The sequence below is a fragment of the Callorhinus ursinus genome, unplaced genomic scaffold (genome assembly GCF_003265705.2).
Source record: "Callorhinus ursinus isolate GAN/ISIS: 27379988/994484 unplaced genomic scaffold, GSC_fseal_2.0 scaffold24, whole genome shotgun sequence".
NCBI lineage: Eukaryota > Metazoa > Chordata > Mammalia > Carnivora > Otariidae > Callorhinus > Callorhinus ursinus.
In genome coordinates, this window is record NW_027397086.1 from 18,138,199 (window position 1) to 18,210,287 (window position 72,089).

General features: G+C 39.1%; 1 protein-coding gene across 1 annotated transcript; it reads right to left on the reverse strand.

Moving 5' to 3' along the window:
• Positions 1 to 2,320: 2,320 nt before the first annotated feature.
• Positions 2,321 to 41,351, reverse strand: UGCG (UDP-glucose ceramide glucosyltransferase). Its single transcript, XM_025888231.2, has 9 exons — positions 40,831 to 41,351; positions 21,173 to 21,314; positions 13,560 to 13,662; positions 12,759 to 12,860; positions 11,213 to 11,325; positions 7,463 to 7,641; positions 6,357 to 6,443; positions 5,328 to 5,517; positions 2,321 to 4,830 (listed from the first exon to the last, which is right to left on the reverse strand). Exons 1-9 carry the CDS (start codon positions 40,926 to 40,928, stop codon positions 4,660 to 4,662), a joined length of 1,185 nt encoding a protein of 394 aa, XP_025744016.1. The 5' UTR covers positions 40,929 to 41,351; the 3' UTR covers positions 2,321 to 4,659.
• Between the last annotated feature and the right edge of the window lie 30,738 nt (positions 41,352 to 72,089).

Here is a 72,089-nt window from a genome sequence, read left to right on the forward strand (position 1 = left end):
TCGGTGTCCACTGAGGCACAGAGAGTGTGTATAGGAAGCAAATGGTGACGCTGGAAAGTGGACCCAAGCAGCCTGGCTCCACAGACTGCATTCCTATCATGTGATTAGCTATAGGCCTCAGATTAGTGACACAGGCATGCTTATCTTTATTTGTTCATTCATTCAGGAGAATGGACTTTGCATCAGGTTCTAAGCCAGGAGCTTGGGACACCAAGTACATTACTGATCCTACCTGTCCTTGGTATTTCCAATTTGATGATGAACACAAACAACTATAGGACCAATGAAAATAACTAGTATTAGGTACTAGGGCGGACGTGCAGGGCGAGGCTGTGGAGGCAGACACAGGGTCCATAACCCATGCAGGTAAGTCACAGAGGAACTGGCACCTGAGTGGAGTCCCAAGGACAATGTGGAGGCTGGAGGAATGGAGTTGGAGGAAGAAACAGGCACCGAGGCACAGAGCAGGAAAGAGCAGATGTCAGGGAAACGGCAGGAAGCTTAAAGTGTTCAATGTGAGTGGATTGGGCAAAACGGCAAGAGGGGAAGTGTCAGCAAGGATGTCACCTAAAATGGCCTTTCTGCCATGAGTAAGTCTTGGGCTTTATCCTGAAGGTAACATCAAGCCATTCAAATGTTTTAAGACTAGGAGTAATGGGGGCCAGGTTTTCTTAGAGGATAGTGGTGGCCTGGGGAGGGATGGCCTTGCCTGCAACTCTGCTCTCAGGTGCAAGTTCAATCCACACAGGAGCTGCAAACCTCCTGCCAGACAGCACACGCGGCTAGCAGGAGCCCGAAGAGAATTATGGAAATGCTGTGTGCATCTCTATGGTGCAAATAACCAAAATGGACTTCAAAAGACAGAAAATGTGAACTGATTCGTACCAATGAAATAAACTACAAAAGGTTAGTGAAGTGCCAGGCCCATATAGTTTTATGGATAAATGCTTCCAAACTTTCAAGAACAGATCATTCCTGGCTAAAATAAATCATTCCTGGAGCACAGGGGGGGAAAAAACCCAGCTGACTTTGCAGTTAGCGTAACCTCACTCTAAAGCCTAGAAAATATTTCATTAAATACTAGCAAATAAAGTTCAGAAATGAACTTCTATCTCGTGATGTAAATTGTTTATTATGGTTAAGAGACAAGACAGGAATAAGGAAGCAGTAAGACCCTCACTTAAATAAGATCAGAAATTCCAGTGGTTATAAATCATACATACAAAAATACTCAATTTTGCCAGTCATTTAAAAAAATCCATATGTTGAGGGGCACCTGGGTGGCTCAGTGGGTTGAGTATCCAACTCTTGATCTCAGGGTTCTGAGTTCAAGCCCTGCATTGGGCTCTGTGCTGGGCGTGGAGCCTACATTAAAAAAAAAAAAAAAAAAAAACTCCTTGTTTAAACAATGAGGTACAATATTTTCATCTGTCAATTTTAGAAAGATTCTGAAACTGGCCATTCTGTGTTTGAGCAAGGATACCAAACAACGAGCAGTTTTGCGTGCTTTCTCGAACCATTTCGGCAGCAACAGGTGTCAGAAGACTGGAAGGAAATAATACATTAATGGTGGTTTCACGATTTCCTTTATTTATTTAAAAAAATTCAGATATAAGTAACAGACCATAAAATTTGCCTTTTAAAGTATACAATTCAGGGTTTTTTGTATATTCACAAGGTTGTGCAACCATCACTGCTGTATTACCGCAAAACATTTTCATCATTTCAAATTCTTTCCAGACTCTTCCTCCCCTGGGATCTGCTCTCCAGTTAAAAGTATTCTGCCTTCACAGGCCTGGAAATGCCTCCAGCTTGGGAGGAGCCTGGCCCTGGACAGTGGGGGGCGGGGCAGGGGTCAGGCTTAGCAATCTCCCATCTGGGTCTCCAGCCAGTGGAGCCATTTCTTTCCTTTCCCAGCCACTGGAGTGGTACCATCTAAGAGGCTGAGTCAGGCTGTGAGCCAAGGCGGGAGGCGGGGGCCAAAGGGGCCAAAAAGGGCCAAAGCTTCTCAGGTCTGCCTGCTCAGAACAAGCAGAGCTCAGGCCTCACCCCAGAGTTACTGAACCAGAATCTCTGTGGGCAAGGCCGAGGCATCTGTATTTTTTTTTTTTTTTAAAGTTCTCTGGGTGGTTCTAACATGCAACCAACGTAGAAAAGCCCAATGTGAAGCCATCTAAGCCTGACTGTAGTGCAGGTAAAAAGGAAGATTTCAAAATTAACACTTGACAGAATTCTCCCAGTAATTCTGATTATGAATGGTGGAACATGTTATTTACAAAAATATAAAATAAAAAAAGGAAAGACAGTAAACAAAAATACATTATTGTTAATGTTTTGATTGTATTCAAATTTTTATTTTGAACAAAAAACTTAATACAATGATTTTAAATAATAAAACGTGGTATATTCTAGACACTTGTTGGTATTTTGTTTTTAATTTGGACTCCTACAGTTCTGTTGTGATGCTTCCTTCAACATTAAATTATTTCTTACCATATTATCACCACTCTAAACTTGCTAAACAAAGAATCACTCTAAGTGAAGCTCCACTTGAAGCTTCACTTTACCACAGAAAACACACACACAGAACAGTCATTTTTTATATTTACAAAACACAAGAAGTCTGTCCAGCCATTTGGATTTGTTGTTACATTGCCCATACTGAGATTAGCAAAAAGCTAACTAATAAGCAAGATTTCACTTCAGCAGTGCAAAAGATGGCATCAACCAAACTTCATTAAACAAACCAACAAATTACAAATTCAGTAAAATTCAACTTGTGTAATAGAGATTTAAAAAAAAAACACAAAGTGGGTCACAACTAGACTGGTTTTCACTGTGCAACTTTCCTCAGGGAACAATACTACCCATTTCACATAGAAAGGAATATGCATCAAAGCCTTTGTTCATGAAAAAAATGCCCTCCAAACAAATTCGTCATAAGGCGCAAAAAAAAAAAAAAAATTTTTTTTTTTAATGAAGCAGTTTGGCCCAGAGAAAAGGTTATACATAATGTGTATACATAGTATATGCACATTAATAGATACATTACAATTGAAACCAGGTATGTTAGTCATCAGACAATTAAATGAATTGGCTCAGTGTAGTGAAAATGTGTCCATTTTCTGTAAGTATGTAATTATTGCTGATATGCTACACATTATGCTTTGACACAGAAACTGTAGTAACTTAGAACTTAAAGCTGCCATATTGCCGGCATCAGCCCTGCAGCAGGCGTTCATGTGGACAACATGCCATCCAATCCTGAAGAAAAAGCAAAAATTCCACTACAGGAAAAAAAAAGGCTTATGCACTGTCCCTTACATTTTTGCCTATTTTTTTTTAAACAAAAACGAGTCCAGTTCACCACAAGTTAAGCACAACCTGACAAGCAAGTTCAGCGGCAGGATGAGGAGCGAAGAGTGAAAGACAGCATGCATTTACAACTAGCTCCGGTCTAGTCTATTCTGTCATACAAACTGGAATACAAAAATCCAATTTAAATAAGACTAGACTAACTGTAAGAGTTAAAAAAAAAAAACACATACACAGTAGACTTAGTTTGATACTGATTAATTTTAAGAGGAAAACTCATCTTGTCCCCACTTAATACTCTACTGCAATTTATTTGATGGCTAGAATATTTACTTACTTAAAAAAGATATTAAATACCTGTATCATGAAATTACATTCTTTTTAACAATAAGACATACTGTGTAAGAAAATAGCTCATGTGTGAAATGTGTCTGAAATGCATTTTTCCTCACAACTATCAAAACATCCACTCACACTAAAACAAACCACCCCCCCCCGAAAAAAAGTTCAGGAAAGATGGGGTGCGGTCGGGTAAGGAGCAGAGAAGGAAAGGTTTACCAGCACAGTGATTAACAATGGTTCAAGACAGAACCAACAAGAGTTGGTCAAAAGGATGCCTTCAATACATGGCTACAATTAAAAACCCAACTCAACCACTTTTGGTTCATTGCAGTGAGACCAAAAAAAAATCTCTCACAGATTCATATAAATACTAGACTCCAGCTCTTTTATTATTATTTTTAAAGTTTTCCCATTTGTTTTTGCAAGGCCTAGCTACCTTATTACAATTTATATTTGCTCTGCAACAACTACAAGAGGTAGGCATAGAGCATGAAAAAGTTTCTTAGTTAGTACCTCACTGTGGGCTGTTCACCACATACCTTTCACTTTAGACATGTAAAGGGATTACTTTCTAGCCTTTCCTAAACCCCAAAACAAAGCTGCTGCCATCCCATGAATGTTCTAAAAGAGTGGTACTCACAAATAAGAAACTTTCTCTACTGAAGGATACTGTCATAGTGTTTGTTGCAGAGCATTTTCATATATATATATATTCATTTATTTTTAAAAAATAAACAAACAACAACAAAAACCAAACCCAGGTTCCTAGAACCAATTCTCTTGATTCACTACTTCCACAAAATAAAGTGTACCATTTGGCCAAGACTACAGATGTGTTTTTTTTTTCTTCACAGATGCAAGTGCCATGCAAAATAAATTAAAGAACAGATATCAAACATACATGTGATAAAACTACTGAAGGTAGATCTTTAAAAGCATTTATATAAACATAATTTATAATACTTCTCTTTTTTTCCTTTAGGTACAGTCACAAAGCTGCTGTCATACATCTAGAATTTCCTCCGCTGTGCCTCCACAGCGCAATCTGTAGCGACCAGTTCTCCAGCTTATGGTAGGGTCCCATAATGCCGACAAAAAAATGTATATTGTCATCGATTCACGGATGAACCAGGCTACTGCATAATCAAGTTTTGAGAAACACAGTGTGCCACCCTGAGGATTTAAAAAAAAACAAACAAAACTGACTGATCGACTGTTGAACTAGACAGTTAAAAAAATGAAATTCTTCAATTTCACTCTTTTAAATACACCACATAAAAATCAAGCCTGCTTCTTTGTATGATTTAACTGCCATACTATATCTGTTAAAAAGTGTTAATGATGAGTAGAAAAACCATTAAAATCATGGCTATCCTGACCTATTTTAGTTTGAATACTTGATTTTTGGGGGAGCCTTAATAAAAATCATTTTATTACATTATTTTTTGGGGAGCCTTAATAAAAGTCATAGTATAACTACCAACTGAAAGTTGAAAATCAAGTTGAGTTTTGCATCTGCATTCTACCAAGGAAAGTAATGTTTAAACCTGATATTAACCTTCAGTGGGAAGCTAACGAATGGCTCAGATAGATTTCTTCAACCTTTTCTAAATTAAAATAGTTTTAGTTCTACCAAATGACTGCCAACGTTTTCGTGCCTATCCACATACCTGGACACCCCTGAGTTGAATGTAGTCAAATATAAACCAGGCCAGGCAATGACACATGAAAAATACCATAATATCCCATCTGAATACATGGTGGGCTGCCCATCCGATAATTAAACTGGCAACAAAGCACTCTGAAATTGGCTCACAAATTATTGTAGCAGGAAGCATGTTAATTCGCAATTTGGTCCACCTTAAAAAAAAAAAAAAAAAAAGACTTTCTCTAAACAACAGCTTGGTTACAAGACTAATCAATTTTCCCCCCATATGATCAGCCCTTTACCCTGTAATATAAAGGCCCTCCTCTTTAAAGAGTATTTAATGAATTTCTTTTCTATTTTTATTTAGTATATAAAAAAGCCTATAAATTCATTTGTATGGATTATAAAAGTCAAAATATAGAAAGTTAGAAGAGATCAGCATATTAAAGAAATCAAATTCTCAACATCTTTTTTTAAATTTTTTTTTTTTTAAGATTTTATTTATTTGACAGAAAGAGACAAAGCGAGAGAAGGAACATAAGCAGGGGAAGAGGAGGAGAAGCAGGCTTCCCGCGGAGCAGGGAACCCAACGTGGGGCTCCATCCCAGGACCCTGGAATCAGGACTTGAGCCGAAGGCAGACGCTTAACCGACTAAGCCACCCAGGCGTCCCTCTTTTTTTTTAATTCTTTATTTAAATTCAACTTAGTTAACATATACTGTATTACTGGTTTCAGAAGTAGAATTTAGTGATTCATCAGTTACATATAACACCCAGTGCTTATTACATCATGTCCCTCCTTAATGTCACCCAGTTAGCCCGCCCCCCACCCACCTCAACATCTCTTTATTGAATGCTTTCAGGGTTATACAGCAAAGAAAATATATTTAGACAATAAGTTTATTTTAATAATGATGTTAAACTCTTTTCTGAAACTAAGCAAAATTTGACTTTTAGATATTTTAAATACCAAGTTAGATCATGTAAAAATTATTCCCCCCACCCTTTTTCTTTTAACCAAGTATAAAAAGAAAAAAAACAGCTGATTTACCTGATCATTCTGGACTGAAACTGGGAAATTGAGTAAGAGCCAGAGTTTTGCATTGCAACCTGAGTGGACATCGCAAACCTCCAGCCTCTGAAAATTAAGACAATTATAAAATGTACTAAGATGATGATGAACACATGCAGGCATGATTGACTATGCATTTACTCATCACTATAAAGAGGAAGCAACCATTGGTGTTCAGGGGGAGCCTAGTTCTCAGGATTAGCACCCTACTTGGGGTGTATCATACTTATGGATGTTTTAGCAATTACACAGGCCCCATGACAGTACCATGTACAGCCTAAGGAACTACAACCCCTCCGTTTACAGTTGAAAAAATACAGACATTCTGAAAGTACTAAGTGGAGTGGGTTCTGTATTTCATAGTTTAGTCCCTGATCACTTACTCAACAAAACCAAAACCAAAAAACCACTAGCTCAAATGGGGGAGGGGATATCCACATGTTGTAGATATTCAACAAGAAATGCAAACAAAAAGTAGCATTATGTATCTCATGGGAAACACTATGAAACTATGAGCCACATGAATAACATCATGAAAGAATTTTAAAAGCATCCCTCAATTTTTAAAATCTTTAGTAAATTATCACACAAGGCAATGAAAACCCCTTTAAAAGCAAACAAGTATTTTGTGACAGAGAAATGTTATTAAGTCATTCTGTGAATCGTTAGGTGGCTTCATAGCAAAGCACCAAATAATCTACAGAGAAATTCCAAAATGCGAAATCATATTCTTTAAATTTTCACCTGCTGGCTTATGACTGCACTAATATATTTTTAATTCTTCTAAAACACATAGAAATTTACATCTATAATAATGTAAATTTATAATCACAGAGAAGCTTCCTTTTAATGTCAAACCACATTAAAGAATGTAAAAGAATCAGGACATTTATTTTCTTCACTTATTTCTTTCATAACATATCTATGAATAATAGGAATTACTTTGTAAAATATTAACCTATTCTGTACTCACTAGCAAGAAATAAAATAAAATAGCCCCAAACCCATGGGTTTAAAAAATACAATAAACCAACAGAAGTCAGGTACTAAAAATACTATAGCCTGATGTAATTTAGTCTGCTTACCGGTCAGCTATGGCTTTGGCCATAAAGTAATCTTCAGCAATGTATTGAGCAAAAGCTATCAGCCCTCCTGCTTGATCTAACACATCCTTTCTCATTAAACAAGACATTCCCGTCACACATTTGAAACCAGTTACATTGGCAGAGATATATGACCTTGGATGAGAAGTTCCAAAATATACCTGCCAAAACAAAAGCAAGAACGTTTATGTATAATTAGAATGTTATGTTAAAAGTAAGGTATTTATAAACATTTTTTTCCCTAATGAACTTCCTTTAAGTATGACTATCTTATTATTCTTAATTACCTGAATAAAAGTTACTACAAAATAATGTTTACATGTAGCAGGCAATCAGTAATTTCTTATTTGATTGACTATTTTTTTTCAAGACTTAATTTATTTATTTTAGAGAGAGAGAGAGAGAGAGAGAGAGAGAGCACGTGAGCAGGGGGCAGGGGCAGAGGGAGAGAGACTCTCAAGCGGACTTTGCACTGAGTGAGGAGCCCAATGTGGGGCTCAATCCCACGACCATGAGGTCACGACCTGAGCCGAAACCAAGAGTCAGACGCTCAACCAACTGTGCCACCCAGGTGTCCCTAGACTGACTATTCTTTTTTTTTTTTTTCCCCAGCTTTGTTTTCTGTTTATTTTCTTGTTTTGGAAATTGTTCTTTAGTTTGCTGGAAAGCAATCCTGTTTATAAAGAGTAGAACCAGTGTTGGAATTATGATTTTCTTTAAAACTATAACATATGATCTTAGGTGAACTTTTTAAAAAAATTTTTTATTGTTATGTTAATCACCATATATCATTAGTTTTTGATGTAGTGTTCCATGATTCATTGTTTGTGCATAACACCCAGTGCTCCACGTAGAACGTGCCCTCTTTAATACCCATCACCAGGCTAACCCATCCCCACACACCCCCTAGACTGACTATTCTTGTTACCACTATTACAAAGAAAATTATACTTCTAGGAAAACAAAGTGTATTCTACTCTCAGATAAATATTTTGTTCCATAAAGCTGCAAGATTCAAAGATTTATCCAAATAAAACATAACTGGGATATAAAATAAGTCAGGTAAAAATATCACTCACTGACATGTCAAATATTAACAAATATTTTATATAGCCTACTATTAAATGTTCGTGTAATGACACATACCCACACCTACATATACAAGTGTATGTACGTGAATATGTGTACTCACACATGCATACATACATACAAACACCACCTATAGGTATATCAACCTACAGGACAATCCTATTTTATTTTATTTTTTTAAACATTTTTTTTTAAAGATTTTATTTATTAGAGAGAATGATAGCACGAGAGGGAAGAGGGTCAGAGGGAGAAGCAGGCTCCCCGCTGAGCAGGAAGCCTGATGTGGGACTCGATCCCGGACTCCAGGATCATGACCTGAGCCGAAGGCAGTCGCTTAACCAACTGAGCCACCCAGGCGCCCCAGGACAATCCTATTTTAATCCCTTTCATAGCTAGCTGCTTCCTGCCCCAGTCACTGAGCTTTTTCCCAATTTCCCCAAGGTTATTTTTCAATGTATTTTTCATAAACAGGGTAGATACTAAAATTCTGTCTCCCATTTTACTCCCCCTTTCCCTAGATACGCTTTGAAGTCATGAGCTATGCAAGTTGCTAAATTAGTGGTAGAATAAAATGGTCATCACCCTAATTATTAGACATAAAACATTATTATTTACATCTGAGATATGCTGCCTTTCTCAGTTAGCTTGAGAGGAGAACGGTGATTTTTCTCAATGGCAGGAGTTATGCACACAGCGTGGAACAAGAGAATTATCAGGGGTGATGAAGAAGATGATTCTTGCTACCTACCCTATGTCCAGACTGCAGTGAAGCTCTGGTGTTTGTGGGACTGAACTGAACCAAATATGTAAGACCAGAAGCACACATCTTAATTCCTTAAGCAGTTATTATGTGGGGCTTTAAGAATGAGGTGGAAATAGGGACTATGTCAATGGCTCCCAGGATTTCTTTACAGACTAGAACAATCCCTCCTTTTCCATTCACTCTAAGTACGGCAAAAGGGGCCTTTAAGGATTAAATTTAACCTGAGGGACTGACCGTGATCTAGGAGGTGTTTACCACTGCCATACACATCAACTTGGGTATTTCTAAAACAAAAATACAATGTGGCATATCAGAATAAAGAGTATTTTATTTTAAAGTAGCAGCTCAGAGTTTCTCTTAATAAACAAAAACTCTAGTATTTAAAGATTTTAACAATTTCTTGCAATAGGACAAATATATTCATAGGCAATATTAAGAGCTCATGGCTCAAATTGCCAAAGGTTAAATTCCACTCACAATGTACCTTTACCCCCTTAGATCTGCGGTAATCACAAGACCGAAATACAAAATAATCTAAGTGCAGATATGCTTAAAAGCAAGTTGATATTTAAAAGGCTACACCCGTATGTCCTTCCCTGATGACATTAAGGCAAGTTTTTCTTCCCAAATGTGTACAGCACAGGAATGGTTAAATCAGGTACAGAACATACATGATAGACTGTGACACAGCCAATAAAAATCACTTTTCTAAAAAGTTATTAATGATATGGAGAAAAGCTAATGAAGTGACAAAAGTCAACTTATTTTTAAAAAGCACATAGAAAAAAATAGAAACTTCCTCTAATAGGTAGGGTTATGGGTTTTTTATTTTTTGCTTCTTTCATTTTTCCAAAATTTATAGTTCACATTTCTGTTATAGGGTGAAGAGAAAAAAAAAAAAAAAAAGGAAAACCCAAAATAAGTTTCTCAGGTTAACTTTTAGAAATCTGTTTCTAAAGGAAATCAAACAGGGGTGCCTGGATGGCTCAGTCGGTTAAGCGCCTGTCTTTGGTTCAGATCATGACCTCGGGGTCCTGGGATCAAGGGTTTCCCCCCTGTCAGGCTTTCCTGCTCAGCGGGGAGTCTGCTTCTCCCTCTTTCTCTCCCTCTGCGCTCCGCCCCCCCGCCAAGCTCCAGAACGCTCTCTCCTCTCAAATTAAAAAAAAAAAAAAAAAAATCTTTAAAAAAAGTAGGACATCAAATGGATTTTATAATGATTTGTATGAATAATTTTCCCTTTTTTGTATATTTAAAATACCCGGGGGATGCCTGGGTGGCTCACTTGGTTGAGCATCTGCCTTCGGCTCAGGTCATGATCCCAGCGTCCTGGGATCAAGTCCCACATCAGGCTCCCTGCTCCACGGGCAGCCTGTTTCTTCCTCTGCCTGCCAATCCCCCTGCTTGTGCACTCTCTCTCTCTCTCTCTCTCTGACAAATAAAATCTTTAAAAACTAAAATATTCTGTGATATTTAAAAAAGGTTCTTTTCAGACTGGATCTCTGAAAGAATTATATGCCATGTGCTTTTATGTAAATCAGTAGTCTAGAACCTAACTCTAGAACTGAGAACAAGAGCCATAAGGAGAAAGAATACACTCTGCTCAGCTGGTGATGAGACCACAAGAGGTTTCCTGTGCACATTCCTTCTCTGCCAGAGGGCAGTGAAGTTCAGCTGTGAGTGATTCCAGGGGCCCAAAAATGTCTTCACTAATAAAACGACTATTCTCATCTTGAGGATGTCAGTACCTAGCAGGTTAAAATAGACTTAATCACAGTTAACTGTGGGTAGCTCACCCCAACTCTCAGACTTAAACTAGTCTCAGGTTTCTGGTAGATGAGGGATGTGACAATAGGAATATTACATATGACCACCATACTTACCTGTTCTAATGTGGCGGCAAAGCCCTGTCTGTCTGCTACATAAGGCAGACCATGAACCAGGCCTACTTTCTCTGTCATTTGGTTAACCATGTCAGTGAGTGTGTCTGGAATTACTACAATAAAAAAAGAAAAAAAAAAGGTGGCAAGGGAGAGAGAGAAAAAAATTATTTTTAGTAAAGTGCCCACTAATGTGAAACGTATTTTGTGAGCTATTATCCTTTTTTTTATATTTGGATCTAACAGAATCATTCTCAATCACTTTTCTAAGTAGAATACACATCTCAAAAAAGGCATAATACATGATAAGCTAATTTACATGATATATTTTCAGGCTAATATATACCTAACGTGTACCAGAGACAGGATATACCTTGAAAATGTTACTCTCCCTGTTTCAGAACCTCCAAACTGAACTACAGACAATGTGTTCTAACAGAAAAGGTACAGGAGCAGAGCTCTAAAGGACCTCGGTCCTTATGTTGGCTCCCGCATTCTCTAACCATAGGAAATGAGCCTCCGCTTTCTTACAGGGTATCCTCTCTCCTAAAACCGCTAATGTGAACTGAATGGGATGATGCTTGACAGAGATGTGTACATGTTATGAAAACGTAACAAATATATGAGAGAAAAACAACTGAACACAGCAAACATGAAGAATGAACATAATCTCTGACCACGAACTGAGAGATCTGTAATGATCCTAATTAGGCATGCCACACTTCTATTAGTTTCAAATCTGCATTTTAAGCTAATAAAAAATTTTAAATCATTATCCCCTCTTCAAATAGCAAACATCTCCTATCTTTTTACATGACTTTATTTTTATTTCCTTCAAGTCTTATGAACGAAATCTACTCTATGAAGTGTACTTGGACCTTAAATACAGTGGTTCTCAACTGCTGCCCTGCAGGGGACATTTTGCAATGTCTAGAGACAGTTTTTGGTTGTCACAACCAAGAGGTGTTACTGGCATTCAGTGTGTAGAGGACCGGGATACTCGCTGATCATCCCACGGGGCGGCCTTGGCAACAAAGAGCTATCCAGCCCAAAACGCCAAGGTCGAGAAACTTGTGGTAATTAGATATAAATATCTGAAAATGCAAAACTGCAAATTATAATTTCAGTATATAAATGCCTTCCTACTAAAATAAGCCATGTATGTATTTTGGTAATAGATTCACCTATTAATTTTTGTGAACTATATTTTGTGTGAGATAGTATGTTATTAGTGCCACAGACTACAGTAAAAGATAAGGGTTACATAAACAAGGGAAAATTTACAACTATGAAAAATCTTGTAGAAGAGGCTATAAAATGGACCACGACTTTTTCTTAATAGCTGGAATTTTCTCTTTAAAGCAAAAATATTTTTATACATGTAACATTCTAGGTTAGCATTACAAAATTCCAAATCTTGGTAAGTATAACTTGACATTTTACCATAAAATAAGATGAAATAAAAGGATTGATAAATATATTTTCAGACTGCTTTTGGCATTTTACCATCAAATGGACAGTTTTGTGAAATAAATAAAAAGCAGCTCACCTCTTATTCCACTATCACAAATCCATATCAGATCATACTTTGCAACTTCATATCCTGGCATTAAATTATTAATTTTAGGATTAATGCCAACTTTTTTGCCACCTAAAAATATAAAGGTGCAACAGTGAAAAAGATTCATGCAATATTGAAAATATTTTCTATCATACAGATATAGGGTAGGGAGAAGTGAAAAGTACTTTTATACATAATAATTTAAACAAACATACTTTATCATTATGCTTTACATTCCTTATTATTCATAACATATTTAGAAAGAAATTGTTCATTCTCAAAGAGAATTAATTTCTTTGAAAACGTATTATTTTCAGTTTTTTAATTCTTAAATGCATCAGTAGTATGAATCAATGTTTAATGGCAAATCTCTCTACAAGTCTTCAGAATAAGCCTATAGGCTTTCAAAAAACATTTTCTTAAAATATATTCTTTTTGCAATATCATAAAAGTAAATTCTATCGATCACTCCCAATTACAGCGATATAGAAAACCCCCAGATTGAAAATATTAAAGAAACAAAAAAACAGACTCTCATGTCTGATTGAGAAAACAGGGTAATTGGGGAGGAGTAGGGGTTTTTTGTTGTTATTTTGTTAATCCCAGGTATGAAAAAAACCTGTGTTTTTAGTACTTAAGTTTTCTCAAAAGGATATAAACATATCCTATCACTACTCCAACATGCATAAAGCAAACTTGCTAATAACTTCACTCTAGTTTAATACAAAGATTGCTCATACTTAATATTATTAAAGCAAAGGGTTATTGCAGAAGTAAGTTGTTACCTACCAATAAACAATCTAGCATCAACATTTGGATATTTTCCAAGAAGCTTCTTACATACATCAATGGCTGGATCATCATGATCTTGTACACAAAGGAGGACTTCATACTAGTCAAAGAACACATTTTATGTAAATTAATCTCTTACAAAAATAAGCACATTATTAGTATTTGCTGACTGATAAAAAGGCGTTAGGAAAAACAAGCAATTGTACACACACAGTTTAAAAGTTAAGAGAGTACTCATAATGGATGCAAACACTTATGATATCAAGTGTTGCTTTAATCGAGATCAGCTTCTCCCCGAAGAGGGGCTTATTTGCAAGCAGAAGAGATAATGAAGGGCCTGGCAGCCCTCACAGCTGAGGGCCATTCCCAGATAGGCATGACCTGGTAATTAAACTGGATCTCAAGCTTCTCCATGGCTCCGAAGCTTTACCAAATACTCACAAGGTGCCCAGCAGTGTAAATGCAACATAGAAAGCAAAATAAACACACCCTCTGTTCTCTAGAAGCTTGGTCTCTGAATTTATCATTTCATGAAGGTGCTATCAATTACGTATCAACTCCCCTTATGATCAATTTAAAGGGCTTTCCCAAACTCTTCGCATGGAAAGGACAAAGGGAGTTTAGATTTTTGCTGTACAGTAATTTCTGAAATAAAATAGAATTTGACTAAAAAACCTATCATCCTGAAAAGCACGGTTAGCCTTTTAACAATGAAAATACCCAGGGTTCTGTTTTGCTCAGTAGGTTAGGGAGTCATTTCTTTGCCCTTGACTGGTTTGGTCCGTTACCCTGAGGTATGTATTTAAAGAAGAGAATACTGGGGGCGCCTGGGTGGCTCGGTCGTTAAATGTCTGCCTTCAGCTCAGGTCATGATCCCGGGGTCCTGGGATCGAGCCCCACATCAGGTTCCCTGCTCAGCGGGAAGCCTGTTTCTCCCTCTCCCACTCCGCCTGCTTGTGTTCCCTCTGTCAAATAAATAAATAAAATCTTTTAAAAAAAAGAGAAGAGAATACTGGGCCCCACTCTTACTTTTGAATTAGAACTCGGGGTGATTCTGACATGTAACCAGGTTTATAAAATCTTGAGCTAAACTTTAAGTTACCATTTAGTAAACTACTAAATTTTTAAAAAGTATCTGCTTTCACATACAAAGATGCTACTTCAATATTTTATGGGGTAAGTATTCTAAGTAGTAATTTTTTTTCCCAGAAGTGCTGCTAGATTCATGCTGACTCCGCGACAAATTTCCTACCAATCTTTTTCTAAAATGGGGTTGGCATTTTTAAGCAAAGGAGGGAGGTTAATTATGTCCACGAAAAAGATAACAAATCTGTGGGTCCTAAAAAATAAAAAGAACTAAGGACATAACTTTTTAAGTGTCTAACATACAGGGACTAGCCAGGTAAAGGGGAAACTCAGCAAAAACTGGCAATATGGAAATTGGTGGCTGAGTATGAAAAGGGGCCAGGACTAAGGTCAAAGAAGGAGGTAATACGATTTTTTAAGTGCAAAAAAAAATGTTTTCTCAATAATTAAGTAGAGGGGTAAACAATGTATACTTCCCTCATACTTTCTACCTATTATTATTATACATTCTATCAACTATCTACCTTTAATGATGACTGACCAAAATTGCCACTCAGGAGGTATCAAAACCAACTTTACAACTACCCAGTCTTCAGGGACCAGATAAAAAAATCGGAGGATGGGAAGGAACCACTCTGGCCCACACCCTTGATTTTCCCAAAGGGCTGACTCTTAAGTCCTATAAAGCATCAGTCATCCTCGCAACCTGACTCTAAAAACAATGTTTGGCTGAATCAGCCAAAAGGCATTGACCTTAATAATGAAGATCAGAAAGATTGACCTTCCAAAGGGTAAAAGTAACAATTGGCTTCCCTACTAGAGCAAGCTGTTCAGCCAGGCTTGCGGTAAAGATTTCCTTGTTTTTCCAAACACCACACGATTTCTTGAATGCTTTTATAATTTATGCTGTTTTGCAGGCATGACCGAATACAGTGAAAGGAATATTCATAAGTGATATAATTCCATAAAATATAATCAAAAAGCTTTGTAAAATATATGTTCTAGAAATGATTTCAAAGGAGGCAGAGTTTACCTTTCTTCAAACGCAAGGTTTAAAATTTTTATTTTAGGGGCACCTGGGTGGCTCAGTCAGTTGTGTTCAACTCTTGATTTCGGCTCAGGTCATGCTCCCAGGGTCCTAAGAGCTGGAGTTCCATATGGGGCTCCCTGCTCAGCAGGGAGTCCACTTGAGATTTTCTCTCCCTCTGCCTCTCCTCCCACTTGTACTCTCTAAAATAAATACTTAAAAAATTAAAGTTTTTATTTTTATTGATTATACCTCTTAAACTTAATTTTAAACAAAAATCAAAAACCTCCTGATTAGCCAGGTGCAAATAAAACTCTATTCACATTATCTAAAAAATGTTCAGACTCTTATTAAAAAACACATAACTCGGGCGCCTGGGTGGCTCAGTTGGTTAAGCGACTGCCTTTGGCTCAGGTCATGATCCTGGAGTCCCGGGATCGAGTCCCACATCGGGCGCCCTGCTCAGCAGGGAGTCTGCTTCTCCCTCTGACCCTCTCCCCTCCTATGCTCTCTATGTCATTCTCTCTCTCAAATAAATAAATAAAATCTTTAAAAAAAACCACATAACTTTTGCTTGTTTCTGATACTGAAAATGAAACTCATACCAAATAGGAGGTAAGCATTTCAAGTATTTTCTACAGTATGAGATTTTATTTTTTTTTATTTTTTTTTATTTTTTTTTTAAAGATTTTATTTATTTATTTGAGAGAGAGAGAATGAGAGATAGCACGAGAGGGAAGAGGGTCAGAGGGAGAAGCAGACTCCCTGCTGAGCAGGGAGCCCGATGCGGGACTTGATCCCAGGACTCCAGGATCATGACCTGAGCCGAAGGCAGTCGCTTAACCGACTGAGCCACCCAGGCGCCCATACAGTATGAGATTTTAAAGGAGTTCATTTTTCAGCTATGATAATCACCTGTGTCTTCAGTTTGATCAAACATTTTATTTGCTAGGAATCTCTGTATTAGAATCGTTAAGTCACTCCAACTACCCTGCAACTGGCAAAACACAACATTATCAAATTGGTTAAAGGCTTTCTTAGTTAATACCAAAAAAAAAATTTCTGAAATGTTTTTTAAAGACTGTGTTTGTTTACTTATTTAGACAAAGAGTGCCTGAGTTGGCGGGGGGGGGGGGCACAGGAACAGAGGGAGAGGGACAAGCAGACTCTGTGCAGAGCCCAATGTGGGCTGAATCTCACGACCCTGAGATCATGACCTGAGCTGAAATCAAGACGCGGGGGCTTAACTGACTGAGCCACCCAGGTGCCCCTGGATATTTTTATATTATCTAAAGGATCGGGCATAAGTATGTATCTTCAAAAACATAAAGTTTATTTAAAAATATTTCAAGATAACATTTACTTTATAAATCTGAAAGGGCTATAACAGTGAATTCCATTATAAATCAGTGTATTATGAATACATAAAGTCTAGAAATAAACCCCAGAGTAGTTTAGATAAGAAGGTTAGTGTTCCACAACTCTTTGGTAAGGTTACTATACAAATAGCTAAACTGGCTAATTTTCCCTTTTCCCTTTCAAACAGTGCAATGACTAAAAAGGCTGAGAACAAGAGAGGTGTAGGAAATCCACAAACTGGGATTCAGCCCTTTGATATTTAAGAACTGAATATCTGAAACAGCAATAATCATGAATGCTACTTTTCAATTTTTACAAATAAATTCAGATGCATACATAATATTAGGTTTAGGTATATAAATAACATTAGAAAAACCTCACTGATAAACTTTGCACTATAGCAAACAAGATAAAACATCCTTTAAAATAGAAAACTGTTTTAATGATATTAATCATATTGCATATCAAGTAGAAATATCTTGAATTGTTCTACAAATAACTACACATTTTTACAGAAAAATTTTATGATGATATTTGGATCACAGAATATGAATTTTCTATAATAGAACCGATTTAAACCCCAAATGCCTAGAACATTCTCTGGCATGGAGTGATTAATACACTTATTAAGTTAATGCATTTGTCCTTAGGATAACTTTTGAGTGAAAGAAAGATGCCAGGAAGGAAATGTTTCATAAGAACACAGCTCTGAATTCAAAGTCTGGACAAGTAATATTACATACTTCTCTATTTTCAAGTAATTGTCTATACAGTTTTCCAAATTTACTTGGCAAATTCCTATCTTGCAGATTCACCACATATATTGTGCTTGGTCTTTTGATAATGGATTCGATTTTCTGTCTTCTCTAATTCTTTGTTTAGATCCTGTTAAGGGTAACTACACTACCAGCAAGAAAGAGTCCAAACATGGCACCGGACTTGTAACATTTTAAACCAATTCTGTATTTGCAAAAAACCCACCATTATTACCACAGCCTCACTCTGGTAATAACTCTGATCATTTAATTTAAAAACTCTTCATATGGCCAGAATTTACTAACATAAAGCTGTCAAGCCATTTGAGACAGATTGCTGCCTCTTCCCTCTGCGGCTAAATCTCTCCCTCAAACGCCATCTATGCTGACATCAAGCTGAGTGCTCAATATTGCAGAAAATGAACTGTATGGCTTTTTCATTATGTTTTTCTTCCCCCAAGGAATAAATATCAAAATAAGTGGAGGGGCGCCTGGGTGGCTCAGTCAGTTGGGCGGCTGCCTTTGGCTCTGGTCGAGATCCCGGCATCCTGGGATCGAGTCCTGTGTGGGGCTCCTTGCTCAGTGGGGAGTCTGCTTCTCCCTCATCCCTCTGCTGCTGCCCCCCCCTGCTTGTGCTCAATGCTCTCTCTCTCAAATAAATAAAATCTTAAAAAAAAAAAAAGTAGATTGGGGTTCCTGAGTGACACAGATGGTTAAGTGTCCCAATTCTTGGTTTTGGCTCAGGTCGCAATCTTGGGGTCCCAGGATGGGGCCCCAAGTCAGGCTTCCAGCTCAGTGCAGAGTCTGCTTAATAAGACTTCCTCTCTCTCTGTCCCCCACCCCCCGTCCATGCGTTCTCTCTCTCAAATAAATAAAAATCTTAAAAAAAACAAAACAAAACCCAAAATAAGTGGATTGACAAGATATGTAAAGTACAGAAATCTTTCAGGGCAATTAGTATAGTAACGATTCTCACCAAAATTTAAACCCAGAAATTCAGAACAAGTACCACCAATAAATCTTGCACGTGTCCAAAATTAAATAAAATTTCTGAACTTCAACATGTTCTTTTTCCAGAATGGTCTATAATGTTTGGAATCAAATCAGGAGGAAAACCCTATGTCCAGAATGAAACTGGACATACTTCTGGAAAACAATGTTCACACTCGGAAAAAAGCCAATAGTAAAGTTTGCTGGGCCTGGCAGTCACACAGATGTCCCTTTCAGGACTACATGCTTCCTGGGTGACACAAGCGACTTGTCTGTTCATACTTAGGTTTGTGGAATTTCAGCGGTTTAACTTCAGTTTCTTGTGGAACATTTGCCACTGGGCTTGGTCTTTTAAAAAGCCAATAAAATGCCATGAGGTCCGTTTCCTTTAGATTGCAGGTCCCTAGCACTTTCCCTCCGCTTTCTATATTTTCTATTTACACAGCTAACAAACAGTACTTTTATAACTAGTAGAGTTCTGAAAAAAGAATAAAAACAATCTCATATATGTGGCTCCTCATTTTATAATAAGTATCAAAACAGCTTTCTCTGCAATCAATTTAAATACCTCAATGACATAAGTGCAAAAAGAAGCAAAAACTAGAGCTCGAGATAATCTCAAACTATAATAAAAAAAACTCCATTCATTCAGAAGAAATCAATTATTAATTTATCCCAAATGTTCAGGATTAATGGATACATATGTTCCTGGGTTATTTTTAGAAACTCTTTCTACAATTAAAACCCACACTAACTTCCGCAACCAATTCAATTCCATCATCTTTCAAGGACCCAACATAAAAGTTCCGTAACTAAGTTCTCAGGGTGGGTGACTGGGGAAAGGGTGGGATGAGGACTAAACAATTAAAATGTGACATCAAGTTTCACAAGGATAAATGCATGATTCTGGCTTAATAATAACCAATGAAAATATTTAATAATGAGATTTAATAACCAATGAAAATATTCATTAAAAATTCTCTTTGCATTTACTTACATAATGCGAGGTTTGAAAACCTTCCATTTTTCTAATTAATTTTATTTGTATCATTCTTTCTAAATTACAAAAGGACACTTTTGGCACTTTTAGTTTAAAAACATCAAGTATGTATCTTATTTCTAAAAAATTACATATTCAATTTATTGGATAGATACTGCATGCATATATACACACACACACAGAAGAAAAATACGTAATTGTTTTGCTTCAAATTAGCTTCAAATACCCACTTCCAAACTTTAAAAGCACTAATATAAAAACAACACTAAAAAATAACCAATTATACTTGTGTCCACATACTTAAGAGGTGTATTAAGGCTATTACATCTGTGTCTTCTCTATTCCTTTCATTGATGCTACCGAGAAAAATACGGGCTGAAAGAAAAGAAATAAGAATGTCACCCTAAGAAATGTGGTGTGTGTATTATTTTCCTTCTCACAACCTGAAATACACTGTCCTAAAGAAATAGGAGGGGAAGGGTCTCCAAGTGGCAAAAACTATGGACAAACTGAGACAGGCAGGGTAAGAACTGACCCAAGTAAATAGGGACCTTGGAGGAAAATTCAAATGAACTGAAAAATCAAGCAGGTAGAAATGTAAAGACACATTCAAAAGCGGTGTTTCAAAGAGGCAATTTAAAAAGCTGCAATAAAGCTAGATACATAATCTCTTGATTTAGTAAGTTCTCCTAAGAAACTAAAGGTGGAATATTAAAGGGAAGAGATAAAAGAATACTGTCATCTCAAGAAAACCGGGAGTTCGCCAAAGAAGAATGTTGAGTTCACAGATCTACAGACTGTATAAATGACACAAACAGTACAATTAGGCATTAAAGCCTAGAAAGATAAAGAAATTAGAAATTAGGTATGAGGAAGCCCCATCTTACTGCTAATTGTAACCTATTCTTGGCTCAAAAGCCAGATTTCTCAAGGGAATTTACATTTACTTCTAGCTTTCCCAAATCTCATTTCAGACCACTAAACACTGTTTTTTCTCTCTCACTGCCTTTTCCTCCTGTCGTTCACATACGACTCTCATGGAACAAGATTTTTATATTCAAACTATCAGGGACTTAACAGGGTCTGAGTTCCAGGAGGTCTACTCTGGGATTTCTAATTCAGATGGACATGCAGGTGGTGGTTACAAGGTTACAAAAGGAATCTGCACCCCTTCCTCTACCCCAATTCTGTCCTGTAACTGCTCCTATTACAGCATCAATTGTATGAGGCCAACATCATCATGCATTTTTTTAATACCTCTACCTTTTACAGTCAAAATGCCTCTTTAAGGGTTTACCATGAGAGAAAAGCAAAAAAAAAAAAAAAAACAAAAACAAGAAAGAAAGAAAGAAAAGCTCTCACCCATTCCTAATGAGTACAAGGCTGTACTTACTTTGGGATAATCCAATTCGAAGAATGTCTCCAAGTTGTTGATTAGGTTAGGATCTACCCCTTTCAGGGGCTTCAGAAGAGACACGCCTGGGAGCTTGCTATACGGCTGTTTGTCCGTTGCCTTCTTGTTGAGGTGTAATCGGCTAAAAAGCAAATGATGTATACGTCATTTCTGCAGAACACATTAGTGCCAAATCTGTATAAAGTATGTGTTAAGCTATCAAGAAATTACTAAATTCTAAGTTTTAAAAAGCTATCTGAAAATGAAGGGATGTATAAGCATACAGTTTAAGAAAACCAGAACCAAGCAGAATGAATGTTCCAGTGAAGGCTGGAGCTGAAGACTGTTGTTTATGGCTGTACTCTCAGTGCTTAGAGAACCATGCCCAGCAGAGAGGAGGCATTCAATAAATACATGGTGAAGAAATGAATTATAGTGTTAGCCCACATATTAACCACCCTTCCTCCCAAACTGCCATCACTGTAGACCAAGACCTATAACAACAGTGGGGGGAATCCCTATCTTCCCCAGAAAAAGAGAAATATAACCAGAAAAATCTGAGAAATTTATAGAAATCTGTAATAAGCAGTCCACACAACACAAGACTGAAAGAAGTACTACCCTCCCGGACAGCAAGCAAGAAAATGGGATAACTAGCAGAACTCCTGATATACATAAAATCAGAATGGCAGGGATGGAACAGAAGGAATTTGAAAGTAAGAAAAAAAAATCTCAATGATAAGAAAAATGTCTATTAATGCCATTGGAAGATAACCAGTGCCACCAATACACAGATAAGTTGGCCAACGTTCTCAGTGCTGGTCCATCCCAAGGGTGCTACAGCACGGGGCTCCTAAGGAGGGAAGCCATGCCAATTAATGAGAGAATTTGCCCCAGTTAATGTTCATGGTGTGACAACAAAGAGAAGAGATGCCTTTCAGCAGAGTGGTGATGTTTCTATTTTTTTTTTTTTAAGATTTTATTTATTTATTTGACAGAGACACAGTGAGAGACAGAACACAAGCAGGGGGAGTGGGAGAGGGAGAAGCAGACTTCCCACGGAGCAGGGAGCCTGATGCGGGGCTCGATCCCAGGACCTTGGGATCATGACCTAAGCCGAAGGCAGATGCTTAATGACTGAGCCACCCAGGCGCCCCGAGTGGTGATGTTTCTAAAGGAAGTCACTGAAGGTTTTCCTCCTTCTCATAAGCAAGTCTCCAAGCACTCAACAGTAATTAGAGGTTAGAACAATCACGGGACCTTGCACAAGATATTTTAAGACACACGTTCTTCCACATTTTAACATCTCTAAAACCGATGGCATCTTAAAAATTAGTGGCATCCAGATGGCAGTCCTAAATTAGTAGCATGAAAACCAACCAATGAAACCTTCTAGAAGATCAAGAAAACACCAGCATCAATGCATCTTTGATTTGATGAAATACACTATTAATCTATGAATGACTTCTGAAAGTACACCACTAACATCACGCAGAGCAGTTAGCCATGGGCTCATGTTCAACTAATTAAAGGCTGGGATGTGCCACAGCGGAACGTCTAATGTTTCAGATAAGGCCACAAAACATTTTATAGAAAGAAAACAGGTTACCTACAACGGAAAAAATTTAAACAGTAAGAGATTTTTTCAAAGAACAAAATGGTATCAATATCTGATCTACAGCCCCCAAATACCAGAAAATAATGGGGTACCATTTCCAGTAGTCCTGCTTGGTGTGGTTAGTGCATAACTTGCTTTTTTACTGGTCTGAGATGAGAAGAAATGGAGAGAAAGCGTTTAGAAACAGTTACAGCAATCTGACATTTCCATGCCATCCAAGCACGTGATCAGTATTTATTTTTATTGTAGCCTACCAAAGTATCAGTCTATGCCAGACTGGAAATATTTTAAAGAGCTGATCCTCTGCCATAGATAGTTTGGAAAATATTCAACTAGCAAGTTCATCGAGAGGCTGAACAGAGGTAAAACCATGATCTAAAATTTATATAACCACTGGGGCATGTGGGTGGCTCAGTTGGTTAAGCGTCCGACTCTTGATTTTGGCTCAGAGGTCATGATCTCAGGGTCGTGGGATTGAGCCTGCACTGAGTATGGTGCCTGCTTAGGATTCTCTCTCTCCCTCTTCCCCACCCCCCACGCACACGTATGCATTCTCTTTCTCTCTCTCTCTCTCTAAAAAAAAAATAAGGCGTGCCTAAGCAGCTCAGTCTGTTAAGCATCTGACTCTTGATTTAGGCTCAGGTCATGATCTTGGATTGTGAGATTGAGCCCTGCATGGCGCTGAGCATGGAACCTGCTTATTAAGATTCTCTCTTTCTCTCCCCCACATGCCCCCCCACTGCCACTCTCACATGTGTGCATTCTCTAAAAAAAAAATAATAAAAATAAAACAAAATTTATATAACCACAAAAATGACCACTATTCCATACCTAACAAAATGGCAGACTAGATGTCTGGAGAAACCTATCCAATACAGAACATACAGATTGCTGGAGAAAAAAAATTTATATATTTAATTGATTGACAGTAATATCCACATGGTTCAAATCACTGAAGATATTAAACATGAAAGAAGTCTCCCTGTCACCCCTGCCCCCCATTCTCAGCATTATTAGTTTCTTACTCATCTTTCCAGAGACTTTTTAAAAAATGCATATACAAGCCAACACACATGCACAAATTCTTACATATTTATAATGTTTAACATAGATGCATTAAAAGCTTCTTTTAAAATACATAACTGAACTGTTAGGAAAATAAATGAAACCTCCCAGGTCAGAAACAAGGAGAAATCTCTGAGTGAGGGAATGCTGACTGGCCCCAGGGACATCTGTTGGTGGAGACAAGCCTGAGACAAGAATGGGGGAACTCTGTTCTGTCCACCGTGTATAAATATGGAATCTCTGAAAGGCAAAGTAGAAAAATGCTGGCCCACAGTGGGAAGATGGGGATGCTGCCTTCTTGGATTCACTCCTGAATGAAGTGGAATAAAAGGAAAAAAGTCTTCCAAGAGAACACCGAAACACATGGGTTTGGAACTCATAATGCAAACTACCTGTGATGTTTGAACAAAACCCAAGGGAAATAAAAAAATTATAATCACTGACATTAGAAACTCAATAGACAGGTAGGACAAAAGAATGCATATACAGTTTAAAAGAGAACTGGAGAACTGGAATCTAGATCTGAAGAAATTATTCAGGATGTGGCAGAGAGAGAATGGGATGGAAAGCCACTGAAATCATGGAACAGTTGGAGACATGGGAGGATAAAACAAGAAGGCCTGAAATCCCAGGAATTTTTTCATCTCTTCCCACTCCACGATCTTTAAGTGCTATTAAACTTATCAAAACATGCACGAGGTCATGCCAATACAGAGAAACCCAGACCACTAACCCACTGAATTTGGCAAGTCTTTAGATTAAAAACAACAAGGATAACTTAAACAGTGTTAAATAGTCTAGTGTTGATTCTATTCCCCCCCCTTCCCTTCTTCTTTATTAAGACATTTTAGTTTAAGACACACAGATCAATGGAACAGAATACAGAGCCCCGAAATGGGCCCTCAACTCTATGGTCAACTAATCTTCGACAAAGCAGGAAAGAATGTCCAATGGCAAAAACACAGCCTCTTCAACAAATGGTGTTGGGAAAATTCGACAGCCACATGCAGAAGAATGCAACTGGACCATTTCCTTACAGCACACACAAAAATAGACTCAAAATGGTTGAAAGACCTAAATGTGAGACAGGAATCCATTAAAATCCTAAAGGAGAACACAGGCAGCAACCTCTTCGACCTCAGCCGCAGCAACTTCTTCCTAGATACATCGCCAAAAGCAAGGGAAGCCAGGGCAAAAATGAACTATTGGGACTTCATCAAGATAAAAGGCTTTTGCACAGCAAAAGAAACAGTCCACAAAACCAAAAGACAACCGACAGAATGGGAGAAGATATTTGCAAATGACGTATGAGATAAAGGGCTAGTATCCAAAATCTATAAAGAACTTACTAAACTCAACACCCAAAGAACAAATGATCCAATCAAGAAATGGGCAGAACACATGAACAGACATTTTTTCAAAGAAGACATCCAAATGGCCAACAGGCACATGAAAAAGTGCTCAACATCGCTCGGCATCAGGGAAATCCAAATCAAAACCTCAATGATGTATCACCTCACACCCGTCAGAATGGCTAAAATTAACAAGTCAGGGAACGACAGATGTTGGCGGGGATGTGGAGAAAGGGGAACCCTCCCACACTGTTGGTGGGAATGCAAGCTGGTGCAACCCCTCTGGAAAACAGTATGGAGGTTCCTCAAAAAGTTGAAAACAGAACTACCATATGACCCAGCAATTGCACTATTTACCCCAAAGATACAAATGTAGGGATCCGAAGGGGTACATGCACCCTGATGTTTATAGCAGCAATGTTCACAATAGCCAAACTGTGGAAAGAGTCAAGATGCCCATCGACAGATGAATGGATAAAGAAGAGGTGGTATATATACACAATGGAATATTATGCAGCCATCAAAAGAATGAGATCTTGCCATTTGCAACGACGTGGATGGAACTGGAGGGTGTTATGCTGAGTGAAATAAGTCAATCAGAGAAAGACATGTATCATATGACCTCACTGATATGAGGAATTCTCTAATCTCAGGAAACAAACTGAGGGTTGCTGGAGTGGTGGGGGGTGGGAGGGATGGGGTGGCTGGGTGATAGACATTGGGGAGGGTATGTGCTACGGTGAGCGCTGTGAATTGTGTAAGACTGTTGAATCACAAACATGTACCTCTGAAACAAATAATACATTACATGTTAAAAAAAAGAAGATACCAGGAGGGGAAGAATGAAGCGGGGGATATCAGAGGGGGAGACGAACCATGAGAGATGATGGACTCTGAGAAACAAACTGAGGGTTCTAGAGGGGAGGGGGGTAGGGGATGGGTTAGCCTGGTGATGGGTATTAAAGAGGGCACATTCTGAGTGGAGCACTGGGTGTTATGCACAAACAATGAATCATGGAACACTACATCAAAAACTAATGATGTAATGTATGGTGATTAACATAAAAAAAGACATTTTAGTTTAAATGCTAATACAGATGTACCTTCTATCCTTTGGAGAGCTTTTCATAACAAGAATGCAATATTTTATCAGATACATTCTGACTCACCCAACAGCAATGAAGCTCTCTCCAGGCTTATGAAGAAGAGAACTGGTTAATACTGAATCTGAAATTTCTACTCAAAATAACTATAACCTAAACTATATCATAGGACCTTTAAAAAAAATTCTCATTTGTGTTTTTCCCATACCTATCTCTCCTCCCCCACCCCCCAATATTTTCATTCCATACCCCAAGGAGTCACCTTGCGGAGTATACCCTAGGATACAAGAATCCTACTTTGGAGAATATTGTTTCGATTTATGTAACACAACTGACAAAGCCCCTTGTTACAAATTAGGTGAAATGTTTATCAAAAACAGTAAAATATCCATTAAGTCACACACAAAATCACTCGGCACTGTGCTCAGCACACAGTGGTGCTCCACAACTACTTTGCATTCCCTTGCTGAACAATCATTTTTGAACCCCAAACGTACCGCTCGGCATTACCTTGTGCACTGGTGGTATAGTGATGAACAGGGGAATTCCCAATTATCAGGGAGCTGCAGTCTAATGGGGCAGTTGCACACATATATAAGCTCTTCTCCGTATAAAACTTGTATGTACAGTCAACCAAGCTATGTTCTAAAGCAAGAAATATATTAACTTGGCCTGCCACCCAGAGAAATGATGCAGGTGGGTGCCTTAGCCATAGCCAGTGTTTTGTAAACCAATCTGTATTTTTCAAAATATGATCAAAAGCCCATTTGCCCAGAGTCTCAAAAGTGGCCTGAGTGATGGAGTCCTCCAAGTGGGGTGTCTGTGACAGGGTCTACAAGGTTTACTGGTTTCAAACTTTGGTATCTGGTTTTTAACTTTGGTATCTCAGGGTAGGGGTTCTGTATTACTTAGAACTGACTTGAGCCCACCGCATCCACACATTGCACAGGCTTTATCACGGGTGCCCATTTCTACCCTTGGCCTAGAGCAAGTGACTCGCTTTCTGTCAGGATCCTTTGTACAATACTTTCTCAGTTTCAGTTTCTACACTGGGAATCCAGTTCTACCTCCCCATTGTGCATTTGGCTTGCGGGCCTTGTCCTTCTTTAAGAGGGTGGGGGAGAGTATTTTTTTTATTGATGGGTAACACACATATAGTAAAGTCACATGCATTTTCTCAGAGTGAAACACCCATGTAACCAGTACCCACATCAAGAAGCAGAATGTTACTGGAACCCCGGAAGCCCTTGCCATGTCCCTATCTACTAACTACCCTCCTCCTCAAGGGTAACCACTATCCCGACTTCCAACACACTAATTCTGCCAGCATTACAACTTTATCTAAATGGAATCCCATAGGATGTACTCATTTGTGTCTGGTTTCTTTGACTTCAATGTTTGTGAGATTCATCTTTGCTGTTACATTTAGTTATAGTTCATTTTTAAAAAAGATTTATTTTCAAGAGGGAGCACACGCATGCACCCATAAGTGGGAGGGGGTACAGGGAGAGGGAGAAAGAACCTTAAGTGACTCTGCACTGAGCGTGGGCCCGACATGGGGCTCAATCTTACGACCCTAAGATCATGACCTGAACCCAACTGACGGTCTCACTCAGGTGCCCCTAGTTCATTCATTCTTATTACAGCATGTATTCCTTGTATTAATATACCACACTTCATTTAGCTACTTTCTGTTGATGGGCATTTGGGTTATTTCCAATTTGGGGCTAATACAAATAGTCTGCAGCCTTGTCTCTGTCCTTACTAAAGTATCAAAAACCCTGGCCTAAACCCCACTCCCACCTCTGGACTTAAACTTTTAGACAAGATGAAGAAATAGGGACTGAATCTGCTTGCCCACCTGAAGCAATTTTTTAAAAATCAGACAAAATATGGGAAACAATGGTTTTTAAGATACCAGACATAAGGTAAAGAAGGACAGTGATTCCTGCGACACGGAAAACAAAGGAAGTAAGCCCTCCAAGTGCCCCAGCTTACTGCTTTGAAACAATTTCCAGGCCAGGAGACTAGTGTTTCTCAACATTTAATATACATAATGCCCAGAGGTAAAAATCACAACTTAATGGACCAGCTGCAGAGCTTAAGAATCTATTTTTATAAGCATCCCAAATGATTCTAATGCAGGCTAGCATGAACCACACTACAGTAGACTATAAATTCTCCAGGCTCCAGGAAAATAATGATAAACAGTACGTTTATCTCAATTTAAAAAAAAAAAAAAACCACTGACTAAATAAATAAGAGTAAATAAACATACACAGAGCTCAGAAGGTAAGGTTTGGTTCAGAGATAAAATTACGGAACCATCCAGAGTTTGTTAAATACATTAGCTCTCTCAGGTAGAGCATGCCATTAGCAGGTACCCACAAATCAATGTAACTGATAGAGGGCCAGTAATGCACGAAGGAGACCATGAGTGAGTAAGCCAAGAAGCAGAAAGATAGGCAGGAAGAAAGGATTTAGTAAAGAAGGCTTTATTTGGCTAAGCTGCTTTTCTTTTTGAAAGTGTTCAAGGAAGAGCAACACTAAATGTAGCTGAGAGAGAGGTCAAGACAGGTCCCCTGACTGTCCCCCTGACTGTGTGGCCTTGAGACCCTTGGAGCACTGTGGGCAGGGGGAGGTAAATGAAAACAGGCTAAGAAGTAAATGAATGAGAAGTGCAATGTGGTAACAGGGAATAAACACTATTCTCTCCTGAAATCTGACCAGAATAAAAGTTACTCTGGCCAGAGGAACGAGACAGAGAAAGGTTTTTCAGTTTAATTTTGGAAAAAAAATTTTTTTTTCTTTAATACTTGAGTATAGAGAGTAAGGGGAACAAGTTAGTCAAAGGTAAAGAGAGAGAAAACTTAAAATAATTAACGGCACGCTAGGACCCACGGTGTGAAGCAGGAGTTAGGAAAGGTTCTGCCAGTAACGGGTGACAGGGGCTAAATAAAGAAACAAAGCATTGCCAGATAGCACCGCGGGCTCAGCAGAGATCTGAGACCATGAATGTGGAGTAGTACTAACCCACATGGCTGTGTGGTTGCCCTCTGCAGGATTTTGAAAGTTGAGAAGCTATAAATTATAAGATGGGTTCAGGATAACAAGGCAGACTGATAGGAGGAAAGGTGAGGGGCAAGATGATGGAGTGATGAACTCTTGAGTTCTGGCTAGATGAAGAACTCGACAAAACAAGAGATAATAGGTGGAGGCCACAACTGTGGATAGACAGCCTAGGGCAGTTGTTCTTAACTCTGACTGCACAAGAAAATCACCTGGGGAGTTTTAAAAAAATCCTGAGGCTCAGACCAATTAAATCAGGATGTCTAGGGCTAAGATGTAGGCAAGCAGTATTTTTTTTTTAAAAGGCCTCCCCTGGTGACTTCAAAGTGCAGTCAAAGCTGAGAACCACGGACCTAGGAATACTAGGATCACTGTAAGAAGAGAAGAACGCAAGAAGGGTGGAAACTCAGGAAGATCCGCAGTTACAGGATGGCTGAAAACAAGGAGGCTGTGAAGGAGCAGTTCAAGTGGTGTGAGAATGGGGAAGCGCTGCAGAAAAGAAGTAGGGGGTCTTTCCAGAGTACTCTCACTGTTGCCAGTTACCAGAAACTTAAGATTCACAGCAACTGGAGAAAAGTCCCATACAGATACTCTATCCCTTGGGGATTACTTCCGGGGTTAATTTTAGGTTATCGCTAGTATAGAGCAGCATGCTGGTTTAAGAGCCTGGGCTGGAGCAGATCGCTTGGATTTTTATACCAGCTTCACAGCAAACTGAGTATCCTTGGATAAATTACTTCTTTATCTCATTTTTTAAAAAAGTGGGGGCCATTAATACCTACCTCATAAAGTAGTGAGAAATACATGAGATTAAGCCACAAGGTAAACATTCAATGATAGCTATTACTGATAATTTTTTAAAAACTGCTAATTTTAAGGACATTTTCCACTTCTCTGAATTACCAAGAGATTTACAAATGTCAAACATTGATGAGGCTTATACACCAGAATGGAAGAACTAGAAATTCATATATTTAAAGATTCTTACATAGATATTTAAATATTAAGCCATTATGTTGGGTTTTTAAATTACTTTTATTTTTTAAAGATGTTTTTAATTAATCTCTATACCCAATGTGGGGCTCAAACTCACAACCCCAAGATAAGAGTTGCAGGCTCCACAGACTGAGCCAGCCAGGTGCCCCATGTGGGTGTTTCGTCTTATTTTGTTTGAGAGAGCAAGTGAGAGAGCATGAGCACTGGGGGGCAGGGACAGATGGAGAGGGAGAGAGAGAATCTTAAGCAGGCTCCATGCTCAGCATGGAGCCCAACATGGGGCTGATCTCACGACCCTGAGATCATGACCTGAGCTGAAATCAAGAGTTGGACACTCAACCGACTGAGCCACCCAAGCACTTGGGGTTTTTTAAAACATAAAACCACCCTTGTGTATTAAGAAAGATTAAAGGGGGAAAGGGGAATCATCAAAAGTCCCAAATCACGGTTAAAACAAAGTCAAAACATGGCAGAAAACACATCTAATGTAAAGTTTAAATTATATGCAGTATATAGGCTAAAGTTATATTCAAAGTTAAAATTATGCCCACTGTTTAGGAACCAATTCAAAATCCTACAGAGATCATTCAAAAGCATAGAGGCAATTAAGTACAACAGAGAGGAACATTAAATATCACCGATGATCCACTGAAAGTGGCCTGAGCTCTCCTTTTAAACCACCAGAAGGTTCTCAACTGGGCAGAGGTACTGCACAGTCCTGGCTTCTCTGAATTCCTCTACCCTCAGAGCCTCACTCAAAATGCGGGATTCCACTGCCACAAGAACCCTTCCCTTGGCTCTGCTAGAGGGAGAGCTCACCACGCTCAGAGCTGAGAGAAGGCCAGACACGATGAGCTTGCCTTCTAGGATGGAGACGTTTTGAGGGATTCCAGAAGAGACTGTTTTGCTGACCATTAAATCACCACGCCCAGGGCAGTCCCCAGAGTAAACGCTACAAGGCAGCCTTCTCACCCTAGTCCAGGCCAGGGGGAGGCCCCTCTGCACAACCCCTAACACCGGGTGGGCCCTCAATCCAGTGGTAGCCATGTCCCAGGCCGCAGGCCCAGCAGAACCGTAAGTGGGGATTTTAATAATAATCTTAGCTTTTTATGAAATAGAATCTCCCCTAACACCTATATCCATTTGATTTTCAGAAATTTGACTTTATTACATTGTCAGGAACACACTGGATATAAAAGGAATGCACCTCCTCTATGTCCGGTCAATGGTTTTGATTTGTTTCATTTTTAAAGAACAAAATGATCCTGGAATGTGAGTGAGCAATGTTGGGGAGACAGCACAGGAAAATTTCAATGTGTCACTCCTGAGGAATGATTTCTAAATTAAATTCTCAATCAGAAGCTAGTCACTCTGTCACAAAACTCGTAATTAAGGTCCCGTCACCCTCAAGCGCAGGGGGAGGAGGTGCTCACAGCAAGCACCTGCAGCGCTGCACCTGCCAGCAGCAGTGGGACTGGGAGCCGGAGTGCAGGCAAGTACACCATCCTCGGGGCTTCCTCAGAGTAAGTCTAAAAGGTTGTGAGGGATGAATCACAGGCAAAAGAGAGAGGCCTTCAGGGTCATGCTTTCCGTTGTGAGCTAGAAGGACATCTATTCAGGGAACACTTCAAAGAGCTCCAAGCAACTGGTAAGAAATATTCAGGGTTCTGCTGGACTTTATAGCAGCTTTACCTTCGTGAAGCCTAATCGCCTCTCGGCACAAGGGTTTTCAACTTCTGAGCTGATGGAATGGCCTTCTTTCATCTTAGGTGATTTTTTATTTCCTAACAGCTCAGTCTCTAAAACTGTTACTCTTTTTCATCATTTTGGCTTACTGTTTCATCCGTCTACTCTTTAGTTCCCCCCTCTCTCAAGTTTTTGATTTGCTAGTGTGCACCACTTTAAATGATTTATTTTACCGGTTCATATTCTAATTTCGTTCTGAGCAGGAGGGAAGGAAGTCTGGTGCGAAGGGAAGCTCCCTGGAGAGAGGGCAGGCTGTGCCCCTTCAGTCAGCTGGCAGCAGCCTCTGCAGCAATCCTAATGCAAAGCTATGCCTCCCAGAACGGCGGCACAAGGTCCTCACACAAGGCTTGAAGGGAAAATGTGGATTCCTTGAGAGCAAAGTTCACCTTGCTTAACAGCCCCAGATCGTGCTTTTTTATAGTTCTGCTGGGTGGCTCAGTTGAACCAATTTATCTGATTCTCGGAATTTATCTCCTCTGCTCCATGCCACCACGCTTGTTAATATGTCATGTAAAATGAGGCTGACTGCTGTATCAGCAGGTCCCCTCCTTCACAGAGTCCATGCCTGCAATTTCCCATGATTAAAGGCTTCTGTTGTTGTTATTTGTGACTGTGCCCTGGAAGGCTGTTACCGTGTGTTTATGATCAGTATGTGTCATGACTCATGTTACTTCCATATTGCATCTATCTTTTCAACAACGGTACTGCATCAAAATGGGCTTCTTAGCAACACAAAGCACACATTCTGGTGCAACTTGAACTCTGCAGACTCAAGATTCCCCACAGAACACATAATAACCAATACTGAGTTAGCTTTATGGGAAAACACAAACTATTTCCACTGGACAGTAGACTTATATACTACAGAATACAAAAGATTCCATTACCATTGAAAACAAGTAAGAGATCTTTATTTTTACCACACCCTCCCCCCAAAAAACCCCAATTCACCAATCCTTCGGTGACAACAGAGCTGCCCTAGTTGGAAATGGATAGAGCATGGTGCTTTGCTAATAGCAACTAAGTAAGCCAGGCGCCCAGCAGAAGCTATGGTTCCAGCACATAGTGCTCAAAAACACAGGAGACCCTCAAACATACCACATGCTCAAACTCTTTTCAAATCAAAATGAAACTAATGGGACGATCTCAGTGCTCTTCTACAAAACTGGCTAAAGCAGAATGTGATGTTTAATTATTCTGTGTATAAAATAAAATTCTGTGGATGGAGGAGTGGGGGGCGCTTATGATTTGCACATCAACCAACTCAGGAGAGTACTGGGCTCTGCATCCCCGAAAGTCAGATCTTAGTGTAAAGATTATTTATGATAAGACAGGCATTCCCATAGGAAAACCTTGGGGAAGGGATTCAGATTTGTAGGTAAGCATGTTATTAATAAAACCGTTTCTATTTTAATGTGCTATTAATTAGAAATAGTGAAATAAAGATTCCATTTGGTCCAATAAATTTCATTAAACTCCATCACCACTGAAAGCATCCCCAAATCTGACCATCTACCTCAGACCACAAGGGCCAAATGACACTGAACTAAAGACAGTGAAAAATCCACCATTACCACTGGAAAAAATTCAAAGTTCATTCATTCAACCAGCAATAACTGAGTGCCTAGTACACACTGGACATTGAACAGTAAATAAGACACTATCTCTACCCTCAAGATCTTACAATCTAATTGGGAAAAGAGACAACTGAACACATTTACAATCTGGATGGGTAAATTCAAGGCACTAAAGGATATATGAAGAGGTGCCTGGGATGCCTGAGTGGGTCAGTTTGGTTAAGCGTCTGCCTTCCACTCTGGTCATGATCCCAGATCAAGTCCCACATCCTCTCCCTCTGCCTGCCGCTCTCCCTGCTTGTGCTCTCTCTCCCTCTCTCTCTGACAAATAAATAAATATAATCTTAAAAAAAAAAAGAAGAGGAAGAGGTGCCTAATAATGCAGTAAAAAGCTAAAGTCTAAATAGACTTGAATGAGTAGAAGTAAAACAAAAAGGAAGGGGGGGAAAGGAAGGAAAGAGAATTCTAATACACAGCATATTCAGGGAAATGTCAGTAATTCAATACTGCTGAAGAATTAGGTACAAGGGCTCAGCTCCTGAAGAACTATGTGTGTCTTGTTAAGGAGCCTGAATGTTAACCTAAGTCAATGAGGGAACCATGGTAATATTTTAAGCACATGATCTAAGATTAATGCTCCAGGAGGATAAGGCTACAGTAAGAAAAATAAAGTAGAAAGGGAGCAAGGCTGTTGGTAGAGATACAAGTGAATAGAGACAGTTTCAATAATCTAGAGTAAAGGGTATTGCACTCATGATGTAGGAAAATGGTCGGATTATGAGTTAACAGAACCATCACTGACAATTAACACTGAATTACAACCGTCATGTTGCTTTTTAGAGCTATCACACTGTCGTCCAATTCGGTATCTTCCCAGGCTCAGGTTAAAGAGGCTCAACTGCCTCATCCATTCTCCCAAAAGTGGTCCTGGCAGCAATGACCCTAACTGATCAACACATGACCAAAGTTCAAGAGCATCCTCACGGGGCGCCTGGGTGGCTCAGTTGGTTAAGCGACTGCCTTCGGCTCAGGTCATGATTCTGGAGTCCCGGGATCGAGTCCCACATCGGGCTTCCTGCTCAGCAGGGAGTCTGCTTCTCCCTCTGACCCTCTTCCCTCTCGTGCTCTCTATCTCTCATTCTCTCTCTCTCTCTCTCTCAAATAAATAAAATCTTAAAAAAAAAAAAAAAAGAGCATCCTCAGAACTGAACCCAGAAGAGAAGCTCTCGATTTACAATTCTACTACAGCTCAGAACACCAATGTATTAAGGAATTTTTTTTAAGATTTTATTTATTTATTTGAAAGAGAGAGACACAGTGAGAGAGGGAACACAAGCAGGGCAAGTGGGAGAGGGAGAAGCAGACTTCCCGCTGAGCAGGGAGCCCGGTGCGGGGCTCGATCCCAGGACCCCGGGATCATGACCTGAGCCAAAGGCAGACGCTTAATGACTAAGCCACCCAGGTGCCCCTGTATTAAGGAATTTAAGGCAAAGATCATACTATCTAAAAATATTATTTGAAATGCTAAAATTTACATTAAAAACAATTAGTTTCTGACAGGATGTTCACAGACATCCTGATACAATGAGTATTTAAATTCCACTCAAGAGCTATGCGGCAGGTATAAAAGTTGCTGTGCTAAAAAGGTTTGAAAAAGTAGAATGAACTTGAAAGGAAACTCCAGGGAAAGACCTCTGCTTTACTAGAGGGCAGTTAATATTTACAGATACAAGAAGTATTTCCACACTAGCCTGACACCTCCAGTCACTTAAAAGATAAAGCCTAGCACTGAACATTAGAACTTTACAATCAGAGGACAAAAAATAATAATCCAAGGAGAGAGAGAAATGGGAAGAGAGAGAAGGAAAAAAAAAGGAAGATGGAGGGAAAAAGGCAAGATGCCTCGCTCAGATACTCTTATCATCCAGCAATATGGCTCCTAAGGGCTAAAAAGAGAAGAAAGTGACTGGTTCCAGACTTTTGTAGGATTTCACCGCAGCTCCGAAACTATCAAACCACACTAGCTCTCAAAAAGGAAAAACTCAAAGATCACTTAACTGTTAACTCTGCCTACTGAGGCTAGACTCATTAGTTTTTTTTTTTTTTAAGAAATTAAAAAAAAAATCTTGGGAATAAGAGCCCTGAATTTTAGGCTCTAATTTGAATATTATCTTGAACATTACAGCAGTAATCCCACAGAACTCTGCCATCTAGAACATATTACAAAATGACTAAGCATCAGTTCAATATGAAAACCAGAAAGGCAGGTGCCTCAGTGGGTTGGGTATCCCACTCTTGATTTCGGCTCAGGTAATGATCTCAGGGTAGTGCAATGGAGCCCCTCATCAGGCTCTCTGCTCAGCGGGGAGTCTGCCTCTCCCTCTCCCTCTGCCCCGCCCACCACCCATGGTCACAAGCCCTTGTGTATGTTCTCTCTCTCAAATAAATTTTTTTTAAAAAAATAAAAGGAAAGAATGGCTTTCAAGCTTATAAATTGTCTCAATTTAAAAAAATCTTTTTAATTATTTTTTAAATATTTTATTTATTTATTTGACAGAGAGAGAGATTGAGCGCACAAGTAGGCAAACCAGCAGCCAGAGGGAGAGGGAGAGGCAGGCTCTCTGCTGAGCAGGGAGCCTCACGCAGGCTCAATCCCAGGATCCTGGGATCATGACCTGAGCCGAAGGCAGACACTTAACTGACTGAGCCACCCAGGTGCCCCCTCATTTTTTTTTTTAAATTGCGGGCTTATAGGAATTGTGAGACATTTGTGAAATCTGAATAATCTGAGCAAGAACTGTTCACTGTATTAAATCACACTGAGCTCCATTTTTTTAAGTTTATTTATTTATTTATAGTAATCTCTGCACCCAATGTGGGGCTCAAATTCAGAGGGGCTCAAATTCACAACCCTGCCGTCAAGAGTTGCATGCTCTACCAACTGAGCCAGCCGGGTGCCCCTGAGCTCCATTTTTTAATACAGGCCAATACTCAGCTCTGTCTCTTTCTAAGAGGACACAATTCAATAGAACACTGAATCTAAATTAACTAGATACCATTACACACTGTATTTAATTAAAAAAAATAACCAATTAGTTTTTTAAAAGTTCTATAACCTTTCTTAGGCATTTACTATAATATTTGCATGACTTAAATGCTTTTAACAATTAGGTGTCCACGATTAATCTCTTTAATGTGACAACCAGATAATGGAGCAATATAAGCTTTTGAAATAGGCTCCATTTCCACCAGTTGCAAGCACAAAGTAGGAGTTTCAATATCTGCTTTATTTTATGTACATTTTACCCTATTTCAAAAAAAATTTGAGAGACACAGACCATGTGTTCAGAAAATATATTCTTCAATAAAATACAGAACATCAGCACACTATTTTAACCAAAATATTGTTGCCAGTGTTCTTTAGCTGTCCTTGTCAAAATGTTAACAAATTTGCAATTTCACTAAATACAGTGGGGGTGGGGAGCACAAACTGTAGTTCTATGCCTAAAATAACTCATTAAACTGGGAAGTATCTTTATTTCAATAAGTAAGTAACAAGATCAAACACATTAAGTAATTTTGAAGGTGGAACGAGAAGAAAGGAACTTATCCAAAAAAAAGGGTTAAGATTTAATTTATACATAAATTAAGCTGTTGACTATTTGCTCTATGCTGAATTACCCATTTCAGAAAGGTATTCACAAGATTCCTTTAACTATATAACCTGTTATAAACTAATTGCATTTTCTTCATTCTATTTTCAGGATCCTGTTACTATCAGTCACAAAGGTAACTATATGGAGCATTAGAAAATAAACACAAAGCCTCTCTATAGTATTTTAACTAAGCTAAGTGTTTGCACTATTCTCAAACACAAAGTATTTAAAGAAAACTCTAAACACAAAATAAATAACTTAAAACAATTGTGGAGTTGTCTCAAGTCTAACAGCACAGGTTACTTGGAATATCAGGCTACATCACTAGTGTTCATTTTAATTAAGGAAGTATGACTTTACCATTATGTATATATAATTGAGGGAAGGGGAATATCATAGTCCTATGTTGAAAGAAGTCAAATTTTTCCAAATTGAGCTGTAAATTTAATAATTCCAATTTAAGAACAAGATTTAAAAATTGCAGTTACAAAACAAGATTACTTAAGAGTCTTGGAAAAAATGTTAAAATACACCTTTAAGTAAAAATATGTAAAAGCCAATAAAGTTTGGAAAAGAATGAGGGGTTGCCACACCAGTAATAAGGTAATAAAACTTCATTAATTAAAACAGTGGATACTAGTATAAGAATAGATCAATGAAATAGCACTGGGAGCCTTGAGACATATGCAAGTATACAGACGAATTTAGTCTATAATAAAGACAGTATTTCAAAACCGTGGAACAATAAAATAGTAATTCACTAAGTGATTTTGGGACAAGTGGCTAAATATTTAGGTGAACCTAAAATTAAGGCTCTGGCTCTCATCATATAATGAAGTAAAACAGGTATATTACAGGATAAAATGTAAAACAAAAACAAACAACCAACGAAGGGGCGCCTGGGTGGCTTAGTCGTTAAGCGTCTGCCTTCAGCTCAGGTCATGATCCCAGGGTCCTGGGATCAAACCCCACATCAGGCTCCCTGCTCTACAGGAGGCCTGCTTCTCCCTCTCCCACTGCCCCTGCTTGTGTTCCCTCTCTTGCTGTGTCCCTCTGTCAAATAAATAAATAAAATCTTAAAAAAAAAACCAATGAAGAAAATTCAAATTACTAAAGAAAAACAGATATTAACTATATAATAATTGGAGGAATAGATATAAAATTACACAAGTCAGAAACATTAAAAAAAAAAAGCCCTGAGAACCCAAAACACAGGCACACATACTTTTCTCCATGTTAAATATATGAACATAGTTGAAAGACAAAAAAAAAAAAAGCTAGCGAAAAAAACTTCAACCTACCACAGAAAAACAATCTTCATATAAAGATTAACAGAGCAATGGATGGCAACACAAAGGATTATGAGTATGTAATTTACAACTAGATGTAACTAGCGTATCAATACATGAAAAATGTTCAGTGGAACCAGTAATTAAAGGAATGAAAATAAAACAGTGAAGAGCCTGATACTTAGTAAAGGGAAATGGGCACCATCACACATTGTTACCAGGACTATGAATAGATACAACTTTCTATAGGGCAATATGTATCAAAGTTTAAAATGCGCAGGCTTCTGGCCCAATAATTCCTCTTTCAGGAAAGTAAACTAAGGATCCTCTCTCAAAGATATACACATATGAATTCACCACAGTGTTTGTTATCTTGATGAATTGACAACCTAAATGCCAATTAATAACAGATACATACTAGTACCTCATAAACAAAAATGCTATGCATCTATTTAAAATGATACACAGATCATACATTTACTGACATGGAAAAAAAATGGTCATGACACTACATGTAAACTCCATGTGAGCAGGCTGGGCAAACCCTGGGTGTCCTGTTCTTCAACCTTATTTCCAGCACCTAGAATAGTGCCTTGTACAAAAGAGCTTCCCGGAAAGCACTTACTAAATAGATTAATTTTAAAAGCAAGTTACAGAACAATAATCATAATGTTGACCCCCTCCTTCTCTCTCTCCCTCCCTTCTATCTCCTTTCTCTCTCCACACACACACACAAAGATAGTCACAAAAGGTTAAGGAGTTTTGGTTCATGTGTTTAACTTTCTTCTTTATTCCACTCTGTACTGTCTAAATTCCTTACATAGTAAACATTTTTTATGATTGGAAAAAAGTAACAAAATTGATTTTTAAGAACTCATATATTAAAAATGAACTCCAGAAAGTGTTCAGTGATGACAGCTCACAAACTACAAAAACTAAGATCAGCAATATCCAAGGGGCATTGTTTTGTTTCATCTCCAAAGAAATATCTTAGGTCTTCTACAATGTAGCATCTTTCTCCAGTACCAGGAAATGCCACCCTATACTAATAAAATACAGAATTTCCAAAAGAAAAAGCACATTTTTTTCTGTAGTAAAAGGGGGGGAGAGCAACAAATTTCTTAAAAGTCCTCCCACCTCCTCTATTAACACATGCCCTCTTCTAGTTGGTGATAAAGATTACTATGTATAGTCATTTTTTTTTTCAGGCTAAAATGCCAGTGAATCCATACCAGAAATGTGCTCTATGCAATTCTTTCATTTCTTTGGAAAAACAGATTTTATTTGAAGACATTTAAAAAATTGAAATATCAAAACTAGCCACATACCCTCTGTCATTATTCATCCCACCACCCTGTTTTATATTACTCACAGATTTTATCACTACCTGAGATAACCTTATTCGAATTTTTATTATCTGTCTCTCCCTTCTAGAACGTAAGCTCTATGAAGACAGGAATTCTGCCCTCACCACTGCGTTCCCAGTGAATGGCATCTAGTAGGCCTCAAGGAGTATTTGTTGAATAATGAAAAAGGGGTGTGGGGGGGAGGGACAAATCTAAAGAAGACTATAAATAAGGGATTGGAAAAAAGAAAAGAAAACCACAATGAAATATACAAGCTGACATGACTCAAGGCTATAACGTCAGTCCGGAGGTTTGGTGGACATTTTTCAAGGTGGACAGGTGCTCCACACCTATCTGAAAGCATAGAGCTCTTTCAGGAAAAAGAAAATCTACAGGGAGGTTCCCGGGTAGCTGTGTGCAGCTCCCGGAAGAGTGGGAACGATCATCATCATACTAGAAATGTCGTCCAGATCGAGAAAACAACAGCAACAACATACTATACATCTTGGCCCAGATGAAAAATCAAACGAATTCCCAACACAATGAAACCAAGCAAGCAACCTTCCGCCCGACACGTAGAAAGATCACAGTCTCCTTTCCCCTGGCCGTGCAGTCGCCCGCAGCCCAGCAAAACCCCTCACTCATCACTTTCCCCCCTCAAGGACCCCCGCCCCAACTGGTCCAAGGGGAAAGGGAATGGGGGGGCGGGGAACAGTATGAGAATCAGCTTTCTCCACCCCCACCCGAGCCCAATCCTCTCCAAAGCGCAATGCCTCCCCCCCCCCCCCCCCGAGGCCCTGACCCCCCCCGGCAACGGCTCCTCAACCAGCCCCTCACTCACGTGTAGATGATGGCCATGAAATGCATCAGCCACAGCACCAAGAAAAGGACGAACCCGAAGACGGCCATTCCCTCCAAGGCCAGGTCCAGGAGCGCCATCCCCCGGCCTGGCCCGGCCCGCTCCGGCCGCCGCCGCGGACCGCGCTCCCGCAGGAGGACAGGGTGGGCGCCCGGCGCGGGGGCGCAGTAGGGGAGAGGAAGGAGGGGAGAGGAAGGGGCGGAGGGGGGTGGTGACGGAAGGGGCGGGCAGGGCCTGCGCGCCCCGCCCGCGCGCACTCGTTCGCGCCCTGTCCTGGGCGCGCTCGCGGCTGCAGGCGCTGCGGTGGCCGGGCTCCGTGGTCAGAGCGGCCGTGGCCCGCGCTCAGGCTCGCTTCTCCACACCCTTGCGGTCGCCGGCCGGACCCTGCGCGCCTGCGCCCCCGATGCCAACGCCCCGCCGCCTCGCCGCCCGGCCCCGGACAGCACAACCCCGCACCCTGCTCCGCCGCCGCAGCTCCGCGGCCGCAGCTCCGCGCACTAATCGGAACCGGCGGCCAGCGCTCCGACTCCCCGGCGCGCCCCGCCCCGCCCCGCCCCGCCCCCGCCCTCCGAAACGGCGGTGCCCGTCCCTCTAAGGGGCGGTGCGCGCCGCTGCTCCCCGCCCACCCTGCCGCCCTCGCGCCCGCTGCGTCACCGTCGGGAGCGCGCCCCTGGGAGGCTTCTGCTGGACGCGAGCCGGCCTTTCCCGCGGGCTCCTGTCTCCGGCCGCGCCTAAGCCTCGGCGTTGGGCGGCGGCGCCCCGGGCTGCCAGCACTGCCGCCCTGGGCTGGCCTCCCTCGGCGGTGGCGGCACGTGACCCTGTGTCCGGCTCGAAGGCGGCTTGCCCTCTGCCGGGCTCCAGTGTTTCCGGGCGCCCCAGAGAAACACACGGAGTTCCAGGCGGCCGCCCGAGTTGTCTAGAAATCTAGCTTCCAAAGCTGCGTCTGCAGCTTCTCCACCCGGCACTGCTCAGAGAGGTTTAGGCCCTCCTTCAGGCCACGTTCCTGGACGCTTGGCTGTCCCATTGCCTTCCTCCCTCACTGTTTGTAATGCTGTGTTGTCTTGGATCACAGCCGACCCAAGAGCAAAATAATCTTATTCCTCACAGATCTGTAAGCACCATAGAGACAGCGTGTAATGTAAAAGAAATTCTCAAACTCGGAATGTAAGGAATCACTATCAAAGTCCCCTAAGACTACTGTCCAGTACGGTCGCCATACGGGGCTATTGAGCGCTTAAAATGTGGCTGGTAGGAATTGAGACGCCCTGTGCGTCTAAACCATACACCGGATGTCAAAGACCACCTCAATACATTTTATATTGATTACATGTCGAAGCAATATTTTTGATATACTGGGTTAAATAAAAAATTACTGATTTCACTGTTTTTGTTGTTTTACTTTTTAAATGTGGCTAGCTACTAGAAAAATTATATATGTGGATAGCACTGCTCTATAGGTTACCTTGGCCTTTATCTTACTTTTTCCAAAAGATTTTATTTATTTATTTGACAGAGAGAGAGAGAGAGCGAGAGAACACAAACAGGGGGAGTGGGAGAGGGAGAAGCAGGCCTCCCGCTGAGCGGGGAGCCCAATGCGAGACTCGATCCCAGGACTCTGGGATCACGACATGAGCAGGAGGCAGACGCTCAACGACAGAGCCGCCCCGGTGCCCCAGCCTTTATCTTAATTTTAAATCAGTTCAGAGAGATGTTTTAATCTAATACTAAATGTTTGTTTGTTTCTTTAGCCTAGATGAGTTTATATTGTTTCTTGATTGTTTTATGTTTAGACAGTGTTTATTTCAAGTGATTTCCTTTTAAATAATCCATGACCTCCCTTGAGAGATTTCAGAATTGAATTCAATTTTGAAAAGAAGTTGGTTATTTTATCGTTGCTATTTATTATGTTTGATATTGATTAAATGAACTACCTTAATCTACAGTTAAATGGTAAACTATAATCAGAGAAGAGTTTAATGTCTGTACTGAGAACCAATTCTGCATTCACTATACTCTGTGTTTTACTGGGGTAAAATCAGTAAGAAAGAACAATGTTTACAAATGAAACTTCCATTGTTCAGTTACTGGTTAATGAATTAAAGTTATAGCGGGATAGAATACTACCAGCAAAATAACTATAAATGGAAATTTTAAAAACATCACCATTGTAGTTCATTAATTCTAGGATTCATTTTAAAAAGAAGAAGATTTTTTTAATTAATTATTTGAGAAAGAGAGAGTGAGAGAGAGTGGCGGTAGGGACAGAGGGGGAGAGAGAGAATCTCAAGCAGACTCTGTGATAAGTGCAGAGTCCTACCCCCTACCTGGGGCCTTGATCTCACAACCCTAAAATCATGACCTGAGCCAAAACCAGGAATCTAATGCTTAACCCACTGAGCCACCCAGGTACCCCCCAGGACTCACTTTAAAAAACACTTTAACATGGGGCATCTGAGTGGCTCAGTTGGTTAAATCCCACTTCAGGTTTCAGCTCAGATCATGATCTCAGGTTGTGAGATTGAGCCCTGCCTCCTTAAGATTCTCTCTCCCCCTCTGCCTCTCCCCCCTCTTTAAAAAAACAACACTTTAACACATTTTAACATTTCTGAAATGTACATGTATCTCACAGTAACATCTTAACACTAACTGGTAGATGATTTTTTCTTGGTCATACGTAAGTAACAGTGCATCTTACAATGAATGCCCTCTTACATTCAGTGAACTATATCAGTTGGTCAAAGCATTTTGTTATATTCTGCTTTTCTCCAAAATGTTTTTTTGGAACCTTACAACAAAAGATTTTATATAATATTAACAATAACATGGAAAATGAGGCCAAGAAAGGTGAAAGAAGCACATATTCTTAAGAACAGAATTGGTATAATTGAGTATAATCAGTAGATTAAAGATCAGCTATGTTGTACATAGGCCTAGTTAAACTTGGTCTTGTCCAAACCATTCTATAGTATCTATAGAATATTAGGATTACATATTCTAAAATGAATATGCATGAATATGTAATCCTAACATTAGAATATATAATCCTAACGTTCTAGATACTGTAAAAGTGTATATTTCTTCCACGTAGCACAGGAACATAGGAATCTAGCAAAGACCCTGTCCACTGATCTTACTTTTTGGCAGTTAACTTTTTTTTTTGGTTGTCTAAAGGGCCCTCTTCTCTTTCAGAAAACCAGTTTCACCAAGGTCAGGGCTTCTGATTCTTTCCAGGAACAATCCAGTAGCATTAGTGTATATTAGAATTCATACAGTTTGAGGAGCAATATTTTCAGAGACGAACAAAATCCAAATTTGACTGTCATTTAATGGCCCTAGATATTTTAGTTTATAAAACCTTAACAAGAAAAGAATTCAAAATATCTGGTTCAAACCAAGTAGTTGGAACACATTTTTGGCTTGAACCAAACCCAAACCAAAATATTTAGCTGACTCGAAACTGAAACTGAAATGAAATTGTATTGGTTCTATCGCAATATCCCAGAAAAAATAGGGCAGAAGGCTGGGAGAACACAGGTACCTAAGTTACTCCAGAGAAACAAAACAATTTATCTTTGGCAAGTTGATACTCTTAGTTACATTATGCCCCAACTCCCTGTATTTAAAAGTTGGTGTAACATTTTTTAAAGTTACATTTTCAACAATCAGGATTCCTGATTTGGGTTGTGTCTAAGAAAAACATCATCTTTGGTGAGATTCTAGATAAGTTTAAAATGTGGCACTGAAAGGCTATGCACAGAAAAAAAGACAAATTACACCGGATGATTATAAATATTTGTCTTTGAAGAATGAAATGTGTTAATATTTTTTACCTGCCTTTTTATGTTGTTGATTTCCTATAATGAGCATTATTGTTTTTATGGTGAAAAATGGTTATTTTCCTATTTTACAAAGGAGTTGATAAAAACCAAGTAGAAATTTTTCATAATTTTTTTTCAAATTATGAGTGGTACAGTCACTTTGGAAGATAGTTTGGCAGTTACTTACAAAACTAAACATACTCTTACCATACGATCCAGCAATCACATCCTTGGTATTTACCCAAATGAGTTGAAAACATGTCCACACAAAAACCTGCATACAGATGTTTATAAGAGCTTAAATCATAATTGACAAAACGTGGAAGCAACCATGTCCTTCAGTAGATGAATGGATAAATAAACTGTGGTACGCCCAAACAATGGAATATTATTCAGCACCAAGACGAAATGAGCTATCAAGCCATTAAAAACTTGGAGGAAGCTTGAATGTGTATGACTAAGTGAAAGACTCTTTCCCACTATACGACATTCTGGGAAAGGCAAAACTATGGAGACAGTAAAAAAGATCAGTGGTTGTCCAGGGAGGAGGCGAGGGATGAATAGGCAGATCACAGAGGATTTTTAGAGCAGTGAAACTATTTTATATAATACTATAATGGTGGATACACATATTATACATTTGGCAAAACCCATAGAATTTACAACACCAAGAGTGAATTCTAACATAAACTGTGGACTTTGGGTGACAACGATGTGTCAGTGGAGGTTCATCAGCTCTAACAAATGCACCATCCTGGTGGAGATGTTGATAGTGGGGGAGACTGTGCATGTGTTGGGGCAGAAATTATGGAGAGCTGTCTGTAATTTCTGCTCAATTTTGTTGTAAGCCTAAAACTCCAGAAAATAAAGTCTATCTTTTAAAAATAAGTACTCCACTCAAAAATATATATATTGAAAATGTTGTCTGGATAAGTGAGATAAACTAGTTTGTCATCAGATACTAGGGCTTTGCACCTTCTAGGCACTCAAATATTTGTTGAATGAATGAATAAATAATCTACATTGAGAGAAGTCACTGGAAAAACTGCTCATCTTTCTCCTTTGTTTGCAAATACTTTAAAAATATTTTTTCTTTGTGGAAAAAAATACACATGTACACATGAACTACCATAACCCTTCCTTCCTATTATACAATTAGATCACAGAGTGAGAGTAAATACACATTAGTTTGCCTAATCACAACCTGAAGACCTGCTCCAATGCCCATGCTCTACTTGACAGTCAACAGCATGATTTTTATGTCAGCATTGGACATATTTTCCATCTTTGTCATTATTATAAAGAAACTTTCATATAAACATTTTTAAAATCACAATTAAGTTCCCTATGGTTAATGTGTTATTTTTAAGAGACAGGTATACTGTAAATTTTCAGCCCTATAAAAAAACTTTTTAAAAATAAGATTAAACAAAACAAGGTGATGGATCCTCCAGAAACTGAGTCTGAAGTTTCAAAAACAAAGTTAGAATCAATTGATTTGAAATTTGTGGTGCTAATGCCAAAAGAAACAATTTAATTCTTGTTCTTTTTTCTGTAAGCATGTTTGCAATTAGTTAGAAAAATGCCTTATCTACTTATTAGCTCAGGTGCTTAACTTACATTGGTTTTGTTACCCATGAAACAGGTAGGAACAAATCCTAAGATACTATGTAATATTACTGTGAATAGCCTTCAAATACACAAAGGTTCTAGGCAAACTCTCAGTTCAGGGCCTGATCCTGACAATCCATAGGTAGAGTGTGTTTGTATGTATGGGTGTGGTCCAGGGGAGTGCCTGGAGTTCACTAGAGTTCATTTCATTCACAGGTGTTTTGCTAACTCATACCCAAATGACTAATTAAAAAGATTTACCTCATATTCATTTTTCTTTTCAAATTTCATATTTAATTTTATTTTAATCCATAGTGTGCTAGTGTGCTAGGTTGAAGCACTAATGTTTATTCTTAAAGGAAGCTAAATTTAAGGGGTGCCTGGGTGGCTCAGTCGTTAAGTGTCTGCCTTCAGCTCAGGTCATGATCCCAGGGTCCTGGGCTCAAGCCCCACATCTGGCTCCCTACTCAGCAGGAAGCCTGCTTCTCCCTCTCCCACTCCCCCTGCTTGTGTTCTCCTCTCGCTATCTCTCTCTCTGTTGAAAAATAAAATCTTAAAAAAAAAAGGAAGCTAAATTTAAAATATTTGAAATATGTCTCATATATATGTCAACTATTTTCTTTTTCAAAATGTTTTTAAAATTGCTTTTAATTTTTTTTTAATTTTTTAAAAAATTTATTGATTTTCTTTAGATTTTTTAAAAAAGATTTTATTTATTTATTTGACAGAGAGAGAGAACACAAGTAGGCAGAGCGGCAGGCAGAGAGAGAGGGAGAAGCAGGCTCCCCACTGAGCAGGGAGCCTGAGATCCCAGGACTCTGGGATCATGACCTGAGCCGAAGGCAGACGCTTAACCGACTGAGCCACCCAGGTGCCCCAAGATTTTTTGTTTGTTTGTTTTTAAAGTAATCTCTACCCCTAGTGTGGGGCTTGAACTCATGACACTGAGATCAAGAATTGCATGCTCCACTGGCTGAGCCAGCCAGGTGCCCCTAAAATCGCTTTCTTTTTAGATAGACTCAATTCAATTTATTTATTAAAGTTTATAATGTTAAAAACTTCACCTAAGCTGTGTGTGTGTGTGTGTGTGTGTGTGTGTGTGTGTGTGTAAAAACGTGGTATTTTATTGAAATAGACACTTTTACTGAACTGAGGATGATACTCTAATATTCATTGAACACAAGAACATAAGTTATATACCAATGAGTTTTTGAAATATTAACTTGATTTTCACAAAAGTCATGAAATATATAATTAGAAGCCAAAAGATTAAGTTAGCTACCCAGGTGACACACCTGGTAAGTGAGGGAGCTGGAGTTTGGATCTTCAAAGCCAATACTCTTTGTATAAGCAAGTAAAATATTAAGTTATTTTAAACAATATATAGTGGATGATCAATCTTCACAGTTCAGACTGCAAAGTAGATTTTTGTTTAGCGTTACTTAGTTTGGAAACCAATGTTCTGTATAGGTCAATTTCACCATCGGAGATGTAGGAAAATATATTAAGAATAGATCATATTATTTTATGCTGATACACTGGCAATTTAAACATCTTGCTCTTTTACCACATTTTTTGCTTCAGTTAAGAGGAATTTCATAAAATATGCTGTCATTTTAGAACAATTCATCTAAGAGAGTAAACAACAAGTAGAAGAATTAAAAAGAACTTTTTTTCATAAGTGCTTTCTTCCCATAAAATAATTCAGGGAAATGCCAATCAAATCTGCTTCTTCTGGTACTTATTTCATAGTATTAACAATATAATTCAAGTGTGAATTTAACTTTTACTAAGTAGCAAAGGCTGTTGAGATAACCTGTATCACCTGAGCTTAGGATCTCTAGAAAATACCTTTTATCTTAAGAATGCTTTGTTTTAGGATTCAGTTAAGCACATCCACTGTGTCTGAGTTTGAATCCCAGTTCTACCATTTACTAGCTATATGTTGTGGGGATTAAAGTACATATTTTAATATTCAGAACAGTTTCAAGCACATGTAAATTCTATGAAAGTTTTATTACCATTCCTTAATAGAGTTCATTCATTCTAATTTCATCTAGATCACTTGTTTTCTCCACTTCTCCCTCTACTGTTTTTACCTATAAAAAAATAAAATTATACTTTATAGGATTTTTTTTTAGCAAATCAGTCTATCCATAATAGAAGCATATAACATTCTACAAGTCTTGCAGTTTACACAAATAAGAATATCCTATAGAACTCATTTTCTTGCCAACATAACTGGTTTAGTCAACCAGAAACAAGTGCAATTAGATGACAATTGTATGGAATAGGAAAAATATAATTAAATAGTAAAGAGCAAACAAAGATAGTTTTTTTTTAAGATTTTATTTATTTATTCATGGGAGACAAAGAGAGAGTGAGGCAGAGACAGAGGGAGAAATAGGCTCCCTGCCGAACAGGGAGCCTGATGTGGAACTCTATCCCTGGACCCCGGGATCATGACCTGAGCCGAAGGCAGCCGCTTAACCGACTGAGCCACCCAGGTGCCCACAAAGATACTTTTATTCCACGAATAAATTCCTTTTATTTCAGGCCTTGACATATAATATACCAAGCAGAGAGTAAGATTAAAAAGGTATTTAGATATACCGGGGGCCTTCTGACATGTAAGAAACAGTGATACTGAATAAATGTTCATATTATTTGGTGTAATAAATAACTTAAAAATACTCAGAATAAAATGCATCAGGCTATCAGGATTGACAGAGGCAAAGCTTCTAGAGTCTAGTTTACATGACAATATATATACTTTTTTTTGTGGTTTTTTGGTTTATTTCATTTTTTTAGCTCAAACTTGGTTTAAAAAAAAAAGATTACAATGGGGCACCTGGATGCCTCAGTCAGTTAAGCATCTCCCTTTGGCTCAGGTCGTGATCACAGGGTCCTGGGATGGAGCCCCACATGGGGCTCCCTGCTCAGCGGGGAGCCTGCTTCTCCCTCTCTCTCTGCCTCTCCCCCTGCTTGTGCACTTCTCTCTCTCTCTCCGTATCAAATAAATAAATAAATAGATCTTAAAAAAAAAAAAGATGATAACATTTGCATAGCTCCAAACTAAGAATGAATTTGTGAAGATGAGCCCTCCATCTAGCCTAGCAATTTTATGGTTCAAAAATCCTATCAGATTATTTTTAAACCTTTACTTTATTGTGGGCATAAATTTGAAGTGTTATCTCAAGTGTGAAGAAGGATGAAACAGCCCATTGTGCAATTCCAGGAAATAGAAACAACTACTGGGGCCTTTTCCATACTAAGCTCATCCCTAAATTCAATAGCCCATTGTAATTATTTTGTAATCATTTGGGTTTGGGAGACATCATTAAGGGCCAGTCACTGCACAATGGAAAATATTGAGCAAAATTGTATGAACAAGACTGTTCAGATAACAAGGTAAACAAATGGCTTTCCTAATCAGGTATTTCTTTTCCTTTATTCTTCAACAAATTTCAAAAGAAACTATGTTCCAGGAGAAGATTGTTCTCATGCTTTGGATACAAAGTTAAAATTGATGTAATCATTTTTTCCCCCCAGAAGTTTGCAGTTGACTATGGAAGATAAACATGAAAACAGATCATTGTATGCAATGTTATAAGTGTTGATAAAGAGGTGTGAGGAAAATTGTTTGGGATTGGGAATGATTATTTTAATTTAGTAAAGTCTCGAAAGACTTCATGGAGAAGTCCTGGGTCCTGGGTCCTGGGTCCTGAAGAAAGAGTAAGAGATTATCAGGTAAAGTGAGAGGAAAGCAAGATGTTTTGTGTGGTTCCTTTGTGACTCCAAGTATTTTAAACAACTGAATAATCTGAGGGAGCATGCTGGGAGTCAGCCAGAAAACAGTTTGAATGGATACAATCTGAGAAACAGTTGGCCTTGGTTAACTAAGAATTTAATTGATATGTAATTGAAAATCCAGTTATAGAGAATGTGACCATATAAATATTTGTCTGTCTAAATCAGGACCCTTTTGGGAAAGCAAGGGGGCACTATTACCAATCAGGCTAGGAGAACTGGTATAAACTGAGACTGTCTTTGGCAAATTAGTCATGTGGCCACATACAATTTAAAAGACACAGGAGTCAGCCAAGGCTCCATTAGAGCTCTTCCTCCATTTTTCTGTGATAGTCTTGGCTTTCTCCTTCTCAACATGTCAGTTCTATCTTCCAGCTGACTTCTCTCATGGTTGTTAAGATGGCAGCTAACAGTTACCTGTCCCTCATAGTTTTCCCTTCACATGCAAGAAGAAAGAAAATGTGTTAGTTATTCAAACCCACCTAACAAAACCCCTTGATGCCACTCGTTAACTGGCTTAAGCTATGGCAAGAAGACTAGAATGGTCAAATCAGGACCCACTGAAGCTGGTAGTAGGGATAATCACACCCAAACTGCCTAACAGCTATGTAATGAATGGGGGAAAATAGAACTGGAGAGATAACCACAATATCCACTACAGAGTTTTTCTCAATGGAAAATTTCTAGAAAGTCTTAAATATGAAAGATCCCATTTAACTTCTTTCAGCTTTTATTATTTTTTATTACGCTTTTATTGAGATATAGTCGCATATCATAAAATTCACTCTGTCAAAGATTACAGCATTATTCATAATAGCCAAAAAAACCCGAAAACAACCTAAATCCAACTCAACTGATAAAAGGATAAATAACATGTAGTATATCCATACAATGGAATATTACGTAGCTATAAAAAGGAACAAAGTACTGAAAAACACTACCGTGTGGATAAACCTTGAAAACATTATGCTATGAAAGAAGGCAGTCACAAACTGCATAATTTTATTTTAATGAAATAGCCAGAATAGGAAAGTCTATAGAGACAGAAATTAAATTAGTGGTTACCATGGGCTGGAGGGAGAGGAAAATGGGAAATGGCTTCTAATGGGTCTGCGGTTTCTTTTTGCAGTGATGAAAATGTCCTGAACTTAGGTAGTAATGGTTGCACAACTCTGTGAATATACTAAAAATCATTGAATTGAAATCACATTTAGACCATAGAAACAACATTAGCCATTAAGGAAATGCAAATCAGAACTATAATGAAATACCATTTCACACTTACTAATATAGCTATAACAAGTTTTGGTGAGGATGTGGGAAAATGGAAACTCACATATATTGCTGGTGAGATTGTAAAATGGTAGAGCCACATTAGGAAAAAGTCTGACAGATCCTCAAAAAGTTCAAGTTACCACAAAACTCAGCACTCCTATGTTTGTATCCAAGAGAAATAAAAATATATGTCTACACAAAAATCTTTCAACTTGAAAGTTTGTGACCCCCCTAAAATGCATTTGTTGAAATCCTAACCTCCAAAGATGACATTATTAAGAAGTGGAGCCTTTGGGAGGGGAGTAGGGCATGAAAATGAAGGCCTCATGAATAGGAGGATTACTGCTCTTTTAAAAGAGATCCTACAATGGTCCCCAGCCTCTTCCACTGTGTGAGGGCACAGTCAAATGATGCCGACTATGAACCATGAAGAGGGTTCCCAACAGGACACAACCATGTTGGCATCTTGATCTTGGACTTCCCAGCCTCCAGAACTATGAGAAATAAGTTTCTATTGTTTATAAGTCCCCCAGTCTGTGTATTTTGTTTTAGCAGCCTGAATGAACTAAGACAGATGGTGAACATATTTTCCTGTGTTTATTGGCTATTTATATATATTCTTTGAAGAAATGTCTATTAAAATCCCTTGTTGATTCTTGATTGGTTCTTTATCTTTTTATTATTTGGTTGTACGAGTTCTTTACATATTCTAGATACAAGTCCCTTAGCAGATATATGATTTGTAAACATTTACGCCATTTTATGGATTGTCTTTTTTCCTTTCTTGATGGTGCCCTTTGAAACACAAAGTTTTTCATTTTAATGGTCCAATTCATCTATTTTTCTTTTGTCACTTGTGCTTTAGTATCATATCAAAGACACCATTTCCTAATTCAAGGTCACAAGATTCACTTCCCTGTCTTCTTCTTTTATAGTTTTAGCTCTTGTATTTAGGTCTTTGATCCAATTTGATTTAATTTTTTTTAAGATTTTATTTATTTATTTGACAGAGAGAGCAAGAGAGCACAAGCAGGGGGAACAGTAGAGGGAGAGGGAGAAGCAGGCTCCCTGCCAAGCAGGGAGCCCAATGCGGGGCTTGATCCCAGGACCCTGGGATCATGACCTGAGCCAAAGGCAGATGCTTAACCATCTAAGCCACCCAGGCACCCCTGATTTAATTTTTTTTAATTAATTTTTTATGTGATGTGACATAGGGGTCCAACCTCATTCTTTTGTACATGGCATCCAGTTGTTCTTGGCACCATTTATTTAAAAGATGATTTTTCCCCCTTGAATGGTCTTGGCATGTTTATTGAAAATCAGTTGGCCATCAATGCATGGATTTATTTTTAGACTCTCAATTCTATTGCTAGTACCATATGGTCATCACTGTAGGTTGGCAGTAGGTTTGAAATTGGGATGTGTGAGTTCTCCAAATTTGTTCTTTTTCAAGATTGCTTTGGCTTTTGAGTTTCAATATGAATTTTAGGATCAACCTGTCAATTTCTACAAAAAAAACAGCTGAGATATTGATAGGGGTTGCATTGGATCTATAGATCAATTTGGGTAGTATTGCCATCTTAAGTCTTCTGATACATGAATATGGGATGGCTTTCCATTTAGTTAGGTCTTCTTCAATCTCATTCAACAGTGTTTTCTATTTTTTAGTGCACAGGTCTAACCTTTCCTTTCTTAAATTTATTCCCAAGTATTTTATTTCTTGGGAAATTTATTTCCAAAGTATTTTATTCTCTTTGATGCTATTGTAAATGGAATTGTTTTCATTTGTGGATTGTTTATTGCTAATGTATAGAAATACAACTGATTTTTACATATTGATCTTGTATCCTGAAGCCTTACTGAACTTGTTTATTAGTTCTAATGGCTTCTTTGTGGGTTCATTAAGATTTTCTGTATAGAAGATCATGATCTTCCAATAGAAATAGTTTTACTTCAAAAAAAAAAAAGAAATAGTTTTACTTCATTCTTTTCAATCTGAGTGCCTTTTATTTCCTTTCCTTGCCTAAGTGCCCCAGCTAGAACCTCTAGTATAATATGAATAGAAATGGCAAAATCAGAAATCCTTGTCTTGTTCCTGATGATGGGGTGGGGGACCTTTCAGTCCTTCACCACTAATTATAATCTTAGCTGTGAGTTTTATCAGAGTGAGGAAGTTCCTTTATATTCCCAGATTATTGAATGTTTTTATCATAAAAGGGTGCTGAATTTTGTCACATACATTTTCTGCATCTACTAAAAGGATCATATAGTTTCTGTCCTTTATTCTGTCAGTACAGTGTATTACATTGATTGATTTTCAGATGTTAAACAAACCTTGTGTTCCTGGAATAAATCCCACTTGGTCATGGTGTATAAACCTCTTTTGATATTGCTGGATTCAGTTTGCTAGTATTTTGTTGAAGATTTTTATGCCTATATTCATAATGGTAGTTTTATGTTCTTACAATGTCTTTCGTTTTGGTATTGGCCTCATAGAACAGCTGGCTAGCATTCCCTCCTCTATCTAATTTTTGGAAAGTTTTTGAAGGATTTGTGGTAGTTCTTCCTCAAATGTTTGGTAGAATTCACTAGCGAAGCCAACTGGGCTTGGGTTTTTCTTTGGGTTTTTTTTTTTTTTTAATTATCATTTTGATGTCTTTACTTGTCATAGGTCTATTCAGATATTCTATTTCTTCTTGAATCAGTTTCAGTAGTTTGTGTCTTTCTAGGAATTTTTCTATTTTATCTAGGTTATCTGCTTTGTTGACAAACAGTTGTTCATATTACTTGTAATCCTTGTTTATTTCTGTAAGCTCAGTAGTAAAGTCCCCTCTTTCACAGCTGACTTTAGAAATTGAGTCCTCTCGTTTTCTCTTGGTCAGTCTAGCTAAATGTTGTCAGTTCTGTTGATCTTCACCAAGTACCAACTTCTCATTTCACAGGTTTTCTCTATTGTCTTTTTTATTCTCTATTTCATTTATTTCCACATTCATTTTTATTAGTTTCCTACTTCTGCTTACATTGAGTTTAGCTTACTCTTTCTTTTTTTCTAGTTTCTTAGGGTGGAAGTTTAGATTCTTGATTTGAGATCTTTTTTAATATAGATGTTTACATGTATATATTTCTCTCTGTAGTGCCTTAGTTGTACCCCATAAGTTTTGGGATATTGTAGTTTTGTTTCCATTCACCTCAAAGTATGCAAATAGGACAAATGAAAATGTCACAAAACCAACTGTTCTTACCCAGATTCAGACATTTTTCTTAAATGAGGTCTCCTCAGATGATTGTAGGTTTTTGGTTAATTTACACAAAAAATTAATTTTGACAGTTTCTGCTAGTGTTCATATTGCTTTTAGTGTTTCAAAAAGATAGAATTTAATATTCTTATGTTGTGATATTTAACTGCTTAGCATACATAGTAAAATGGGAGTTAGGTTATGTCTTAACTTACGACTGCTTACGAAAGGGAAATTTTTACTAGCATTTACAACCTCCTATGTTACAGTAACTTTTCCAATCTCTTCTTATGTCTATGTCCTCCTATCACCTTGACCAGCTCATCTTGTACATGGGCCCTGATGATTTATTCCATGGTTTATATTACCAATAACCTTGGCTAGGATACATACCCTTATCAGTAGAACTGGAATCCTGTCAGAGGACTATAAAACGTATATGCTGGAAAGAGATAGGAATTAATCTAATATTCTAAAGAAGAAATGAAAGTAGTTGTGTTAATTTTGGTAATTCATAATTCTTCCAAGACGAACTATTGTTAGATTCCTAGAAGAGAATGAATGAGAGGCAGATTCACAAATTTTATACCTTTCTTCGATTTGCAATGTAATCTACTCATTATTAATACTAGGGAAGGTGCTGCTCCACATTGAGCCAAATTACTCCCAAGATTTTATTGAACATCCTCTCTGGCTCCAAGTGTTGGATCACCCAACAGGCAGACGAAGCACATTTATCTATTCACTCATTTAACAAATATTTGTTGAGTACCTATTATGTAATAGATACTGTTTTGAGTGATGGGGAAATAGCAGTGAGCAAAACTAAGTTCCTGTTCTTATGGAGCCTGTATTCTAATAGAGAATGCAGGCAATAAAAATATATACATAGTATAGTGTGGTAGAAGGGGTAAAGAGTAAATATCTCTGCAGTAGTAAATAGGATTTCTCTGAAGAGATGACATTTAAGTAGAGACCTGAACAAAAAGAGGGAGTAAGCCATGTAAATATGTAAAGAGGGAGAGTTTCATTTAGTGCAAAGTCCAAATGCAAAGGCCCTGCAGAAGAGTACATTTGGCTTCTTGGAGGAAGAGAACATAAGCCAGTGGGAGTGGAGTATAGTGAGTGAAGGGAAGAAAGGTAGGAAATTGGGTCAGAGTAAGGGCCAGGGCCTAGACAATATAAAGCTCTGACAGTCATAGTAAGGATTTTGGATTTTACTTTGAGATCTGAAGCCACTGGAACATTATGAACGCATGGATGACATGATTTTGATGTGACTTCAATAGGATCTCTCTGACTGTTGTATAGTGAAGAGTCCATGAGAATAAGAATTGAAGCTAATAATCCAGTTGGGAGACTATTAAAACAGTCCAGGAAAAGGATGATGTGGATTGTATTAGGGTACATATATTTTTTTTTATTGCATGCCTTCTCTATTAAAATATAGATTCCATGAGAACAGGAACAGTGAAGGTGAAGTAAGCAATTAGACTTAAGATGTATTTTGAACATGTGCCAACAGGATTTGCTAATAAACAGGATAGAGAGTATGAGAGAAAGAGGACAGTCATGAATGTTCTAACATACAGAGCCTGAGTAACTGAGTGAACAGTGGTCCAACTTACTGCGATGGTGATCACCACAGGGAACAGGTCTGGAGAGAAAATTAAGAGTCTTGTTTGGATGTGTTACAAGTGAGATACCTATTAGGCATCTGCGATAGATTAAAGATGGCTATGGATTCTCTGCTTCCCTTCCCTTTGAGAGACAGAGTCTAATTCCTCTCTTCTCAAATCTGGGCTGCAATTGAGACTTGCCAGACCTACAAACAGTGGTAAAAGTGATATTTTGGAACACCCTAGGTTAGGCCATGAGAAGCCTTGCAATTTCTACCAAGGCCTGTTGGAACATACTCTAGGGTGCCCTGATCCTCCATGTAAAAAATCTTACCTTCTCAGACCACCATGCTGGAGAGGCCACAGTAGGTATTTCAGTCAATGATCCCAGATAGGTTTAGCTTTCTGGATGTCACTACCAAAGTGAAGCTGTCATAGATTCTCCAGGCCTGGCCATCTGCCAAATGAATGCTAATGAGTGATCTCTGTCAATGCCAAATTCTTCACCTACAAAATGGTGAAATAGAACAGTTGTTGTTTTATGCCACTACAATTTTTGGCAATTTGTTACACAGCAGTAAATAACTGGGAGAAAATCCAAGTATTAAAAATATAAATCCGGGGCACCTGGGTGGCTCAGTCGTTGGGCGCCTGCCTTCGGCTCAGGTCATGATCCCAGAGTCCTGGGATCCAGCCCCGCATCAGGCTCTCTGCTCCGCGGGAAGCCGGATTCTCCCTCTCCCACTCCCCCTGCTTGTGTTCCTGCTCTTGCTGTCTCTCTCTCTGTCAAATAAATAAATAAAATCTTAAAAAAAAAAAGAAAAGAAAATATAAATCCAAGGGTCATCTACATGTAAATAAACTTTAAGAGCATAAATGAAATTATTATATGTAGGTGTTCTTAGCCTTTTGTATGACACAGACCCCTTTGATAATCTAGAGATTTTTATGGATCCCTCCTCAAAAAACATTTTTTAGATGTAAAATATTAAATATATAGTATTACAAAGGAAGTCAATTATACTGAAATATCATTCTATCCACATATCCAAAGACTAAAAAGCCATCAGCATTGATAAAACAGATTGATAAAGTCATCAGTACTGATAAAGAAGAGGCCTAAGAACTGAACTCTAAGACACTCAGACTCAGATGTTTAGAAGTTAGCAAACTGAATTAATCCAACACAGAACATTGAGACAGAATAACCCGTGAAATGGGAGGAAAATTAGAAGACTTCAGTGTCATAGAAGCCAAATAAAGATAGAGATGAAAGGGAAGAACATGATTAATTAGTAAGCTGAGAAAATTAGGTGAGAGGTCCTGAATACATAAGGGTGTGGCACATGGAAGTGCTGAGTTTGAGTCCACGTAGCATAAGAGGCTGTAGAATGTGTGGATGGCCTCATCCAAGGTCATGTCCTTTTCCCATAGCCAATGGATGATCACTCTGGGGATATAAAGACCCAGCCCTCTCACTCCAACTTGGGACAATTCTGATGGGTCATCCCAGCTTCAGATAGACATCTTGGTAGCTGAGGCCTCCAATGTGACCACATCACAGTTTAACTTCCTACTCTGTGCAATCTTATTTCTCCCCTTCTCCTTCATAGATGCAGCGCAGCACCCAAGAGGACTTCCTAATAAACCTCCTGCATGCTTACCTCTCAGTTAGCTTCCTGTGGGAACCCAACCTTTCACCCTGCTTTGGGATTTAAAGACTTTGTAAGTCAAGTTAAGAGTCTGGACATTATTCTGAGGATAAAGTGGAATCATTAAAGGATTTTAAGAAGGGGTAATGTGATCAGCTATGGTTATTAAATCCTCAGGCTACAGTGTAGAGAGTAGACCCAAGAAGGCTTGATTGGAGGCAGGGACACCATATATGCAGACACTGAATTACACAGACACATGATAATGCCATGAATTTGGAGATGTGACAATAGAGATGAAGATAAGCTGACAAATTCTAGAAATATTTAGAAGGCTCAAACAAAAAGACTAACTGATTATATGTAGAAGTGAAATTGTGGAAAGAGTCGGTAATGATGTCCAGGTTTCTGGCTTGAACAACTAGTGATGCCAACTAGTCACAGCTTTAAAAAAAAGAGGACATTTCCTACTCCCTATTGCATCTGAGCAGCACTGTAAGTTGGTCAGCAGCCTAATAATTTTCTGGGTCCTATATATGGCGACTCTCTCCCACCCACTCCTGGTAGAATGTATAGCCAGCCTTTCCCCTTCCAATTCCTCACAACTAGTAAAAGAAAGAGGGAGGATTGGCCCAACTATTTTGTGTCCACAAAACATACATAATTTATTTATGTCCAAAAGAGAATGCAAATTAAACATATGAAAACATTAAGGAGAAGCAATATAGTATAGAGGTTAAAAGCATTCATTTTGGAGTTAGACCAAATTCAAATCCTGGATCTACCAGTTATATCAATTTGGCCAAGTTATTAACTTGCCAAATTATTAACTCTGTGGCTTAGTTTATCTCTGAAATATGGATAATGATGGCACCTATCCAAAGGATTATTGCAAATATCCAATAAATTAATACAAATAAAATGTTTACATATACTAATCACTTAATAAATGTTATCAATTATTATTCCACTGGAATGAAGATAGAACTTTTTCTTTTTTCCCTGATGAAATCCCAGTGTTTGGAATAGGGCCTGGTGCCTAATAAATAGAGTCATACAATAAATATTTTTCTGATGAATGAAATCCCTGAGAGTACAAGTTACCTATCTCAGTGTGAATTCTTTCCTCCCTCCTCAGTAACAGAATCTGGATTTTTGTCTGGGCATCTTACTACCTGGAATTATGTTTTCCAGCTTCCCTTGTAGCTAGTTTTGGTCAATAAATGTAAACTGAAATGTTTTGTGAAATTTTCATGAAGGCCACATAAAGAAAACTGCCCCAACTGCAAGTGGCGCTTTATTGTCCTTATGCCTTTTCTTCTCTTTCTGGCCTGCAACTAAGACAAGATGCCTGCAGCTGCGGCTGCCATCCTGAACCACGAGGTGCCTTAAGGATGGCAGCTATGTGCTAATATGGCGGACAGAAATACAGTAGCTTGAAATCCATAGGTTATCAGATTGCTGCTGCACTAACCCAGGAATGCCTACCTCCAGACTTCTTCTACAGGAGAAATACATTTCTGTATTTTTGAGTCATCATTGTTTTAGGGCATTTAGTGGAATACTGCCCAACTAATCCTAAATTTTTTTTTAAGATTTTATTTGTTTATTTGACAGAGAGAGACAGCAGGAGAGGGAACACAAGCAGGAGGAGTGGGAGAGGGAGAAGCAGACTTCCTGCCGAGCAGGGAGCCTGATACGGGGTTCGATCCCAGGACCCTGGGACCATGACCTGAGCCGAAGGCAGACGCTTAACGACTGAGCCACCTAGGCACCCCTCAACTAATCCTAATTAAATACATTTGTCAAATTTATATTTTAAACTATAGTAATAAAGCCAATTTTTCAAGCTCTGAGTCCTGTACGACAATCTTTAACAGCATTATAGAAGGGGAAAGATGGGAGATCAGAGCTGGAATGGACAAGAATAAGGACTGTAGTGCTTAAGGGTTACTTTTTTATACCATGCATTATAGGGAGAAGATGATTACACAATTAGAAATGGTTGCAGGATAGGATTTTGAAAACCAATTAACAAAAGGCACAGTGGTATCTGGTAAAGTGGGTCTGAGTGGGCCATTTTACCCTTGGGAATTTTTATACGAATTTAACAGGAGGTACTTTGTCCATAATAAGAAGAAAGGGAAATCCACATATATTTAATACCCATAATGAATTAACACATATATTATGGGTACCTTCTTCCACATACATGAAATTATTTAAATCTCACACCTGGGATAGTGGGTATTATTTGCTACATTTCCAAATAAAGAAATTGAGGCATATAGATGTTTAACTGGATTGCCCTCAGTCATAATGTCAGTAAGTAGTGGAGGTGGGGTTTGAACCTATGTCTGTTGGGCCCCAGAGCCCTTGTGCCTCCCCTCACCCCTCATTCCACATAACCAGCCACATAAACTCATTCTCAAAGGCCCAAGATCTGTGTTCCTCATCACATGTCTGAAGATGGTCTACATATTTCTTTCTTTCAGCATAACCTGCCTTTATTTTTCATTTTCTAACATTTTGGAAACTTGAGGTCCATTGCTCTAAATCCATCTTTATTTTTCACAGGCCTTGTTTTCAAACCACAGATTCCTATTCACAAGGTGACAGAGGCTCCTAATATCTCCCTCAACCACTCTGACTGGCTAGAGCCTGCCCTTCCAGGGCTAACCAAATGCAGGTGACTCAAATTGAGATTATGACCCTCTCATCAGACCAGCAGAGAGAGTAGATGGCCTGCCTTGGCCACACCCAGTTCTCCTTCCCAGACCTTTTCTCATTTACTATGTAAGACCTCAAGTTTGCTCCACCTCTGTGCTCTTTCTCTCAGCGAATGTCATCACCATCCGTCCTGTTGCCTAAGCCAGAACCTTCTGAACCATTCTTAACACTTCCTTCTCTCTCATCCACCACATACAAGAAATACCAAGCTCCTTCTTCCTTACTTTTTATGTGTAAAATTAATCCATCTCCTATTTCAGGCCACCACTCTCTTACTGATATTACTGCTAATATTTCTCCTTGCTTCCAGTCCATTCTACAACTAGAGTGGCCACTTCAAAATGCAAATCTTGTTATATCACTCCCCTTTTTAATTTTTATTGAGGTATAACTTAATAAAGATGTTAACTTAGTAAAGTGCCCAAAGTGTAACCTAGTAAAGTGCCCAAATCTTAAATATTTGACTTGATATATATTCAGTTCTGCATACCAGATCAAGATGTAAAACATTCTGCCATGCCAGAAGGCTCCCTCATGTCCCCACTTCAGTCATGCTCCACCTCCAAGGTAACTACCATTCTGACTGCTGCCACCACAGATTAGTTTTGCCTGCTTTAAAAATTCATATAAATGGAATCATACAATAGGTTCTTTTTTTGTGTATGACCCTTCTACTCAATGTCTGTGATATTCATCCAGTATATAGCATATATAAGTAGTTCATTCTTCTTTATTGCTATGTAGTATTTAATTCTATGAATATACCCTCAATTTATTTACCCTTTTTACTGTTGATAGCTATTTGGGTCATTTGTAGGTTTTAGATAATATGAACAAAACTGTTTCAACATTTTTGTGTTAACACATGCATTCATTTCTTTTGGTACATAACCTAGGGTGGAACTGCTGGGTCGTAGAGCATTAGTAGGTATTGCATATGAGAATTCTAGTTACTCCATACCCTTATCAATTCTTGGTGTTGTCAATATTTTCAATTTTAGTCATTCTGACTTTCAAAAAATCTTTCTCTGACACCCCATCTAGATAAAAGTATAAACTCCATAATGTGATGGACGGAGTCCCTCATGATCTGACTTTTGCTTATATGTTCAGCCTCATATCCTCCTTGAATTTTAAGCTGTAGTCCTGCTCAACTACTTGTGTAGCTTTTAGAGTTCTTTGTTTGGCTGGGGTCATTCTGTTTTTCTCCTGGCCTTTGCACTATTCATCTCTTGTGTCTTTACATTCAGATTGAGTCCTTCTCATCCCCTGAGTTTCAGCTTAGACAACACTTTCTAAACTTTCGAACTTTCAAGATTCAGTAAAATGTCCTTCAATGAGCACACAGGGTTCCACGTGTTTACTCTTTTTTTAATATGCATCATACTATATTGCAATTGCCTATCAACTTGTCAATTTTTCCTGAGGGCAAGGATTGTATCTTGTTCACTTTTATATCACCAGTGTTTAGAAGGGTATGGGCACATAATAGGTGCTTAAGAATGCATGAGTTAATGAACAAATTAATGAATTAATCAACTGAGTATCAATGGAGTAATTCAAATTATTATGAGGAACTCAATTAACAAGCTACTTTGGGATTAATATATTGGTTTCTAAATTCTCATTCCTTAGGTTGTGCTTTGGACAAGTGATAGTAAGGAAAAAAACACAGTAAGTCTTAAATGGTTATTCAATCCATAGAATTAAATAAGTCTCAACTGATAGGAGGGGATGAGAATTTTTCCAAAATACACATGCCTCTAAAGGTTCAGTTCCTGCAGGCGCCTGGGTGCCTCAGTCATTAATCGGCTCAGGTCATGATCCCAGGGTCCTGGGATCGAGTCCCACATTGGGCTCCCTGCTCAGCGGGAAGCCTGTTTCTCCCTCTCCCACTCCCCCTGCTTGTGTTCCTGCTCTCGCTGTGTCTCTGTCAAATAAATAAATAAAATCTTAAAAAAAAAAATTCAGTTCCTGCAATTTTCAACTAAGGCAAAACATTGGGAAAATCTGGAAAGCTTTCAAAAAATACTGATGCCTGGAGACCTAACTCTGGAGTTTCTGATTTGGGTTGGAGTGAGTCTTTTTGAGGCTTGCCCACTATAAAACAGAATAGGGATACAGTCAGAAAGTTCTGGGGCTGGGGGGAGTGACTTATTGACAAGAAATGAGTATAGAAAAGCCAATTGACAGTTATATATAGTGTATATATATATATAGTCATGCCTCTTGAGGGCTGTGAAACTACAGGGTCTGTCATGGTTCATATTAAACTCTCATTTTCAACGGCAAAGCTTCTTTAATGTGGAAAGAAGAGAATTTTATATACAAGGTAATATTGTAAACATCTGCTCTTAAGTTGGAACATCTGTTAGGAAAATAAGAAATTTGGTTATCTAGCTGGGATCTTGGGCTTAATATAGATTCTTGTATCTTAGGTGTGAATAACCCCTTGAAATGTGTCCAGTAATAATGTAAGTAAGAACCTTAGATAATTGGGCCCCAAATATTTAAACTGAGTCTATTGAGGCAATATTGGTGTCAATTCTTCTTTCTTCCAAAGGCCCTTTTAGATATAAGCAGAATGTATTGGCAAGATTCTCCCCACTCCTCTATTGGGCCCACAAGTGCCTTCCAAATGATTTAACCCTGTTTAACAGATTTAATTTTAACAGATCTCAGATGTGGCCTCCCTGGTCTTTGAGAGATAGATAGAACTGACTCAACTGTCCTAATTCCATAGCCAGCAAGAATTCAGAGCCCTTTGCAAAACTTTGGCACAGTCCAGGGGGCTTACATCTCATAGCCTTTCCTGCATACTGGGCTTCAGCCTCTTCTGTCCCATTTTCCATTCTGAGCAGGTCACTCTGTACACGAAATTCAGTTTCTTCATTGGTTCCCACACAAACCCCACTCATACACACAGAATTTATTTAAGAGCAGGGGCTTGTAGTGGGGAGAGATTACAACACAGAGAACACATTAAACAACTTTTAAAAAAGTCACTTTAGATATTCTTGTTTTAAAAAGTCTTGCTGGTGCCCCTCCCATTCCCTGATTAGGGGACCCTTCTCCTGATCAATCTGCCTATGCAGAACCCAGTCTCATATATTCCCCAAGGACCCTCTTTCTCCTCCACTGTCACAATCAACTGTTCTGTCCGGTTCTGCTGGTACCCCATCCTCTCCAGATAAACAAACTCCTCTCTTTGGCTTAGGTAGCAAGGCTGGTCTCCTTAGGTTGGCCATCAGGCTGACACACATGCTCTTATGACCCCATCTCCTACCCCAAACAATTTTGAGGCATTTTTCCCTCCTTACATTTCCTCCCTTAGAAACTGTTAATTGAGTACTTTCCTCAGTTTGTTAATTGAGTACTTTCCTCAGTTTATTACAAACATTTGCCAGAGTTAGAGGTGGCCCTGAAATAAACAGGATGGACTTGCTTTCCTCACTCCATCTAAACTTAGCTCCTGGCCTGCTTCTCTCCCCATCTCCCCTGTGCTCCAGGGGAGCAGAGAGAGGAAAGGAAGGAACAAACGTGGAGAGGACTGGTCAAAGAGGAACTCGGGGGAAGTTAGTGTTCCTGGCTTAGGAAAGAAAAACTGAAACTACAAAAAGGGGACAGGAAGTATTTGTTCTTCCTTGCTGTACGTGGGCCCCTTTCTTTCCTTCCTTCTCCCACCTTTATCAGGAAGTACTGGTGGTCCTGAGATCTGGAAACTGGTGCCCTTGGGTCTGGGTGGGTTCCAGCCTGATCCTTACTTTCATTAAAATTTTGGTATTTTGTTCATCATGAAGTTATGTGGGTTGTTTTTGTTTTTGTTTTTAATTAAGACTGATGCTTGGGGAATGCAACTCTTTTTCTTTTTTTTTAAGATTTTATTTATTTATTTATTTGACAGAGAGAAAGAGAGAGACAGCAAGAGAGGGAACACAAGCAGGGGCAGTGGGAGAGGGAGAAGCAGGCCCCCAGCTGAGCAGGGAGTCCCATGTGGGGCTTGATCCCAGGGCCCTGGGACCATGACCTAAGCTGAAGGCAGACGCTTAACGACTGAGCCACCCAGGCACCCCTGGGGTTTGTTTGCTTGGGTTTTTTTTGCATTAATTTTTTTATAACAGCTTTATTGAGATATAATTCAGATACCATAACATTCATCCTTTTAAAGTGTACAATTCAGTGGATTTTCAGTATATTCATAGAGTTGTACCACCATCACTGTTATTTAATTATTTTTTAAAGATTTTATTTATTTTTATTTGAGAGACAGAGAGTGAGACAGAGAGTGTGTGAGCAGGGGAGGAGTAGAGGGAGAGGGAGAGAATCTCCAGCAGACTCTGCACTGAGCACAGAGTCCAATGCAGGGCTCGATCCCAGGACCTTGAGATCATGACCAGAGCAGAAACCAAGAGTCAGTCACTCAACTGACTGAGCCACCCAGATGCCCCATCATTCATCTTGCCTCCACTCTCCTCTACATCTTTATCTCCCTGCTGCCCTCCCGCCCCCTGCCAACATCATGCATTGCTCAAACACAACTCTACCACAGATAGCTCATTCTTTCCTTCACATTACAACATTAAAAGAGTGGAGGGACATGTAAGGATTCCAGGGTTGTTGGGGGTAACAGTTACGTTTACTGTACATACAAATACTCTCTTTCATGTTGAAGGACTAGTTTGGGTTTCCATGAGTGACTATACTTTTGAGTGACACTCATAAAATTTCCCCCATGGACATGCAGTTACTTGTTTTCAACTGTTACATTGTGTTCCTTTTGAAAAAGGCCAAGGAAAGGCTGGCCACGTACGGACACAGAAACTTATAAATCAAAGATGAACTGAAAAATTAAGAGCTTTTTACATTCCATTAATAGCAATGACTTTCTTGTCTTTATGCCCTACAAGATCTGAAACCAAAGGTAGTTGCCACATCATTAATACATGCATGCAACCATTATACATCCTAGGTCTCAGAAGGGCAGCATTCAATAGCATAGGCAACTTTTAAGCTGCAAAGGAGAAAAAAAAATGTGTGTGTGGAGAGAGTACATCAGCATCCTTAAATCTTAGGACTAGAAGTAATCTAACAATTCTCACTGCAGTCCAGGAATTTTGTCTGTGGCAACAGCTTCTTACCAGGTGGGAATCAACCTCCTCCTGAACACTGCCAGGGTTGGGCGCTCTTGCCTTCTCCATACTACCACTCCAACCTCTAATGGCAGGAATTTTGGGGGGGTGTTGAAGCCAAAATTATCTTCCTAAGCATTAATACTATTGGGCCTAGTCCTTCTCCCAGAATAAAACAGAACACTTTATTCTATCTGTTCTAACAGTCTATCAGCTAAGTAAAATCTTTACTTAGCTGATTTGACAAATATCTATTGAACTCCACTAGGTGCCATACAATACAGTAGCTACTGGGGAAATAATGGAGAGAAAACCAGTCACAATTTCTGTTGCAAAATTTAGTAATTGTACTTGGAGACGAAAATGAAGGAGAACTTGAATAAATGGGAAGAACTGGTAACATGAATTGGGAAAGATAAGTGATTGTTTAATAAACTCAGGATGCATCTGTTAGTTATTTCTGCATTTCTGCTCTGTTGTTGACATGGGAATTAGGAGGCAGAAACTGCAGGAGCCAGGATTTGGCATTAGACAATACCAGAAGACAAAAAAAACTGAAGACATGCCAACGGATTCCAAGGAAATTAGATGGTAGGCATATCACAGATGTTTGGGGCAGCCCAAGATCCACAGGTGTCAATGATGCTAGGGTTCCAAGATAAAATAGAGGATGTTCAAATAAATTTTAATTTCAGCTAGACAATACATAATTTTTTTAGTGTAAGTATATGTCATGCAATATTTGGAGCACATACTAAAAAATTACCCATTGTTCATCTAAAATTCTAATTTAACTGGGCATCCTGTACTTTTATTTGCTAAATCTGGCAACTTTACATGATCCCAATAATTGGTGAGGAAGACAAGATTCTCCAATTTGTGTAACTGGACTTTTTAATTCGCTAGTAAATAGGAAGGAAATGGAGTCAAACTGAAGAAGCCCGAGCTCCAATCTCCAATGAGTAGAAAGAGGCAGAAGGAAGAGGTAAGAAACAGGGGAGTGACAAGTGGTAATGAAAATAAACCCAGTGACCTAGGGCCCATTCCTGGCATGGAGCCTGTATTATAGATCCTACAGCTTGGTTTTATTGCCAAACCAAAATCCATTTCAGGTCATGTACATATCTTAATTTAACATTCGGGGCAGCTAAAAATGAGGTGGAAGGGAGCCAGAAGTTATAGACCCCCCTTAACTGTCCTATCACATTTTTTTTTGGCCGAGTTCTAGTTCACTTTGGGATAACCTGTAATCTGAAATTTTATTCTTTTCTAGCTATCAGTATAGCTGACATTGTTTGCTAACTTATTTTCACAGTAAATCTTCCTTGTAGAAAATTTCAACTGGTCTAAGAAGAAAAGGATATTTTCTATACCCCGAATGGGCTACATAATTTGTGGGTCTCAGTGGGAAATGAAAATGCCAGGCCCCTTATTCGAAACTTGTTATGAATTTCAAGGAAACATTAAACCAAGCACAGGGTCCATCTAAGTGCAGAGCCTTGTGCAACAGCACAGATCATATACCCATGAAGTCAACCCCTCCCATACCTTAGTCATGATAGAGAGATAAAATCTGTGTTCTAGAGCTAGGGCCAGGGATCGAAGAAGTCTGAACTCATTTTAGAACTCACAGGGGTAAAAGGAACTGGGCAGACACAGGGAGTCAGGGAGGACAGATATGGGGATCAACTTTAGCTATTGCTACAATCCTCTTGAGTTGTTGTCTGGCTCACACTGACCTTGGGATAGTGAGTCTCCTCCTACTTGCTATTTTCCAAGTTTTTTTCACCACTTTCATCTGACATAGTGTATAGACCCTCTTCTAGTATTCTGACCTCTCACTGTCCTTCCCCCTCCATCTACCTTACCTGTTTTGCCTCACCATAGAAAATCATGTTTCAGATAGGACAACACACAGTACAGTATGACAATTCCTTCCTTTGATCTGGACCCTACTTTTAATTCAGTCTAATAATATGTTAGCCTTTTCAACAGCTGCTTCATGCTGTGGGCTTATATTAAGCTAATATTCAATTAAAACCCTTCAATCTAGTCCACATGAATTAATCCCAGTCAGGACTTGAGTTTCTGCCGGTTCTCTTTAAATTTAACACATTGGACTTTACATCTGCCTGATTTAAATTTCAGCTTGTTGATTTCATACCAGCATTCCAGCCAATTGAGATCATTTTGGAAACTGATTCTGTCATCTATGCCTTCATACACATCCCTGTTAAAAGTGCTAAACAGATACCAGAGAGTTAACTGATGGAGTAAGGCCCTGAGTTAAGACTTTGTGAATATTCCAGCTTTCCTCAACTGGTCCAGCAAGTTGAGAATGATCAGGTGTGGGTGGTTATTGCATGCTCTGACTACCAAGAAGCCTTAGTAATCCTAACATACCCTGATTCTGTGCCCCCCCGCCTTTTTTCACATAGCAGGGTAAACCAAAAAGCAGATAAACCTTTACCAACAGATTCTTTGTGTACTTTCTAAAAATTCAGGCCTTCAGCACCAAAAGCAAGCATACTCTTAGGATTTAGGTATGAGGTCAGAGCCCAGGGGGATCTCATTTTCCTTTTCTCCCAAGAAATTCTCTTAATCAGGTACTCCAAGTCCTGGTGGAGCCATTTGGTAACTGACACAAGATGCATAGACTGTTCATAGAAGCAGACTGAGGTAATGGACATGGTCTAGAAGTTCATGGTCATCAAACCAACAATGCAAAGATGGCTGATGGTCAGGAATTCACAGCCATTCTGATCTTACAGTGCTCAGGTGTCCCACCTGGCAGAGAGAGGGACTTGAGCTCTCTTACATGATCAGTCAGGAGGTAAATAAGCAGAAAACTGCTCTTCTCGTTGAAATCATCCACATGCTATCTATGGTCTTTCCTTCCAGTTACAATGGTTTGTCTCAAGATAAGGTTTCTAGGACCTGCAGCTGGGTATATCTCTGAAATGGATGGTTCAAGTTCTCGGTACTGGCTCCTCTCAGCTACCCAGTTCTACTGCAGTTAACTGGGTCATTCTCAGCTTCATTCTAGGATATGACAAGTTCTCATGTGGAGAAGAGATCTTTGCCATTATTACTAATAATAGATATTTATGAAAACTTATCATGTATCAGACATTTTATAGATATTGATGCATTTAATCTTTTCAACAATTTTATCAGGTTGGCTCCATTTTTTTAGATAAGGAAATCGAGAAATTAACTAACTCTACCCAAGGTCACAAAGCTAGTAAGTAGCAAAGTTGGTCTTCAAAATCACAGTCTGAATATGGAGACCTTGCTCTTCACCAGAACATTATACTATCTTCCTTGCTTGTTTTATAGAGATAGGAACAGTGTATGATTGCCTAGTGGAGGGAGTGAAATTCTTGAAGAATTCTTCAGTTCTGGGTATCAATAACAACACAATGGGGCTTCAAATCACAGATGGGTGACAGGAGATAGTCAACTTATCAGGGAGCGTTGAGGTTGAAATTTAAGGGGACTTCCCAATGCCATTTAAGTGAACCCATTGGATGCTAACCTCTTCCACACACACACAAATTTATCAGGTCCAGCATAACTGGAGGAACCTATCACTCCAGAGAGAAAAACATAAATTTTTTTTTATCTTTCTAATTAGATACCTCTTCAGATGAAACTAGTGAAAAAATGGCAGGAGTGAGATTTCAAGTCACAAATAGCCAAGTGCATACCTGTTTCATGCCTGAACTTGTGTCATTAGACAGTCAATTCACCCCTCCACGGTGCAAAATTTTAATAGTCTTTCCTGACACGTGCACACTGGTGGTGGGTGTTGGCAGCAGCAGGGCCAGGGAGAAGTGGATGGGTAGGAGAGGAAAGAAGTTCATGTATCAGCCAGGCCCCGTGCTATATGCTTTTTACACAGAATCGCATTTAATCCTCACAGCAGCAATGACACAGGCATTATTATCTCCACTTTACAGATTAGGAAACTGGGAATCAGTCACATAATTATTAAGGGGTGAAACCAAGACTTCAAAGCTCCTGGGTTTTTACTGTAGCAAAATGCATACTCATGTACAGGTGGGAGGGATGGCAACTTCCACAAGGGCTTAACGAATAAAAGGAGAAGTGGAACTGAAGTAAGTGTAGTGATATTTGGTATGCCAAGGACAATTATATCCTTGATTCACTTGGCATGAGCTGAATAGGGAGAGAAGACAGGGCTCTGAGCCTTCCAACCATATCTTTCCTCTTGTCCTAGATGTGGGCTCCACGGGACTACGAACCAGTCCTTGCTGCCAAGTCACTTTTATGCTTCCAACCTCTGAAAGCCAAGCAGGGTATAACCACAGCCTGACAGAACAATAAAGACCCAATCCTCTTATCATATAGACCAAGAGACTGAAGCCCAGGGAGAGGTAAGGACTTATTCAGGAGCAGGCACATAAGTATGATCAAAACCACAACTGGAACCTCGTGTTTTCCAGGAAGGTTTTTTAGGGGACAACAAGGTTGGCCCTAGGGAATCAGCAGTTCTATGCCACACTTCCTCAAATGCTTAGTGTTCAAGTTCAGTTGCATCTTCCTGGGGATGCTCTAGAATTCCTCATACAAAGATATGTCAGTGAGGATAAAGAGCATATATTCACATTCAGGGGAGATAAATATCCGTAACACTAATGTGAGGAATGACTGGCAAGAAACCAGAAGACCCATAATGAAGTCAGAATTCCAGGTTAGAAATGGATCTTCAGAAAAACCCTGGCTCTAGGCTGTTTCAAAGCAGGGGACCTGATGTGGATGGTGATGTCCACTCAGTACCTCGCTTTGTAAAGCCTGTGTCTCTCCATACAGCCAGTGTTCCCACTCTGGTTTAGAACTCTTTGACCTTGGGGTGCCTGGGTGGCTCAGTCGTTAAGCGTCTGCCTTCCGCTCAGGTCATGATCCCAGCGTCCTGGGATCGAGCTCCGCATCAGTCTCCCTGCTCGCCCGGAAGCCTGCTTCTCCCTCTCCCATTCCCCCTGCTTGTGTTCCTGCTCTCGCTGTCTCTCTCTCTGTCAAATAAATAAAATCTTTAAAAAAAAAAAAAAAAGAACTCCTTGACCTTCCCATCAGAGAATTACAATCAGAGAACATGGATCTGCTTCCTACAACATACACTACTCTTGTGGTAATGAGAAAAATGTGCCCATGCCCTGCAGCCCTTGCCTCACGGGTTAGTGCACTGAGCACAGGCCAGATTTCTGCCCTGAGTCTCCTCCAGGCACTCCATTGCATAGCAACTTACACAACAATACTGGGCAGTGGCCCTTTCTCTTCCTCCTTCAAAGAGCCCAGATGACTCAGGGGAATCTTTCTATCCATGTACTTACAACTGCACACAGGATCTTATCAACAAATCAGGTGTGGGTGTAGGAGAGGGCATTACTCAAGTATATGCAACTCTGATGGGAATTGCTCAGTTTTAATTGGAGTTTGTTCCACTTATTCCTCAATTAGAGTCTGAGAAAAAACCCACTTCAGGTCCTAATATTGGGGTCTTTCAGACTTTCCTAATTTAAAGTTGGCATGTGGGGCACCTGGGTGGCTCAGTCAGTTATGGCTCAGGTCATGATCTCAGGGTCCTGGGATGGAGCCCTGAGCAGGGCTCCCTGCTCAGTGGGGAGTCTGCTTCTCCCTCTCCCTCTGTGCTCTCTCTCTCCCACTCTCTCTCTCAAGTAAATAAATAAAATCTTTAAAAAAAAATAAAGTCGGCATGTGATTCTTACCACCTTCTTATTGGAGTAGTGTCTGACACGCATAGCTCAAAGCACGCCTAGTGAGTGAAGGAAGGAAAAAGGGACAAAAGAAAAGAGATGGGGGTAGGGGAAGGAGCAAGAATGGAGAATCCTCTGTGACAGAGATCATATCTATGTGATGAAGAATACAGAATTCCAGGAGCAGCCCTGGGCCATGCTCTATTCAGAGAGTGGATGCAGGATTAATTTGGGCTCAATGGTACGCTGTGTGGCAATGATCTCTATATGTCTTTCTCCCTACCCCTAATTTTCATGTCTGCAATTGCCAGACAGTGCTGTAGTGGATGTGTTTGGCCCCTGAGAGATAAGAACGCATTGCTTAATAATATGCTTTCTGAGATTCTTCACTTGACTAGTGAGCACGTACAGCTTCCTGAAATGTAGGTTCCCCAAACGCACGGATCACTCTCAACCACAGCATCAGCTACTGAATGGAGAGAATTATGAGAGTCATGGCTACCAGATTTAATGATGTCTGAAAACCCATTTTGGGGGCAGAATGATATGCTAAGAGAAAAAAACAGGAGAGACTACTTGCAGCAAGTAGAAGTCATGTGAAGGGCCGTGCTCGGCCCCAAAGG

Bases quoted from the DNA above. Each gene is read 5' to 3' on its own strand.
- UGCG (XM_025888231.2), bottom strand. From the start codon at position 40,928: ATGGCGCTCCTGGACCTGGCCTTGGAGGGAATGGCCGTCTTCGGGTTC. The intron at 13,663-21,172 runs GTAAGTACAGCC...TTCTTTGACTAG, and splicing joins TCGAATTGGATTATCCCAAA to TATGAAGTCCTCCTTTGTGT. The intron at 5,518-6,356 runs GTAAATCAGCTG...TTTTTTTTTAAG, and splicing joins TTTCAGTCCAGAATGATCAG to GTGGACCAAATTGCGAATTA.